Source organism: Coregonus lavaretus (assembly GCF_964263955.1).
Source record: "Coregonus lavaretus genome assembly, chromosome: 12".
Taxonomy (NCBI): domain Eukaryota; kingdom Metazoa; phylum Chordata; class Actinopteri; order Salmoniformes; family Salmonidae; genus Coregonus; species Coregonus lavaretus.
In genome coordinates, this window is record NC_139999.1 from 58,322,869 (window position 1) to 58,394,957 (window position 72,089).

At 42.1% G+C, this 72,089-nt stretch overlaps 1 protein-coding gene across 1 annotated transcript; it reads left to right on the forward strand.

Annotated features, from left to right (window-relative positions):
• Positions 1-7,938: 7,938 nt before the first annotated feature.
• Positions 7,939-58,412, forward strand: angpt4 (angiopoietin 4; the record flags this gene model as incomplete). Its single annotated transcript, XM_084172642.1, has 9 exons — positions 7,939-8,268; positions 42,504-42,659; positions 47,547-47,668; positions 49,968-50,200; positions 51,371-51,483; positions 51,673-51,774; positions 52,089-52,255; positions 54,422-54,552; positions 57,182-58,412. 9 exons carry the CDS (start codon positions 7,939-7,941, stop codon positions 57,340-57,342), a joined length of 1,515 nt encoding a protein of 504 aa, XP_084028768.1. The 3' UTR covers positions 57,343-58,412.
• Between the last annotated feature and the right edge of the window lie 13,677 nt (positions 58,413-72,089).

Genomic DNA, 72,089 nt, shown 5'->3' on the forward strand with positions numbered 1-72,089 from the left:
GTATAAAAAATAAATGTAATTGCTAAAATATACTTCAGTATCAAAAGTAAAATTATAAATCATTTAAAATTCCTTATATTAAGCAAAGCAGACAACACCATTTTCTTGTTTTCACAATGATGGATAGCCAGGGGCACACTCCAACACACAGACATTATTTACAAAAGATGCATGTGTTTGGTGAGTTGCCAGACCAGAGGCAGTAGGGATGACCACGTGTTCTCTTGATAAGTGTGTGAATTTGACAATTGTCCTGTCCTGCTAAGCATTCCAAATGTAACAAGTACTTTTGGTTGTCAGGAAAAATATATGGAGTAAAAAGTACATCATTTTCTTTAGGAATGTAGTGAAGTAAAGTTGTCAAAAATATAAATAGTAAAGTAAAGTACAGATATAAAAAAAAACTACTTAAGTACTTTACACCACTGCTCCACAATCCCAAACAGAAAACCAATGATTGATTTGGCAGATCTTATGTTACTTCCAGAGAGAGTTTGAACTGCCAAAATGGTTGACTTTGAGGTCAGTTTAAACAGTCAGACAGGAAGTCATATTATGAAGGTGTTAACCTTTCCCTCCATGTCTCAATCTGTTGTTATGAATGTGTCCTTTGGGTGTGATATAGAGACTGCTCTGCTCCCCAGACAGCAGTCAAGGCAACAGAATCCTACCTCCTCCTACTTCACCTTCTCCTCCATCTCCTACCACCGTTCAGGCTTCTGAAGATTGACTTGGAGTCAGCGCTGTAGGAGTGTGATTTAAAATAGGGCTATGGCATTGCTGTAAAACCTCCAAGTAAAAATCGACATAAAAAGACACCAAACAGCATGATGACCACCACATGCAATAGTTGAAAAATAATCCAGAATAAAATATATCACTAACGTTCCCATAGGAAAGGTGAAAGGGGTAGTTTATGATTTTAGCTTGCTGAAAGTCCTGATTTCAGTCAAAATAGAACATTCACCAGGCTTCTCTCCCAGTTCCCATGAGAATCATTTTAGGCAGGGCAAAAAGTCACTCCCTGCGACCTCTCTCCCCAAGGACTGCAACAGCAGCAACATAAGATACAAGAAAAACTATGCCAAAATAAGGATCATGTAGAAAATAAATAAAGGGCAAAGAGGTGCAGTATACGAAAAAAGGTTTCACCAATGAGCTGCATGCTATGGTATATTTGCAGTGGTGTAGTGGTCCCTGGAGAAGTGGGTATACTCTCAGTATTCACCTTTTTTTTTTTTAAGTAGTCCAGAAAAAAGCCCTGTTTTAGAAACAGTGACATGTAAGACTATGATTTAGTTTACCCAAAAATATGTAATTTCTACTTGCACACTATTATAAAATGATCATGACTTGATTAGGAGCAGTTTGTAGTTACTACTGGTCACAAGAGCAGCCTGGATGAATGTAAAATGTATTTATCATGAGGCAAACAGGAAATGGTGTTTCGATTATTTTTTGCACATTTATTTAAATAAAATACTTCAAATCTGAAGGTGACAATGCATCCTTGTTCATATTGCTATATGCTTTGTTTTGAACATGTTCATTTACCGGTAAATCATTCAACAAAATATGTTACAACAATATTTAGTTAACAATTAACAAAAATATATGCATTAACAACACATCAACAGTGATATACTCTCTCAACCCAGCACTGGGTTTCTGACCTTTGCTCATACTACAGTATATTCCAGACAAATTTGCTTTCTGCAGGAGCTTTCACACTGCACTGTCTAGAACGCACCGAAGAGGCAGCACGATGGCTCTTCAACCAGGTCCTTGTATATTTTCTAGGATCAAACTTGGAAGTTGGTGGGCCGTTGATATTAATCATCATCAAGTTTGATATGTTTGAGATCAGAAGGACAGCCCTCTTGTCTGAGCTTATATTGTTCATAAGGCTAAAATTCCTCTCACACTCTGCTGTACCGACAGGGAATGTTTTCATACAGTTCATAAGTGGTTTTAGGTCCTTGGGCTCACTACTGGGCTCTTCCAGTAGGTCCCGCATCCCATTCAGTGCTTGGTCTGTGCACAAGTTAAATCGCTTGCACAGTCGCTTAACTTGTTCTTCACCATGGCGGATGCTGGGCTTTGATGGCCACTTACTCTGATCAAGGATGCTGAGGTCCATGATGGTCTCATCTTCAAAAGACAAGCGTTTCTCCAGATTGTTCACAAGGCTTTGTAAGAACTGGCCTGGATTGATAGACTTCAGCTTTGCATTTGTTTTCAGGGCTATAGACCGATACTCCCCAGTCTGTTTTGCTTCTAAAGCCTCACTATATTTCTCACCTGGACTCTCTTTGAATGACTGGATCACTCTGATTGAGCGTTTCAGCAGATGCTCTGCTCTGAGGAGCGTTATAGAACGAGACTGAAGCTCCTGTGACAGGAGACTTAGTTCATGGAGAGTGTCGTACATGAGGCCAAGGTCACAAATGAATTCTGGACTTTGAACACAGTCTAACAAACCTCTGTACATCTGCCTCTCTTTGGTGGACCTCATCTCATCACTGCAAGCATTTTTAAAGTGCTGCACAAGAGCTCCCAGGGATGTCCAAACAGCACGAACAGTCCGAAAGCTACTGGCCACCCAGCGTACATCCAAGATTCTGCCAATGCGAAGAAGTTGTGAGCCTACTTCAGCTGCTGCATTAACAAGTTCACGTTCATTTTTGTTTGACACACTATACAGAGAGTATAGCTTCTGGATAAAAGTTTTAAAGTGATTGACAGAGTTTACCTCATCAACTGCATCTGACACAGCAAGTTCAAGTCTATGGTTCATGCAGTGCCATACAAAAAGCTTTGGGAATCTCAAAGTCAGTCTGGTTGCTACTCCTGACTTCTTTCCTAGCATGACACTGGCTCCATCAGATACAAATGTTACCCAGTTTTCATGAAGCCACTCTTCTGTAAAGCCAGCATTAGTTAAACAGGTGAGTAACGCCTGTAATATGCCATCTGCTCTCTGATTTTCCAGTTCAACAAGTTCCAGGAATATGAACTCAGGGCTTTCTTCTTGAATTGATGCTTTAATAGAAACTGTCATGACAGCTTTGTGACTTAAAGAAGATGCCTCGTCAATTAGGACAGCTAACTTACTGGATGATGCTATAATGCTACTGATGATTTTGCTCTGCATCTCACTAGCAACATGTTGTATTATTTGTGTTGCACTGTAACGTGAATGAAGTATTGAGCCCATTTTTACACCATTCAGTTCCTGCAGCTCAATGAGGCTCTCATGGTCAGAAAAGGGTCGGTTCTTTTTGGCCAGATGGTAGGCTGTTCGAAACACAGCTTCAGTTTCCTTCATGTAGGACTCAGTCATAGTCTCCACTGCATTCTCAATGGCAGCTTCTTTCTGTTGCTCTGCCACCTTCACAGCCTGAGTGTGGGCCTTGGACAACGCATGTTTCCTCACCTTATTTCTCAAGATTGACAAACTTGTTGTTCTACTTCCCTGGCCAGACACTTGAATTTCAAAGTTCATCCATTCTCTTGAGAGCGATACACCTTGTCCTTGCTCCTTGTCGATCCCAATGGAGTTCACACTGCTACAGACCAGACATCCTGCGAAGCATAAACAAACAATGTAACTACTCCTGTATCCACAGCTGTACGTGTGCATGGTCCTTTACACACACACACACACACACACACACACACACAAAGTTATCTGTGCCCACTGTTTCAGAAGTTACCCAAACTAGCAATCTACCTAAACTTACCCAATTTTTTGTTTTTGGATCCCAACCAGGGGTTCTTGGATTTGAAGTCTTCTGTTTGTTTAGCACTCCACAGGTCTGGCCAGTCATTATTGATGTCTACAGACAACAACAAAACTAATTATGCATCTCCCTGTCTCTCTCTCTCTCACACACTTACACACACACACACACACACACACACACACACACACTACTGTGATCACAATAGTCATCAGCAAGACATGGGTCCCCCTCTTTACATTAACAATCTGCATAACCAAGTGGAAATATTTTCAGCAAGTGAAGCTGAAGCATACAGGAGATTAGTGAGTGAAATACTTGGGAGAGTTTATTTAACAAAAAAACAACAAATTTAACACAAAATGTTATATAACAGTAGCATTGTAAAAAACAAACATGGATACAGACAAAATAAATAGAAGGGCAATAAAATAAATAACATCACACAGAAATTCAAAATGAGGCTTAATCTGTCAAAATCACCTTTTGTTACAGTGTGAGGCTTCACTTTTCAATAAACTGGAGATGCAATTTACTGCCTGTGTGTTCTGACCTGGTGGTGGTAGACTGGATCCTTCTCTATGCTCACACTGACTTGCCTGGCTAGCTCCCGGTTGAGAGCTGCCAGGGCTGCTGGTTTTAGGGGTGGGGTCTGCCTGGGCCTGATCTGGGCCTGATTTGTGCCTCTTTACAAAAAAGTCTGCAATATCTCCCTTCCTTTTCATGGTTACCTGTCCCTATACAAAATAAGACAGCCTGATTAGACCTCAATATTGTTTTAGGCTGAATCTTAAACTATTTGTCCCCATTCTTGTGTTTTAACTTACTTAAAAATCAACTACCAGCTTAGCTACTATGCAATTAAACTAGATCATATAGGTTAGTTAGGGCTAAGTAACTTGGCTAATGTTATAATTTAGGGCTTAGTAACTTGGCTAACGTTATAATTTAGACCTTTACAATAATAAACAAGCTTCATAAACATTGAGATAATCAGTTTCATCAGTCTGGTATGAAATTCTTATGAACTGGGTTGATTAAACACTTACTGAAAACCAACAATGCCCCGGTTTCCCCACATTATCCCAATCTACGTAGCTAGCTTCATAACGTTAGCCGACTCGCACTAACTATTGGCGGCAACATCTCTTCTCCTCTAAATGTGCAGTCACTGGCAATTTGCCAGTAGTTTAAAATAATGATTCATTTGGAAACCACCTTAAAACTTACCTCAGAATGATGTCTTCCATCAACTGGGGTGGCACACCGCCGCTTGTGTCCTTTCTTCATCCGTTGTTTGGTCTGCTGCCGTTATCGTAGTCAAGTGGCACCGGCACCTGAGTTTTTTTTTTTTTTTTTTTCACTGGCACCTGAGGTATTAGCGATATTTTCCTCGGCATGACCCGCCCTACTCTGCCTCTGATTGGCTCATCAGTCCTCATGCCTAAAGTTAACCAATCTAATCAGTGAAAGCAGCGAGTACCAGCCAATTAGAGGCAGAGGAGGGTGGGTCATGGCTTCACTATCCCCGAGGAAGAAAATAGGCAATCTGACTCACAGATATTACTGAATGATGCGCATCAGGGGGGATTTAGAAGTGGGTATACGCAATGCTGACTGAAAAATAAGTAGGTATACGCCGTATACCAGCGTATACCCTGGACTACACCTCTGTATATTTGCTGACTACAGTAGAACTGGATGATGGTGTATAAGCTTTTACAATTGATGTTGTGTGAGTTCAAGCTTCAACAAGTTCAACTTTTTATTTAGGAAATTACAAAATTACATATTTTCATTTAGTTGACTGATAAGCATATGCTAATATGGCTTACTCTCAAAAGTTTACAGTGCTTTGCAAAAGTATTCATCCGCTTGGCGTTTATTCTATTTTGTTGCATTACAACCTGTAATTGAAATTTATTTTTATTTGGATTTCATGTAATGGACATACACAAAATAGTCAAATTGGTGAAGTGGAATGAAAAAAAATAAGTGTTTCAAAAAATTATACAAAATAAATAACGGAAAAGTGGTGCGTGCATATGTATTCACCCCCTTTGCTATGAAGCCCCTAAATAAGATCTGGTGCAACCAATTACCTTCAGAAGTCACATAATTAGTTAAATAAAGTCCACCTGTGTCCAATCTAAGTGTCACATGATCTGTCACATGATCTCAGTATATATCCACCTGTTCTGAAAGGCCCCAGAGTCTGCAACACCACTAAGCAAGGGGCACCACCAAGCAAGCGGCACCATGAAGACCAAGGAGCTCTCCAAACAGGTCAGGGACAAAGTTGTGGAGAAGTACAACTCATGGTTGGGTTATAAAAAAATATCAGTAACTTTGAACATCCCTCGGAGCACCATTAAATCCATTATTAAAAAATGGAAAGAATATGGTACCACAACAAACCTGCCAAGAGAGGGCCGCCCACCAAAACACACGGACCAGGCAAGGAGGGCATTAATCAGAGAGGCAACAAAGACACCAAAGATAACCCTGAAGGAGCTGCAAAGCTCCACAGCGGAGATTGGAGTATCTGTCCATAGGACCACTTTAAGCCGTACACTCCACAGAGCTGGGCTTTACGGAAGAGTGGAAAGAAAAAAGCCATTGCTTAAAGAAGAAAATAAGCAAACACGTTTGGTGTTCGCCAAAAGGCATGTGGGAGACTCCCCAAACATATGGAAGAAGGTACTCTGGTCAGATGATACTATTTGGCTTTTTGGCCATCAAGGAAAACGCTATGTCTGGCACAAACCCAACACTTCTCATCACCTCGAGAACACCATCCCCACAGTGAAGCATGGTGGTGGCAGCATCATGCTGTGGAATGTTTTTCATCGGCAGGGACTGGGAAACTGGTCAGAATTGAAGGAATCATGGATGGCGCTAAATACAGGGAAATTCTTGAGGGAAACCTGTTTCAGTCTTCCAGAGATTTGAGACTGGGACGGAGGTTCACCTTCCAGCAGGACAATGACCCTAAGCATACTGCTAAAGCAATACTCAAGTGGTTTAACTGAAAACATTTAAATGTCTTGGAATGGCCTAGTCAAAGGCCAGACCACAATTCAATTGAGAGTCTGTGGTATGACTTAAAGATTGCTGTACACCAGCGGAACCCATCCAACTTGAAGGAGCTGGAGCAGTTTTGCCTTAAAGAATGGGCAAAAATCCCAGTGGCTAGATTGCCAATCTTATAGAGACATACCCCAAGAGACTTGCAGCTGTAATTGCTGCAAAAGGTGGCTCTATAGGTGGGTCAATAGTAATGCACGCTCAAGTTCTGTTTTTTTTTTGTCTTATTTTTTGTTTGTTTAACAGTAAAACATATTTTGCATCTTCAAAGTGGTAGGCATGTTGTGTAAATTAAATGATACAAACCCACAAAAAAAACAATTTTTATTCCAAGTTGTAAGGCAAGAAAATAGGAAAAATTCGAAGGGGTTGTGAATACTTTCACAAGCCACTGTAGATGCATATGAGTCATGTGAATTAATCAATACTTCAGAAAACAGTGAAAAGTGACCAAAAGTGCGTGAGAAAAGAAAAGCAACAAGCCCTGCTTCATGGACATTTACTCATGTATGTTTCCTAACCTGAGCTGAAACAGGGGGAGAGACCATACATGGCATCTTTAGCCTCAGAGTGGAGAGAGCAGATTAGTGGAGGGGAGAGAATGGGTGTTCTAATAGACCTCCCTTAGCTATTCCCCTCCTCCCAACCCTCAGAAAAGAGGGGGCAGAACTGTTTCACTTTGGCCATTTCTGAAACTCGACCCACTGGAGTGGGATGGGAGGAAAGCATTTCTCTATTTTTTGGACATTTAAGATTGAGACTCATTTGGAGCTGCTCCCTCACTCTCTCTCTCCCCCTCCCTCTCTCTTTCTCTGTGGCTATTTAGGGGTCAATGTTTGTGTCTGTTCACTTACGTAGCACAGGGGCCAGGGAAAGTTTAGAGGAAACAGGGACCTGCGGGGAGGACTTTATTAAGCATGATAAGAACAAAAGCAGTCAAAATAAATCAAAACTAAGAAGAAAGAGAACACAAGGGCTTCCTCTCCTTTTTCTGCGTGGAACCATGTGCATCCATATCCCAAGTAAGTGAGTGAAGTGGGGGGGGGGAGGGGGGAGCGCTTTTATCACAACACCTCGGCACAGGTGCTACTAAGGTGAGGGGAGCACCATGAGGCGAGTCCTGTTGGGCTGGGGGCTGCTGCTGACAGCTGGGGTAATGGTGGCTAACGCTGCGGGTGCTAGTGGAGGAGGAGGAGGTGGTAGAGGGCAGAGACGCAGAGGAGACAAGCGCAGGGGGCTCCATCGTGTCCAGCACGGCCACTGCAGCTACACCTTCATCCTACCTGAGATGGAGAGCTGTCAGGCCAGCCCCGACCAATACGGCAGCGCCAACGTGGTTCAAAGGGACACACCACCCCCTGCAGAGAGTGAATGGTCTGCCCAGAAACTGCAGCACCTGGAGACAGCCATGGAGAACAACACACAGTGGCTGCAGAAGGTAAGAGCTGATACCTGTACTTGGTTATGATTTTGTGAGTTTAGCAAGAGGACCAAGAGCAGAGTAAAGAGCAGTAGATCAGATGTATCATGAGCAGTAGTCCTCAGTGAGCAATGGTGAATGTAGACCACGTGCAAGGTTCCCTTGTTGTATTGGTCTTACTTATTTGATCTCATAAAACATTAGCTTCCACCTGGTGTTTTGGCTGAAACTCCCTGTGCTTGCTTCCATTAAATGAAATAACCAACAACAAAAGTTAAAATTGAATCTGTATAGGGGAGAGCGGGGTAAGTTGAGCCAAAGGGGTAAGTTGAGAAACCTTTGTTTCTAGGAAACCATACACAACATGTATCATTTGACCAAATATTTAGCAAGAAGTAATCATTTCATGGAGTCTGTGAAGACAGAAACCACATGGAAAAAGTGGTAAACAAGTTAGGTTAAATAAACAGATTTTCAGCAAGGCAAAAGAATGTATTGTGTTAGAGGTTTCATGATGCTTGTATCTAAACCAAAGTAGATAATTTAAACGTTGTTCTAAGCATCAGTTGGGGTCTCTATAAGCTTCAATATGAGGTCCTAAACCTAGCCTGAAAGTGCATCCTTGTAGCTGTATTTGCCTTGGGGTAAGTTGAGCAAATGGTGGAACAAATGGCAAGTTGAGCAAATTGAAGTGTTTTCTTCGCAGGCATAACGCAAGACATTATCGCTGGGATATGAGGTAACAACAGGGTCGGACCCTTTTTTTCAATTTTCGCCTAAAATGACATACCCAAATCTAACTGCCTGTAACTCAGGACCTGAAGCAAGGATATGCATATTCTTGATACCATTTGAAAGGAAACACTTTGAAGTTTGTGGAAATGTGAAATAATGTAGGAGAATAAAACACATTAGATCTGGTAAAAGATAATACAAACATCATTTTCATCATCTTTGAAATGCAAGAGAAAGGCCACAATTTAATATTGCAGTTTAGGCGCAATTTAGATTTTGGCCACCAGATGACAGCAGTGTGTGTGCAAAGTTTCAGATTGATCCAGTGAAGCATTGCAATAATGGAATATTTTGTATCAAGTCTGCCCAAATGTGCCGAATTGATCAAGTGATACATTTTCAAGTACATACCTATAGAGAATATTTAAAAATGATATGGTAATACAAAATGTAAGTTTACACACTTCCAGGAATGTCGTACATGATAGATCATTAGCTTATACACTAACTTTCACACATCTAGATGGCCGGGCAGGGTGGGTGTGGCGCCAGAGACAGCAGGGGTTCAAACTGTAGAACCCATTTCCTACATTTGAATATAAAAATTGATTTTATCAAACAAAACTATGCTAAATTTTATCTCTGGGACCCTTCGGATGACAAATCAGAGCAAGATTACTGAATGTGAGTACATTATTTACCTTCAGAGGTGAATGTATCAAACCAGTTGCCGTGATAAGTTTTGTTGTTGTGTGCACTCTCCTCAAACAAATCAGCTGGGCTAGACAATCTGGACCCTTTCTTTCTAAAACTAGCCGCCGAAATTGTCGCAACCCCTATTACTAGTCTGTTCAACCTCTCTTTCATAACGTCTGAGATCCCCAGAGATTGGAAAGCTGCCGCGGTCATCCCCCTCTTCAAAGGGGGTGACACTCTAGATCCAAACTGCTACAGACCTATATCCATCCTGCCCTGCCTTTCGAAAGTATTTGAAAGCCAAGTTAACAAACAGATCACCGACCATTTCGAATACCACCGTACCTTCTCCGCTATGCAATCCGGTTTCCGAGCTGGTCACGGGTGCACTTCAGCCACGCTCAAGGTCATAAACGATATTATAACCGCGATTGATAATAGACAGTACTGTGCAGCCGTCTTCATCGACCTGGCCAAGGCTTTCGACTCTGTCAACCACCGCATTCTTATTGGCAGACTAAATAGCCTTGGTTTCTCAAATGACTGCCTCGCCTGGTTCACCAACTACTTCTCAGATAGAGTTCAGTGTGTCAAATCGGAGGGCCTGTTGTCTGGACCTATGGCAGTCTCTATGGGGGTGCCACAGGGTTCAATTCTTGGGCCGACACTTTTCTCCGTGTATATCAATGATGTCGCTCTTGCTGCTGGTGACTCTCAGATCCACCTCTACGCAGACGACACCATTTTGTATACATCTGGCCCTTCATTGGACACTGTGTTAACAAACCTCCAAACGAGCTTCAATGCCATACAACAATCCTTCAGTAGCCTCCAACTGCTCTTAAACACTAGTAAAACTAAATGCATGCTTTTCAATCGAACGCTGCTGGCACCCGCCCACCCGACTAGAATCACCACTCTTGACGGGTCTGACCTAGAGTATGTGGACAACTACAAATACCTAGGTGTCTGGTTAGACTGTAAACTCAACTTCCAGACTCACATAAAGAATCTCCAATCCAAAGTTAAATCTAGAATCGGCTTCCTATTTCGCAACAAAGCCTCCTTCACTCATGCTGCCAAACATGCCCTCGTAAAACTGACTATCCTACCGATCCTTGACTTCGGCGATGTCATTTACAAAATAGCCTCCAACACTCTACTCAGCAAATTGGATGTAGTCTATCACAGTGCCATCCGTTTTGTCTCCAAAGCCCCATACACTACCCACCACTGTGACCTGTACGCTCTTGTTGGCTGGTCCTCACTACATGTTCGTCGTCAAACCCACTGGCTCCAGGCCATCTATAAATCACTGCTAGGCAAATCCCCGCCTTATCTTAGCTCATTGGTCACCATAGCAGCACCCACCCGTAGTCTGCGCTCCAGCAGGTATATCTCACTGGTCATTCCCAAAGCCAACACCTCCTTTGGCCGCCATTCCTTCCAGTTCTCTGCTGCCAATGACTGGAACGAATTGCAAAAATCTCTGAAGCTGGAGACTCTTATCTCCCTCAATAACTTTAAGCATCAGTTGTCAGAGCACCTTACCGATCACTGCACCTGTACACAGCCCATCTGAAATTAGCCCACCCAACTACCTCATCCCTATATTGTTATTTATTTTGCTCTTTTGCACCCCAGTATCTCTATTTGCACATAATCTCTTGCACATCTAGCATTCCAGTGTTAATACTATTGTAATTATTCTGCACTATAGCCTATTTATTGCCTTACCTCCATAACTTGCTACATTTGCACACACTGTATATATATTTTCTGTTGTATTTTTGACTTTATGTTTTTTTACCCCATATGTAACTCTGTGTTGTTTTTATTGCACTGCTTTGCTTTATCTTGGCCAGGTCGCAGTTGTAAATGAGAACCTGTTCTCAACTGGTTTACCTGGTTAAATAAAGGTGAAATAAAAATAAAATAAATAGCATGGTATTTCTTCACTGTAATAGCTACTGAAAATTAGACAGTGCAGTTAGATTAACAAGAATTTAAGCTTTCTGCCCATATAAGACCTGTCTATGTCCTGGAAAAATTGCTGTTACTTACAACAGTCATGCTAATCACATTAGCGCACATTAGCTCAACCGTCCAATATATGGGACACCGATCCCGTAGAGGTTAAAAAGTATGAAGTGTGTGTTAAGCCGGTGTTAAAAGATGCTTAAAATTATAAAAAGACAAAAAAGTGATTGTGATTGTGTTGAATTGTGTTTCGGGAATAAAGATATGTATGGTTTTACATAGGTAGTTGTAATATTTCATTAAATACAGAAATGTGTAGGCGGCTTAACTTAACCTGTCCCTTGGCTCAATTTACCCCATACCCGGGGTATGTTGTGCCAAGAGACCACTTTTTTTTGTACAAGCTATGTTTTCAAAACTGCATGAATTCTGATTATTTCCAGGGATACACAACATCCTGAAATATACAGTGCATTTTGAAAGTATTCAGACCCCTTGACTTTTCTACATTTTGTTATGTTACAGCCTTATTCTAAAATTGATTAAATCGTTTTTTCCCTCATTAATCTACATACAATACCCCATAATTACAAAGCAAAAATATGTTTTTATAAATTTTTGCAAATTTATAAAAATAAACCCCCTGAAATAACACATTTACATAAGTATTCAGACCCTTTACTCAGTACTTTGTTGAAGCACCTTTGGCAGCAATTACAGCCTTGAGTCTTCTTGGGTATGACGCTACAAGCTTGGCACACCTGTATTTGGGGAGTTTCTCCCATTCTTCTTTGCAGATCCTCTCAAGCTCTGTCAGGTTGAATGGGGATTGTCGCTGCACAGCTATTTTCAGGTATCTTCAGAGATGTTGCATCGGGTTCTGACTGGGCCACTCAAGGACATTCAGAGACTTGTCCCGAAGCCACTCCTGCATTGTCTTGGCCATGTGCTTAGGGTCATTGTCCTGTTGGAAGGTGACCTTCACCCCAGTCTGAAGTCCTGAGCGCTCTGGGGCATGTTTTCATCAAGGATATCTCTGTACTTTGCTCCGTCCACCATGCTTCACTGTAGGGATGGTGACAGGTTTCCTCCAGACGTGACAATTGGCATTCAGGCCAAAGAGTTCAATCTTGGTTTCATCAGACCAAATAATCTAGTTTCTCATGGTCAGAGTCCTTTAAGTGCCTTTTGGCAAACTCCAAGTGGGCTGTCATGTGCCTTTTACTGAGAAATGGCTTCCTTCTGGCCACTCTGCCATAAAGGCCTGATTGATGGAGTGCTGCAGAGATGGTTGTCCTTCTGGAAGGTTCTCCCATTTCCACAGAGGAACTCTGGACCTCTGTCAGAGTGACCATCGGGTTCTTTGTCACCTCCATGACCAAGGCCCTTCTCCCCCGATTACTCAGTTTGGCTGGGTGGCAAGCTCTAGGAAGAGACTCTGGTGGTTCCAAATTCTTCCATTTTCGAATATGGAGGCCACTGTGTTCTTGGGGACATTAAATTTTTTTGGTAACCTTCCCCAGATCTGTGCCTTGACAGTATCCGGACTCGGAGCTCCACGGACAATTCCTTTGACCTCATGGCTTGGTTTTTGCCCTGACATGCACAGTCAACTGTGGGACCTTATATAGACAGGTGTGTGCCTTACCAAATCATGTCCAATCAATTGAATTGACCACAGGTGGACTCCAATCAAATTATAGAAACATCTCAAGGATGATCAATGGAAACAGGATGCACCTGAGCTCAATTTTGAGTCTCATAGCAAAGGGTCTGAATGCATATATAAATAAGGTATCTGTTTTTTATTTTCAATAAATTGCAAAAAATTCGAAAAACCTCTTTTCCCTCTGTCATTATGGGGTATTGTGTGTAGATTGATGAGGATTTGTTTTATTTAATCCATTTTAGAATAACGCTGTAAGGTAACAAAACGTGGAAAAAGTCAAGGGGTCTGAATACTGTGTTTATTTTAAGCAAACTTCAAAAGTAACAGTCAGTATCTGGTGTAGCCACCAGCTGCATTATGTACTGCAGTGCATCTCCTCCTCATGGACTGCACCATATTTGCCAGTTCTTGCTGTGAGATGTTACCCCACTCTTCCACCAAGGCATCTGCAAGTTCCCTGACATTTCTGGGGGGAATGGCCCTAGCCCTCCGATCCAGAAGGTCCCAGACGTGCCCAATGGGATTGAGATCTGGGCTCTTCGCTGGCCATGGCAGAACACTGACATTCCTGTCTTGCAGGAAATCACGCACAGAATGAGCAGTATGGCTGGTGGCATTGTCATGCTGGAGGGCCATGTCAGGATGAGCCTGCAGGAAGGGTACCACATGAGGGAGGAGGATGTCTTCCCTGTAACGCACAGCGTTGAGATTGCCTGCAATGACAACAAGCTCAGTCCGATGATGCTGTGACCATGACGGACCCTCCACCTCCAAAATCGATCCCGCTCCAGATTATAGGCCTCGGTGTAACGCTCATTCCCTCGACGATAAACGCGAATCCTACCATCACCCCTGGTGAGACAAAACCGCGACTCGTCAGTGAAGAGCACTTTTTGCCAGTCCTGTCTGGTCCAGCGATGGTGGGTTTGTGCCCATAGGCGACGTTGTTGCTGGTGATGTCTGGTGAGGACCTGCTTTACAACAGGCCTACAAGCCCTCAGTCCTGCCTCTCTCAGCTTATTGCAGACAGTCAGCACTGATGGAGGGATTGTGCGTTCCTAGTGTAACTCGGGCAGTTGTTGTTGCCATCCTGTACCTGTCCCGCAGGTGAGATGTTTGGATGTACCAATCCTGTGCAGGTGTTGTTACACGTGGTGTACTACTGCGAGGACGATCAGCTGTCCGTCCTGTCTTCCTGTAGCGCTGTCTTAGGCGTCTTACAGTACGGACATTGCAATTTATTGCCCTGGCCACATCTGCAGTCCTCATGCCTCCTTGCAGCATGCCTAAGGCACGTTCACGCAGATGAGCAGGGACCCTGGGCATCTATCTTTTGGTGTTTTTCAGAGTCAGTAGAAAGGCCTCTTTAGTGTCCTAAGTTTTCATAACTGTGACCTTAATTGCCTACCGTCTGTAAGCTGTTACTGTCTTAACGACCGTTCCACAGGTGCATGTTCATTAATTGTTTATGGTTCATTGAACAAGCATGGGAAACAGTGTTTAAACCCTTTACAATGAAGATCTGTGAAGGTATTTGGATTTTTACAAATTATCTTTGAAAGACAGGGTCCTGAAAAAGGGACGTTTCTTTTTTTGCTGAGTTTCTATTTCCCTTAACGGAGTGATGCTTAATGTAAAAATGGCTCAACTTACCCCACTCTCCCCTACGGTCTACATTTATCATCATTACAGTTCTGCACAGGAGTTACAATGGTAATCAAGCCTGAACAATGTACACCATTTTTTGTTACGGTGCTGCTTTTGAAAATCATATCTCAGGAGATCAACTTTAATGAACCAAATGAACGTTTGATTATTTCTGCTGTTCACTATAATTGGCCTAGAAGTAAATTCTAATTGTGCTCAACCAATGGGAAACCAACCCAGAAGAAGAAAATGAAATTAATTGCTTTGAAATACCTCAGTTCTAATCTATATTCTGAATTAAGGAGTGTGAACACCAGTTCAATTGAATTAATTGGGATTATGTTTATGGAGATTCATTGAACAAATTATGAAAATAAGAATAAAGTACTGTATGTGTGTGTGTATGTGAGTGAGTTTGAGCATGTGCAAGTTGACTTTGTGCGTTGTACCTCCCACTTCGATAAAACATGCAAAGAAGGGTCAAGTAAAGAGCTCAAGACTGCCTCACCTCAACAGGAGAGAGGAGGATGACCCTTGAGGTCAGTTTACCATATCAAATCACTGCAGAAAATGTAGGAAGTTTACCCAACCTTCAACTTAAATTAAATCAAAAATCTATTACCGTTGCATTTTACTTTTTCCTACTGAATATTCTAATGCTCTGAATACATCAGTGTTTGTGGAGAATAATATTTAATTTACATGTTTCCTTGTAAACACCAGTAAGTGAGGTAGTTAACAGCGGGTTGTTTAGCTTGCTGCCAAATGACTGACTTCAAATGAGGCTCTCATTCGTGGGACCCGGCCTGGTATGGACAGAGTGGAGTCTCCCTTTGATGTGGCAGAGTGCTCTTTCCCTGATAGCCAGCACGAATCACCGGCTACAGAAAGTATAGATCAGCTCCAAAGAATGGGGAGAGAGAGAATGGAGAAGGCAGAAGCCATTTGAAGTTTGAGGTTTTTTTAATGGCTGTGGTCCAAAGGCTTCTCTGGAAAAGAGCTCTGCCACCATCAAAGACACAGGGATCGGTGATTGTATGTCCCATTTGAAACAGCTTGAGATATGGCCGGGCCCCAGGTTGCACTGAGTGAAAATTGTGCCACTTGCCAAGAGGGGAAATCACATTTACTATGCGCAGCCCTCACAGTTTGATGCCCCCCACTTCAAATGATTAGGGCTTTCTAGTGACATACTGTAGTGGAACCATAAGCTTTCAATATGAACATGGATATGCTTGCTACTTTGCGCCAGCTGATTTCCCTGTGCCTCATTATAAATTACAACGCTCTTTAAGAGACTCACATAAAATGAATCAACCTTTTTTATTTGTAAATATTTTATTTGTACGATTTTTAATATGCTAACACTGGTATCCATCACAACAGCTTATATGATGTTGAAACGGTACAGTAACAAAATATTATAACCACACTTTTTCCCCATCCATTCTGCTCTGGTTATAGGATTTATAGTTTGGATGTGTTGTGGAGCATAGAGTTGAGACAGCAAACAAACAACAACTGTGTCTCAATTCAAACCAGTCAAGAGACTTGGTAATGAGATTAGCAGCACCATCATGATAGGACAATGTAACATGACAGTCAATGCTATACTGCACTGAATTGAATGGGACCACACATCATAGTGTAGCCCATGCTATTTTAGACATTCCCTAATGTTTTCACAAAACAAGACAGTCTTAATTAACCAGTTGAGTTGACAGCTCTGTTTCACAATGGCTTTAGTCATCAATCTAGCAAGAGGGCAATATTTTATTAATGTAGTAGTGTCCTGTTGGAAGGTGAACCTTCGCCCCAGTCTGAGGTCCTGACCTTCCTGACCAAGGCCCTTCTCCCCCGATTGCTCAGTTTGGCCGGGTGGCCAGCTCTAGGAAGAGTCTTGGGGGTTCCAAACTTCTTCCATTTAAGAATGATGAAGGCCACTGTGTTCTTGGGGACGTTCAATGCTGCAGAAATGTCTTGCTGCGTTGTCTTGGCTATGTGCTTAGGGTCGTTGTCCTGTTGGAAGCGGAACCTTCGCTCCAGTCTGAGGTCCTGAGCGCTCTGGAGCAGATTTTCATCAAGGATCTCTCTGTACTTTGCTCCGTTCATCTTTCCCTCGAATCTGACTAGTCTCCCAGTCCCTGCCGCTGAAAAACATCCCCACAGCATGATGCTGCCACCACCATGCTTCACCGTAAGGATGGTATTGGCCAGGTGATGAACTGGCGTGGTTTCCTCCAGATGTGATGCTTGGCATTCAGGCCAAAGAGTGCAATCTTTGTTTCATCAGACCAGAGAATCTTGTTTCTCATGGTCTGAGTCCTTTAGGTGCCTTTTGGCAAACTCCAATGCTGTCATGTGCCTTTTACTGAGGTGTGGCTTCTGTCTGGCCACTCTACCATAAAGGCCTGATTGGTGGAGTGCTGCAGAGATGGTTGTCCTTCTGGAAGGTTCTCCCATCTCCACAGAGGAACTCTGGAGCTCTGTCAGAGTGACCATGGGGTTCTTGGTCACCTCCCTGACCAAGGCCCTTCTCCCCCGATTGCTCAGTTTGGCAGGGTGGCCAGCTCTAGGAAGAGTCTTGGTAGTTACAAACTTCTTCCATTTAAGAATGATGGAGGCCACTGTGTTCTTGGGGACCTTCAATGCTGCAGAAATTTTTTGGTATCCTTTCCAGATCTGTGCCTCAACACAATCCTGTCTCGGAGTTCTACGGACAATACTTTCGTCCTCATGTCTTGGTTTTTGCTCTGACATGCACAGTCAACTGTGGGACCTTATGTAGACGTGTGTGCCTTTCCAAATCATGTCCAATCAATTTAATTTACCACAGGTGGACTTCAATTTCGCTTTGTCATTATGGGGTATTGTGTGTAGATTGATGAGGGAAAAAATCTATTTAATCAAATGTATTATAATGCTGTAACGTAACAAAATGTGGAAAAAGTTAAGGGGTCTGAATACTTTACGAATGCAGTGTATAGTTATAATCTGTTTTAGGAACATCTACTCAAAGTATTTCCCCTTCTTTATTTTTTTACCAAACATATCATGACATTAATGATAGTCAAAATCTGTTAAATTAGTGAACATCTAAATCAACATTTGGGCCATTTAAGCAGCGTGCATCCCTCCTACAGACAAGGGGAGAAGGGCTATGTAAAGGGTTCCATTTAGTTGTTCTGAGCATATGCAATGTGTCTGCCTCCAACGTAAAACAAATGTTTGACTTGCACACAAAATTACTTCTTTGCTTATTTTAGATTTAAGGAAGTGTGTAGGTTGCATTCTTTATCTTAGAAAATTATGTGTTTGGATCCGCCTGCTCGAGAAAAATTCAGCGATTGCTTTGCCATGTCTGTGCCATGAAGCAGTCGAGCTGGATAAATGTTTTTCTAAGGACCGCCCCTTTGACGTAACGTTGCAGTGAAGTGATATAAATCGATGGAGTGATGCAGCCAACCACCAGAGGGAGGCAAACACAAGTTTGTTGACAGAGGAGGTTTACATGTGTCACGATCGCTCATTAACGAGAAGGACCAAGGCGCAGCGTGATATGTATTCATATTTATTTACGTACTGAACACACGACAAAACAACATACCTCACAGTCCAAGGTAGACAAAATAACATACCTCACACGGAACAAGATCCCACAACTAACTAGTGCCAAAAGGCTGCCTAAGTATGGTCCCCAATCAGAGACAACGAGCGACAGCTGCCTCTGATTGGGAACCACACCGGCCAACATAGAAATAGACATACTACATTTACATTACATTTTAGTCATTTAGCAGACGCTCTTATCCAGAGCGACTTACAGGAGCAATTAGGGTTAAGTGCCTTGCTCAAGGGCACATTTACGTCATTTAGCAGACGCTCTTATCCAGAGCGACTCACAAATTGGTGCATTCACCCTATAGCCAGTGGGATAACCAGGGACTGATCAGAGCCCGAAGGTACAGAGGTGCCGTTCCCCTCACTGCTCCATAGGCAAGCACCATGGTCTTGTAACGGATGCGAGCTTCAACTGGAAGCCAGTGGAGTGTGCGGAGGAGGGGGGTGACGTGAGAGAACTTGGGAAGGTTGAACACCAGACGGGCTGCGGCATTCTGGATGAGTTGTAGGGGTTTAATGGCACAGGCAGGGAGGCCAGCCAACAACGAGTTGCAGTAATCCAGACGGGAGATGACAAGTGCCTGGATTAGGACCTGTGCCGCTTCCTGTGTAAGGCAGGGTCGTACTCTCCGAATGTTGTAGAGCATGAACCTGCAGGAGCGGGTCACCTAGAACATCAACATAGAAATATACAACATAGAACATACACACCCTGACTCAACATATACGAGTCCCTTGAGTCAGGGCGTGACAACATGGTCCTAGGAAGTTCTGGATTGCTGTCTTCTGACTTTTAAAATGGTGGGAAATCAATATAATAAGTCATGCAAACATATCCATATTTTTGTAAGTAATTATAGTGCCCAATTTCGGGTACTGTCAGCTTAAGGTTAATTTCTTTACACAAATCTTATGGGTTGGGAGTTTGTTGGCAACCCCTAGAGTCTGAACGTCTTTCGCTGTAGCTTTGATCTCGCTCTCTTTCCATCTTGTCTTTGGAGAAGAGCACCCACAATCTTTGAAGCAGAAAGATACCTAGAAATACTGAACGTTCGTAACTTAGAAACCAACTAGAAACCAAAGTTGTAAAGTATATAGTTACTACTACAGAATAATTGAGTGCTTAGATAATCAGTGTGCTGAACCAGAAGATAATTGGGAGTATTTTCCTTTGATGTTGTGACTGGAGAATCCCAGTGAGTTATCTAGCTTTATGCTAGCAGAGTTCTATGCCTGTCTTGATGAATAACTAAGGTGTACATAATATTTGCGATCTAAAACCAGTCAGGATATTTACATAAGCATGTATGCTTTTGATATTGATGATCATTTCGCATTTTACAGAGGCTCGTCATCTATAGCTTCTACAATCATCATCATCGCCTTATCTCTAGAGGGACAGTTGACTAGTACATCGTGGTAGGAACTGAACTGAACTGAGACAATTGAGTGCACTCACATTTTATTTGTATTGAGTACCCAGTTTATTATTTTGTATTATCGTATTGGACAAAACTGTGTTGTTGTGAATGAAAGGTCGTTGCGTCTGTGATACTCTGTTGTACATTGACCTTTGAACATAAGAAAAGAGACAAAAACAAACGATTTCAATAATAGATCAACTTTAACGTATATCACTGAGTCCTTCTAGTATTCTTCCTTCAGTAGATATTGATTGGTTTTCCTTCCTCATTAGATGACATGGGATAGGAGACCAGATGCTGCTGGAAGTGATGTTGGAGGGCCAGTAGGAGGCACTCTTCCCTCTGGTCTAAAAAAAAGATCCCAGTGCCCCAGCGCAGTGATTGGGGACATTGCCCTGTGTAGGATGCCATCTTTCGGATGGGATGTTAAACGGGTGTCCTGACTATCTGTGGTCACTAAAGATCCCATAGCACTTAGTAGGGGTGTTAACCCCTGTGTCCTGGCAAAATTTCCAATCTGGCCCTCATACCATATGGCCACCTAATCATCCCCAGCTTCCAATTGGCTCGTTCATCCCCCCTCTTGTCCCCTGTAACTATTCCCCAGGCCATTGCTGTAAATGAGAATGTGTTCACAGTCAACTTACCTGGTGAAATGAAGGGTTTAAAACAAAAACAAAACAAAATACAAAAACTTTCCTTTAGATACTAGTCTCCTTTTGAACCTAGATAGACTGTATGCTCTAAAGTGGTTCCTACAGTGTGTTACAATAGCAGTGAATGAAACTGCACAGATTATCTGTATGAGTATACTTTGCCAATGTCCCAGCGCCGTCATTCTTTATAATGTACTTCAAACAGATTCTACCAATCTCTATATGACAGCTCTAATAATGCTTAATAGCATTGGCAATCAACACTCATTATCTTTTGAGTTATTTTAGCACAGTGAAAACATGCTCTTGAATTGCACTTGAATTGCACTGTACAGTGTACAAGTGGAATTGGCCAGGAGTAAAAATCTTTGTCTATGATTCTTTGAATACGCAGTTTCTCCTAATGTAACAGCGCATTAACTAGTCCCTGAAGCCTTAGTTAATCGATTTTGTCTCTCGGTTCTCGCTGGTTTCATTTCCCTGCAGGGAGTGAATTGGAATGATTATTAGAAATGGGAAGAAATGTTGGGAATAGTTTGAGAATGTTTTCGCTGCAGGCTGTGGAGTTTATGGAGAGGGGAGGGCGTTAGCAGTGTCTTTAACGGCCTCATACAGGCCCTTGTTACGGGACTTCCCTCTAATGCCAGATCTCAGATCAGCCTCCGCTGATGACCAGCTTATCAATCGGAAGGATCTGACTTCTGCAGAAACACATCAAAAGCTCTTAAAGCTCTAATTTGCCACAATTTTGATGACGAGAACCCTTGTTCAAAGCCCCGTACGAACTGCCATGCCCTTGACAATATGTGGAGTTAATTCTTTGAGGGATTCTGCTGTAGTTTGTGTAATTTGTACAGTTTGAGAGGCTGAAAGATCCTACAGTAACATGTCTCATAATGGGAATTCACTCCTGGAGTAAAAGTTTAGAAGCTTGCTTTCCATGTGGCATTGTCAGACAACATTAAGGAAAGAGTGAGCAGATGGTGAAATAACTATGATATATAACAATACACCAACATTGTACTCCATTTGACTTTAAAAGTCTGCCCTTGTGGTTTGTTTGAATCCTGGCCTTAATCCAGTGTGTGCCAATGTAACAGTCATAACCAGACTGGGGACAAAACACATTAGCCTCATTTCGACAGGCAGCCCAATTCTTTCACTAATTGGTCTTTTGACCAATCAGATCAGCTCTGAGAAAGATCCGATGTGAAAAGATCTGATGTGATTGGTCAAAAGACCAATTAGTGGAAAAAATATCAGAATTGGGCTGCCTGTCACTGCCTGTTTGTGTACATTGGGTTGGCTCAGATCAGTAGAGCAGGCCTCCATGTGTTAAATAAACATTTCTCCCATGTTTATCATTCTTGAGGAAGTGTCTCAGAAATCTCCAAGACCATGATAGTCGAGAGGGGCTGCACTCCCAGAGTTGTCGCCTGCAACGAACGACATCAGTCAACATTGGAGTGGAAGAAACCATCCCCACTATCAGTCTCCCAGACAGTGATAAGGACGTCTCTTAACTCCCTCGTAATTCGTTGGCTTGAGTGTTGCTTCTGTCTCCGTTCCAACTGGTTTATGTCTGAACTATGACCGACAGGCTGGAGCTTCTATGGCTGTCTCTTAAGTCAGATAGATGTTAATGCATCATATGTGACTGTATCAATGATAATACTGTACAATGGTGATACAATACTGTCTGTAATATATGATATTCATTGCTCAAAATGTGACTGTATCTTCTGTTTGTCATGTACGCTGGCAAGAATGAGGGTTTATACATGCTTTGTAAAGTACTTGAGCTTTTAAACAATGCTGAAATAGCCAAATACATTTAGCAACCCCTGTGTAGACTGGTTCACTAATCAACCAACAGATTTCCTATTGTACGACCATACTTACAGGATTCATTTGTCAATTAGCCTTTCCCATAGAAAGGTTATTGAAGGAAGCAGTTGGCAGAAACAAAACCATATTCAGGACAAAAAACATAACTTTGCCATTATTTCCTTGACAGCAACGTCGAGCACTTGGAAGCAGACAGGGCCTGACATTGATCTACCAGAATCTGATCTGAAATCAGATATATTAGCTCTTAATCAAGCATGTAATCTGGAGTCTATGCCTGTAATGCCTGGAGATCACATGTAAATAATGTAAGGCTGAGGCACAGTAGCAGGCTGGGTACCATAGGAACGGCTTGGAACAGAGCTTTAGGTAGGCCTATCAGTATGTTTGATGATGCCAGCTCCCTACACAGACACAAACTTGGTTTGCTGCTTGGATTGAAAAGTTAGACTTTGGTCAGTGTATAGTTTAACTGCTATTCCTTCTTCCCTTTTAGAGGGGGTGAGGTTGGTAGAAACAAACTGTGTTTGCTGCTTGGATTTAAAAGTTAGACGCTGCTCAGAGTATAGTTTAACTGGTTTTCCTTATTCCCTGTTTGAGGGTGCCAAATGACACCCACTCCAAATTACTCTGACACGACTTCCAAGGATGTGTGACTCAATCCTAATATGGACACCATACATGTGGGGGTTGGTAGCCCAGAGGCAGACAGAAAGGCCTGGGGAGCTGTGTTGCCTGTAAATATATTGTGTCATGCTAATGGGTCTGACACCATGGCTGCGTCCCAAATGGAACACTATTCTTTAATAGTGCACTACTTTTGATCAGAGCCCATCTAAAAGTAGTGCACTATGTAAGGAATAGGGTGCCATTGGGGACGCCACCCATGACTCAGAATAAAATAGGTGAGGATTCAATTACTACCAGCGAAACAGTGCGTCTGCCAAACAATGAGGGTCTGGCATCCAATCAGACTTTGACAACGATACTAATATTTCATCATTCATTAGAGTAATGCAAACGCATTTGCTCTTGGATAGATTCTCGTTTCCTTTCATGAAGACAATCTATCAACAACTGCTTTGCCTTCCCAACTTGCCAGGTACAATAAATAATTATGTTATTATGTTAGCGTCTTTTAAAAAATGTTTACAGTAAGATCCATTCTTGGTGAAAGACCATCAGCAAACCTAGTCCCTACTGGAGAATCTTTCACTATCAAAACGGAAACTCCCATACCAGGAGGCTCTGGCCAAAGGGAACAACTGTAGTATTTAAAGACAAGCACATTTTCTGTTAATGTATTTCCCCAGTGTGTCCCTGCTTGTGAATTTTATGGATGGTGGACCGCAGGATTGTTTGTTCTCTGTACAGTCAAGGGCAAGTTTGATTTTGAGAATGCGTTGTAGGAGACATTTCTGAATTCCAAATGACTCTGTTGAGAGTTCAAACTGCACATTACTGTGATACTATAAAGCATTAGATGGATTCAAATAGCTATTTTTACAAGACATGAAACTCCAGTTTATTAGGTACACCCCCCCCCCGTTCACGAAAATGGTTCGCTCCTACAGACAGTGAGTCACGTGGCCATGTGAGGCATCGAGGCATTCAGTTACTGTTTGATTGAACGTTAGAATGGACAAAGCGAGTGACCTAATAAACTTTGAGCGTGGTATGATCGTCGGTGCCAGGCGCGCCGGTTCCAGTATCTCAGAAACATCCGGCCTCCTGGGCTTTTCATGCACAACAGTGTCTAGGGTTTACCGAGAATGGTGCGACAAACAAAAAACATCCAGTCAGCCGAAAACAGCTTGTTGATGAGCGGTCGAAGGAGAATGGCAAGAATCGGGCAAGCTAACAAGCGGGCTAAAAACAGGCAAATAACAGCGATGTACAACAGTGGTGTGCAGAACGGCATCTCGGAACATACAACTCGCCGGTCCTTGTCACAGATGGGCTATTGCAGCAGACGACCACACCGTGTTCCACTCCTATCAGCTAAAAACAAGAAGAAGCGGCTCCAGTGGGCACGCGATCACCAACACTGGACAATTGAGGAGTGGAAAATAAAAACAGTGCCTGGTCTGATGAATCCCGGTTCCTGTTGCGTCATGCTGATGGCAGAGTCAGGATTTGGCGCCCGATGCTGCCTGGTGTCAACGGTACAGGCTGGTTGCAGTGGTGTAATGGTGTGGGGAATGTGTTCCTGGCACACGTTAGGTCCCTTGACACCAATTGAGCAACAGTTCCATGCCATGAAGAATTCAGGCTGTTATGGAGGCAAAGGGGGGTCTGACACGGTACTAGATGAGAGTACCTAATACACTGTACACTGAGTGTATATCCATTTTCAGAAATGTTGGTAAATTAGCTTTTGTTGGTAAAGAACTTATGAAAAAGGTTGGTTTGTTTTTTCACTTTGTAATTATGGCATGGGTTTGTTCAATGACAGACATGTATTTGTTTGAAATCTATCACTTCATGGAGAGACTAATAATCATGTTTCTTTTGCAAAACACTATATATCTGCCTCACTCTCAGAGAAATAAGTAGTACTACTAGGTTTTACACAGTCAAATGTAAAAAAAAAAAACTATGTATTTTAATAAACGAACTGTACAAATGATACATTTGTGACATCAATATTTAAAATGTGTCAAAACAGTAATAAGAGATCTGTGCATAAAACATTTACATTTGCCATTTTAGTCATTTAGCAGATACTCTTATCTAGGGTGACTTACAGTTAGTGCATTCATCTTAAAATAGCTAGGTGAGACGACCACAGAGAGTCAAATATACAGTATAAAAATAACACAGGGTTTAACATAATCCAATAGTTTGCAAACAGTTGTTTTCACTCTGCCAGGCTATCATAGCATGGTGTCCTCTGATGTATTTACCACAAATACTATGTTGTAGTTCAGACCATTTCTGAATCTGTACTTATCTTTTTAAAGATTATGGTGTCTCTCATAAACTCTAACTACCCCTCACTCTTTTCACTCTCTAGGCTCTCTTCCATTGAAGTTTACGCAGTCTTAGCCTTAGAAGTGTCTATTAGGCATTGTATGTTTGTTTATGTTAGCTTAGGGAGAGGAATCTTTGCACTTGCACTATAGTACTGCACTTTCCCTTTGCACAGGCTCAGCTCTCGACTTGAGATTGGTCGCTGCATGATTTCAATTGCTAAGTAAACATGGTTTGCTTCCAGCTGACTTGTAACTTTGATAATGATAATTAATGCTGGAATCTGGTTCAATCAAATATGGTCTTAACCCTCCACCTCACTGTGTAATTATGAGACAAATGTATTCAAAGTGAAGGGAAAAATGAAACCGTTTTGTGGTACTGTTTGCTTTGCTCTTAGTTTCTCCTCTAAACAAACAGAGATTGTAGTGATGGTGTCCCCAGTGTGTCTCGTCATAAAATGTTGACATACTGTTTTTCCTTTGATTGTTGATTTGTTAGTGGCACTTTTTGCACCTAAACAGAAACAAACAAAGGAGAAGAGGATGGCATGCCTTTACATTTACTTTCCATACATATTTTGAAATAGATATTTTGGTAACACTTTGCCTAAAAGCCGACAGGTACAGTATACTGGTAATACGTTATGAAATGGTTATGCATTATGTAAATTAAACGGTTATGCATTATGCAAATGAAACGGTTATGCATTATGCAAATGTCAAACTTCCTATAAGCATGTATGAAACCCCTTGTAATGTCTTACTCCTATTTCATAATGATCCCAACTAAATAACAGCTATTTTCAGTCTCTTCAAATATTATTAACCCGATAAGCCTAATAAGACATTGTACGGGTTCATATAAATGCGTATAACTAGTCATAAACAAATATGCCTGTTGGCTTCAAAAGATTTTAAGTAAAATGTTACTGATCATTCACTTCTCTATCAGAAACGTTGTTGCTAAATAATCTATGTCAGACAGTGAAATGTTCATGCAACAATACAAAATGTGCCAATGTGAACATACATTATTGCAACCATATGCATGACGTGGAAAACATTCAATGCAGCCTAAGTCTATCCCATCTGATCCATGCAATTGTTATAACACATATACCAATCAGAATTTGTATAATATGGATAAAATGATTCTCTACAATTCAGAGTAGATCAGCATATGTTAACTTGAACAAAATTACAATATAAGAATTCAGAAATGCAATATTTATTTTAAAACGTTCAATAAATCCTCCTATTTTACTGCATATTTATCAATGAATGTGATGGATTACTTTTATGACTACATCCTCCCATGGTGGGTCATATTTTCAGACCATCTTTTACATTTGCTGGATTTTTTTTACCTTCAGCGAATAGGATACTGTATATTATGTCTCTGACTGTTTCTTTGAATTTTGGGAATAATTTTACGCTTCACTATATCCTTTGACAACTCTTTGAAGTGCCTTCAACTGAGAGGGTCCCATAGATGGTAAAACCATCAGTCACGGCAACTTTAACTGAACAAGCTTTTTAAATGCTGCATGGCAAGCCATTGGAAGCGCTCTATATGGCTACTTTTTGGCTCATTAACATATTCCACTCTGTAAGGAAGACTCTCAGACCAAGGACTGAATTCCTTCCTATCATATTGAAATACAATTAATGAATTATGGACACATTCCAGAGTATGATGTGCATGTGGCTTCAACGTTAAGGCTCCCTTTTAAGATATACTGCCATATTATATGATGAAAGTGCTGTCGAAGAAGCACATGCTGTAAGTGAGATTTATCTATGTCCAAAAGGCCAAGTATTTGTCTCCAACATGGACGTGTGTTATCAGCGGCGGAGCTAAAAAAAGTCAGCCTCTTTTTGATGAAAATAACTTATTTCTAGCAGAGCTAACAAGTTTAGGGCAAGGAGCTTTCTGTAGCCATGAAAATAGTATGAGCAGATGGGGAGTGTTGCAGTGGCGATGTCGGAGTTGGAGGGTTGGGGGGGTTGAGGGGTTGGGAACGACGGGAGATTCCCAGTACATGTGGCAGAGCGCCAGGCTGATCACAACCATGCAGGGGTCCCTAGAGACCCCATGCAGGGGTCCCTAGAGACCCCCATCTCCATCCCCTGGAGCCAGGCCAAGCGCCTCAGCCACGACGGGTCTAAAACGTTCCCTTTTTATCACAGAGAACCAACAAGCCTTGTTCAGGCTCTACCCTCCACGGCAAGGTCCCCTCAGCAGAACAGCAGATAGTTGAACAATGAAACCCCAAGGCTGATTTTGGCCACACTTTATTTGGATTGTCTGGATAGCCCAACTGTAGATGCTCTACAGATGGTCATACTATCAACAAACTATCTGTTGATAAGCAACTGCTTGCTAAGGTTAGGGTTAGGGTTATGGTTTGGTTTAGACCAAGGGTAAGGGTTAAGGCTAGGGCTAGGTAATGGTTAAGTTTAGGGTTAGGATAAGGGTTAAGGGTAAGGGTTAGGGTTAGTAGATAGTTAGTTGAAATGTTACTGATAGTCTATAGAGCATCTACAGATGGACTATCCAAATAAAGTGTTACCATGATTTTAATTAGGTAGACAGATCTAGGTTGACTTTGTCTCGTTCCTTGTTGTCAACATGATTTGTAGTTCAGTGTGTAATGTAGTGCCACTCTGGGGGAAAGAGAACTTTCCGGAGATACTATCCAGGCTAATTGAGCATGTTACACTGAGTTCAAGACACAAGGCAAGGTAAAACAGCATAGATATGTAGGATCTTAATTTGAGCCAGTTTGCTACAGCAGGAAATATGAATTAGTATTTGGATTATAATTAATGGAAATGTTTGTATGGCTTGATACATTTTCATTTGGACAAATCAAGTCTGACATTTCAAAGTGAAAATTACAAACTTTAGAAGCCTTTTTAAAACTCAAATACACTACAAGTTTGCATTTCCTGCTTTACAGGGAAATTCCCAGTAACAAAATAGTGATCAAATGAATCAAATCAAATCAAATCAAATTTTATTGGTCACATGCGCCGAATACAACAGGTGCAGACATTGCAGTGAAATGCTTACTTACAGCCCTTAACCAACAGTGCATTTATTTTAAACAAAAAAAGTAAGAATAAAACAACAACAACAAAAAAGTGTTGAGAAAAAAAGAGCAGAAGTAAAATAAAGTGACAGTAAGGAGGCTATATATACAGTAAAATAAAGTGACAGTAGGGAGGCTATATATACAGGGGGGTACCGTTGCAGAGTCAATGTGCGGGGGCACCGGCTAGTTGAGGTAGTTGAGGTAATATGTACATGTGGGTAGAGTTAAAGTGACTATGCATAAATACTTAACAGAGTAGCAGCAGCGTAAAAAGGATGGGGTGGGGGGGCAGTGCAAATAGTCCGGGTAGCCATGATTAGCTGTTCAGGAGTCTTATGGCTTGGGGGTAGAAGCTGTTGAGAAGTCTTTTGGACCTAGACTTGGCACTCCGGTACCGCTTGCCGTGCGGTAGCAGAGAGAACAGTCTATGACTAGGGTGGCTGGAGTCTTTGACAATTTTGAGGGCCTTCCTCTGACACCGCCTGGTATAGAGGTCCTGGATGGCAGGGAGCTTTGCCCCAGTGATGTACTGGGCCGTACGCACTAAATGAAGATCCTACATCTGTAGATGGACACACTCAACAGTATCTAGAGTTACAAAACGTTGTTAATCTTAGATGTCCGTCAAATGCCATCTGTGAAAACACATTGACAACAGAGTTTGTTAATAGCTGTCATTAATAGTCATGTGGGGGCTATTTATTATCATAGTTAATAAAAGAAGTATGGCTACATGTAATGTCAAATCCCTGTGTTTCAAAAATGAAGTTATCTGTGTCCCAAGTCAAATGGCTTGAAATAATAGGTATTTGATTAACAAGATTGATAAGCAGGACTTTATGTGCTTTGGGTTTGAACTCCATTTGTATATACACAGTATCATCCCCTATGGTCAGCTTAAAACCATATCCTCCCAACCAGGGTTGGGCAGTAACTGATTACATGTTACATGTAATCTGAGTACAAAAAAACTGTAACTGTAATCAGTTACGTTACCAGCAAAAGATACAGATACTTTCTAAAAACTAGATTATTACTTATTGGATTACTTTTACATTTAGAAAGGATGTTTGCAAAAAAAATACATTGACACCTGTCTGTTTTCTCAATGACATTCAATTCATTATTGAAAAAAGGCGGAAGGTTAAGTTTGTTCCACCTGAGCGAGTCTGACCACAAGTCAGAGACCACTATGATGACACACCAAATGCGTTTGATGTATCCTCTTTGTCTTCTTCTAATGCCTCTTGAGGGTAAAGTAATCCAAAAGTAACTGAAAGTAATCAGATTATGTTACTGAGTTTGGGTAATCCAAAAGTGATGTTACTAAATACAATTTTGGACAGTAACGAGTAACTGTAATGTATTACATTTAGAAAGTAACCTACCTAACCCTGCCCCCAACCAGGCATTCATACAGTACGGTATGCGTGTTATGGCCCTGCACCATAGCAAATAATGCCTTTCTCACCCAACCATCACCTAGCTCCCTCTTCGGGTCCCATTTACCATGAATGGAAGCTGAGGAGGACAAAGGGGGTGTGAGATTGATGTATTATTACACTGGTCTTTGAAACAAGGCACTGTAGGCAAGAGAAATAGTGGGCACAAGGGAAGGCAGTGAACAACTATATACATTCGGAAAGTATTCAGACCCCTTGACTTTTTCCACATTTTGTTACGTTACACCCTTATTCTAAAATTGATTAAATTACTTTTTTTTCTCGTCAATCTACACACAATACCACATAATGACAATGCGAAAACAGGGTTTTAGAAATCTTTGGCAATGTATTAAAAATTTAAAACAGAAATACCTTATTTACGTATTCAGACACTTTGCTATGAGACTCAGGTGCATCCTGTTTCCATTGATCATCCTTGAAATGTTTCTAAAAAAGAATCTTCCCTTTTTCAGGACCCTGTCTTTCAAAGATAATTTGTAGAATTATAATCAAAATAACTTCACAGATCTTCATTGTAAAAGGTTTAAACACTGTTTCCCATGCTTGTTCAATGAACCATAAACAATTAATGAACATGCACCTGTGGAACGGTCGTTAAGACACTAACAGCTTACAGACAGTAGGCAATTAAGGTCACAGTTATGAAAACTTAGGACACTAAAGAGGCCTTTCTACTGACTCTGAAAAACACCAAAAGAAAGATGCCCAGGGTCCCTGCTCATCTGCGTGAACATGCCTTAGGTATGTTGCAAGGAGGCATGAGGACTGCAGATGTGGCCAGGGCAATAAATTGCAATGTCCGTACTGTGTAACAACACCTGCACAGGATCGGTACATCCGAACATCACACCTGCGGGACAGGTACAGGATGGCAACAACAACTGCCCGAGTTACACCAGGAACGCACAATCCCTCCATCAGTGCTCAGACTGTCCGCAATAGGCTGAGAGAGGCTGGACTGAGGGTTTGTAGGCCTGTTGTAAGGCAGGTCCTCACCAGACATCACCGGCAACAACGTCGCCTATGGGCACAAACCCACCGTCGCTGGACCAGACAGGACTGGCAAAAAGTGCTCTTCAATGACGAGTCATGGTTTTGTCTCACCAGGGGTGATGGTCGGATTCGCCTTTATCGTCTAAGGAATGAGCGTTACACCGAGGCCTGTACTCTGGAGTGGGATCGATTTGGAAGTTGAGGGTCCGTCATGGTCTGGGGTGGTGTGTCACAGCATCATCGGACTGAGCTTGTTGTCATTGCAGGCAATCTCAACGCTGTGCATTACAGGGAAGACATCCTCCTCCCTCATTTGGTACCCTTCCTGCAGGCTCATGCTGACTTGACCCTCCAGCATGACAATGCCACCACCCATACTGCTCGTTCTGTACGTGATTTCCTGCAAGACGGGAATGTCAGTGTTCTGCCATGGCCAGCGAAGAGCCCGGATCTCAATCCCATTGAGCACGTCTGGGACCTGTTGGATCAGAGGGTGAGGGCTAGGGCCATTCCCCCCAGAAATGTCAGGGAATTTGCAGGTGCCTTGGTGGAAGAGTGGGGTAACATCTCACAGCAAAAACTGGCAAATCTGGTGCGGACTATGAGGAGGAGATGCACTGCAGTACATAATGCAGCTGGTGGCCACACCAGATACTGACTGTTACTTTTGATTTTGACCCCCCCCCCCCTTTGTTCAGGGACACATTATTCAGTTTCTGTTAGTCACATGTCTGTGGAACTTGTTCAGTTTATGTCTCAGTTGTTTAATCTTGTTATGTTCATACAACAATATTTACACGTTAAGTGTAAACTGAGCAATTGGGGGAGAAGGGCCTTGGTCAGGGAGGTGACCAAGAACCCAATGGTCACTCTGACAGAGCTCCAGAGTTCCTCTGCTGAGATGGGAGAACCTTCCAGACGGACAACCATCTCTGCAGCACTCCACCTATCAGTTCTTTATGGTAGAGTGGCCAGATGGAAGCCACTCCTCAGTAAAAGGCACATGACAGCCTGCTGGGAGTTTGCCAAAAGGCACCTAAAGGACTCAGACCATGTGAAACAAGATTCTCTGGTCTGATGAAACCAAGATTGAACTCTTTGGCCTGAATGCCAAGCGTCACGTCTGGAGGAAACCTGGCACCTCCCTACGGTGAAGCATGGTGGTGGCAGCATCATACTTTGAGGATCTTCTTCAGCGGCAAGGACTGGGTGACTAGTCAGGATCGAGGGAAAGATGAACGGAGCAAAGTACAGAGAGAGCCTTGATGAAAACCTGCTCCAGAGTGCTCAGGACCTCAGACTGGGGGTGAAGGTTCACCTTCCAACAGGACAACGACCCTAAGCACACAGCCAAGACAACGCAGGAGTGGCTTTGGGAAAAGTCTCTGAATGTCCTTGAGCGGCCCAGACAGATCCCGGACTTGAACCCAATCGAACATCTCTTGAGAGACGTGAAAATTTAAAAAACAGTTTTTGCTTTGTCATTGTGGGGTATTGTGTGTAGATTGATGAGTGGAAAAAACAATTTAATCAATTTTAGAATAAGGCTGTAACGTAACAAAATACGGAAAAAGTCAAGAGGTCTGAATACTTTCCAAATGCACTGTACATGTGCACAGAGCTAGAGAAAGGGCATAAAACAAGACCTTTAGCTTGCCTGCAGTACCCATTGTTGACTTTGTCCATCTGGTCCTGATTTGGGCCTGGATGAGTGAGATGTTTGTTGCAGCTTGTTTGTGGGGATTAGCAACCTCCCCCTGACCCTCCCACGTACTCAGAGAGTATTCCGAGGCTTACACAGTACAGTCGTAGTCATTATATATTTTATGATGCAGCAACAGAACAGTACAATGTGATAGGAATGGACTTGAATGCTGTGAACACTAAACAGATAATATTCTACATAACAATATTTTTTTGATTACCTGGTATTGTAGGAAGTTTGCAACTAGAGGATTGTGGGTAATGAAGAATCCACAGTGTTCACTTTTCATCAGGGATTAGATGTTGCTTGGTAAAATGGAAGGTTCTGTTTAGGTCAACATTAGCTTAGCCCACTAACATACCCTAAAGCTTTGTAAACATTCCAGTTCTTCTCGATCATCAGTACATCAGTGTATCTTGTGCATGCCAACTGCCACCTGGTGTACAGTAGCTGTTTTGCCCTTCAAACATCCATGGTAATAAAAAATACCCAAATAAGGGTTGCTAAACTCATTTTGAAGGTGTGTAGCTTCAGTGGTTGGTCAATATTTAATTTTCAGTGTGTGGTGGGGGATGATGTACTAGAGTTTAGATAATCCTATAAAACAGTCTAGAAGGAGACAATTCTAATAAGTTTAGCCCATATTAGGCCTCCCCAAAACTCCCACAACTTCATACAATTAGATTCAAACCAGCATACTAACTGAGTGATGAAAAAGAGGGACACTTGAACATTCAACAACATGACTCACTAAAAACGATGCTGTCCAATGAACACAAATTAAACATTATTTTATAAACCATTATACATAACAATAACATTTACATGTAAGTCGCTTTGGATAAAAGCGTCTGCTAAATGGCATATTATTATATTATTACATAATGTTGTTGCAGAACACTCTTTTAGAGTGATATTTCAAGGCGGACAATGCTTCCGATTCATCCAACATAAACACATTTGGTTTGTATTGAGGTTAAACTGAGCAATGTTAAGGGGAGTTTTCCATGCATCTCCCACATGGTACCAAAACATCCACATTGTGGACTTTCAGCAATAAGAATGCTTCATGCTGTGTTTATTTTTTTGAATATGTTTGTGTAACACCCAAGATGGCTCTCTGTCCGTATTCTATAGCAACATCTTTATCCCTGTAGATATACTGTATATACTGTAGAAACAGCTGATCTTTGAACCCTATCCATTTTCTCTCTATGAGACATAAAAAGAGAGGGAAAACTTTCAAAAACACTTTCTATATGAAGGGGGTATACATAACACCTTTATGAAACCAGTCATAACACCTTTATGAGTGTTGCTGTATCATTCATAACAATCGTCTTAACACATTCATTCAACATCATTTGTAAGTCCCCTCAAATAGCTATATAAAACATTTCTGTCACCCCCCCAGACCACACTATTCACGCATGAGAACACCAGGTTAGTCACAGACCATTACCCAGGTAGCTTTAGGGGTTTATTTGCTTTGCTCAAGGCTACAATGGCGGTAGGGGTTGGAACTAGACCTGAGTGTAAATAGTATATTTCAGATACTCTAACTAGCTGTGCTTGATGATTGGTCTTGCATGGCGCAATGGAATTGTCCCAAAAGTGCAAACCCCATCCATCTGGCATTCCAGCTGTCTCAAAATGCTCAAAGTATTGGAACGATTTCTAATACTATCTGAACCCAGGTCTGGATGGCACCAGAGCAATAGCGGACGTGCTGTCACGTTCGTTGATTGACGGGACGGACCAAGGCGCAGCGTGATATGCATACATGTTTATTATAACGAATAAACACAACGACAAAACAACAAACTAAACGAAACGTGAAGTCCAAGGTAGACACAAACAACAAACCTTACACGGAACAAGATCCCACAACCCACTAGTGCCAATAGGCTGCCTAATTATGATCCCCAATCAGAGACAACGAGCTACAGCTGCCTCTGATTGGGAACCACACCGGCCAACATAGATCTACACATAATAGAACTACAACATAGAATATATACAATAAAGAATATACACACCCTGACTCAACATTTAAGCGTCCCCTGAGTCAGGGCGTGACAGTACCCCCCCCCCAAAGGTGCGGACTCTGACCGCACAACATAAACATAACAGGGTAGGGCCCGGGTGGGCATTCCGCCTCGGAGGCGGATCTGGCTCGGGGCGTGACGACCTCTCACTCTCTGCCTCCCTGTTGCGCCCCTGGTCTGGTCTAGACCTCGGCGCGTTGCTTCCCCTCTCCTTCCTCCCACGATACGCCAGGCCCAGTCTGGACCCTGGTGTGGGAGACCCCGAACCTGGAGAGGGGCTGACGTCATGGTCTGGACTGGAGCCGCTGACCGGAGCTGGACTGGGCACCGGTGGAGCGGACTGCTCTGGCTCCGGAGTGGAGCCGCTGACCGGAGCTGGATCAGGCACCGGTGGAGCGGACTGCTCTGGCTCCAGAGTGGAGCCGCTGACCGGAGCTGGACTGGACCCCGGTGGAGCGTACTGTTCTGGCTCCGGAGTGGCGCAGCTGACCAGAGCTGGATCAGGCACCGGTGGAGCGGACTACTCTGGCTCCGGAGTGGAGCAGCTGACCGGTGCCGGACCAGGCACCGGTGGAACAGGCACAGGCCGTGCCGGACTGGACAAACGCACCACTGGTCTGGTGCGAGGAGCAGGCATGGGCCGGACCGGACTGGCGACGCGCACCACTGGCTTGGTGTGAGGAGCAGGAACAGGCCGGGCCGGGCTGGCGACGCGCACCACAGGCTTGGTGCGAGGAGCAGGAACAGGCCGGGCCGGGCTGGCGATGCGCACCACTGGCTTGGTGCGAGGAGCAGGAACAGGCCGGGCCGGGCTGGCGACGTGCACCACAGGCTTGGTGCGAGGAGCAGGAACAGGCCGGGCTGGGCTGGCGACGCGCACCACTGGCTTGGTGCGAGGAGCAGGAACAGGCCGGGCCGGGCTGGCGACGCGCACCACTGGCTTGGTGCGGGGAGCAGGAATGGGCCGGACCGGACTGGCGACACGCACCACTTGCTTGGTGCGAGGAGCGGGACTGGGTTCCTTTATTAACCCCCGCTCCTTCTGCTGCCTAACCAGCTCCTCTCGCCGTGCCTCTACACCTTCCTTCTCCCTTCTAGCCTCCTGTAGCGCCTCCCTCTGACCGAATACCTGTAGTCAGTGAATAGCATTCTCACGTAGGTCTTCCTTTTGTCCAGGTGTAAAAGGGCAGTGTGGAGTGCAATAGAGATTGCATCATCTGTGGATCTGTTGGGGCGGCAAAATCTTGCCGATGCAGCGCATATCCCGCCATCTGTATGTTATCCATGTCGTCATTCAGCCACGGCTCGGTGAAACATAAGCTTTACAGTTTTTAATGTCCTGTTGGTAGGATATCCGTGATCGTAGTTCGACTATTTTGTTATCCAATAATTGTACGTTGGATAATAGGACTGATGGTAGAGTCAGATTACCCACTCGCCTTCGGATCCTTACAAGGCACCCTGACCTACGTCCCCGATATCTCTGTCTCCTTCTCATGCGAATGACGGGGATTTGGGCCTTGTCAAGTGTCTGAAGAAAATTCTTTGCGTTCGACTCGTTAAAGAAAAAATCTTCGTCCAGTACGAGGTGAGTAATCTCTGTCCTGATATCCAGAAGCTTTTTTCGGACATAAGAGACGGTGGCAGGTACATTATGTACAAAATAAGTTACAGATAACATGAGAAAACACACAATAGCACAATTGGTTAGGAGCCCGTAAAACGACAGCCATCTCCTCTGGCGCCATTATCATATGACGTGTTATGGTTCCAGCACTGACCCATTTGTGCCACAAAACAACCTGATATGCCCCGCATATGGTTGCTGTCTTGGCTTATTACTTATAACAATATATCTCATTGTACCTGAATGTATAACGTGTGGTATTGCAATTAGATGAGGCAGACAAGGGGTTTAATGCCAAATCTGGAGGCTTTAACGTCTTTAAAATTTATACAGTCACAGTCTACAAAATCAAATATTAGAACAAAAAAAGTAATCAATGATATTTGAACGACTCTGTAACGTTTTGGCTAACTGTCGAAAATACTTCCCTCGATTACCCCAAATGTCCATAATTACCGTAATGCAACATTAGTTTTTAATCAAGTTCTTGGAATATCCACTCTTATCCCAATTAATCTGAGGTTTAAAGAAACCCCTTCTAACCACACTTTATTATCTTTATTAGGAAATGAATTATTCAAATCTATCTAACTTTCCTAGTTTAATGGAGGCATTCCTCCATGCCACTGGAAATGAATTTAGCAACAGAACCTCAGGCCATTGCTTCAGTCCGTGTTTGGACGTCATATGAGAGTGAAGGGGGAGGATTAAGATGGTTTTACTACTAATAGTTCTACTGGAGAGCAGTCAAGAGCCCAGGAGCAGGAAGTTATTGTTTTGTTCAGCCGAGTGGAGCAGTTCACTTCAGGCAGCAACCTAGACAGAGGCAAACCCCAAAGATATCAAGGATTTGGTGGGATTACAGAGAAACGTGTGTGACTGGCCAAGGACACTGTATGTTTTTTAGCTTTGGACTCATTTGCTAAATGTCTTAAGTTGGAGAGCTTTTGTTTCGGTTACCCTGTGTCCCCAATTTCAGGAATTGTCTTTTCAAATTCAATAATCATACAATGAATTTTACCTTCTTCGCAAATTAATTCTGAGAGTATTTACAAACCTGGCTTCAAAACCTGTGCTTGATTGAGTTTGCCTTGTGCGATGGAACCAATTGAATAGTCCAAAAAGTACAAACCCACCCATCTGGCACCCCAGACACGCTCGAGCAAACACTCATTATTTGAACCCAGGTGTGCATGACAGTGGTATGAATCCATGCCTGTTGTTTTATCAAAAATAAAATCTAGGCCTATCTCTAATCCTAACCTTAACTAGTTTCCATGCTTTACCCTAAATCACTAACTAATCCCTAACCCACCCCTAACCACTCACTAACCACTCACTTACTCGCAGTGATTTTCAACTAAAGTGTGCATTCTTTGTGTGATCATCTTGATGTGTTCACTTGTCATGCAATGAGACCATTTGGTATGACTGTGTATGAGTGTCCTGTAATGTCTCACGAATGCTGGGATGGAGACTTATAGGTTTGTGATACCAGCCTTCATAACAGCTTGAAGGTTGAAGTAAGTGCTAATAAAATAGACTATAATTCAGGGGTGTCAATTGGGTATGGCAGTCGCCATACCCTAGCTCAACACCAACAATGTTCAATAGGCTACTAAAATCATTCCAATCCTGATAAAAAGGCAAATGCAGTTTAGCGGTGTTAGACGGACTGACTTTGGGACCATGCGGACGCCTGGGAGCGGGAGGGAAGGCTGTTTGTACGGCTGGCTTTATTGAGAGCGCATCGATGCAGCTGCAGGAAACAGCGCAATTATTTCTCAAACAGAGCAGAGATGGGTGTAGTAGATGGCTTTGGCTAGGTAACTTCTGTTTGACTTGACATTAAACTAATCCCGGTGCTGAGCTAGTGCGTAGCAGCTAATTCTTGAATGACATGTTTGTAGAATGTTAAGTTCCCTACTGACTGAGGTGACTGAAGCTACATCAACAAGGTAATAATGGCTGGAGTAAATTTAGCTTGTTTTTGCTGTTCTTCAAATTCCAAGTTTTTAAATTGTGTACAGTCGTGGTCAAAAGTTTTAAGAATGACACAAATATTAATTTTCAAAAAGTCTGCTGCCTCAGTTTTTATGATGGCAATTTGCATATACTCCAGAATGTTATGAAGAGTGATCAGATGAATTGCAATTAATTGCAAAGTCCCTCTTTGCCATGAAAATGAACTTAATCCCCAAAAAACATTTCCACTGCATTTCAGCCCTGCCAGAAAAGGACCAGCTGACATCATGTCAGTGATTCTCTCATTAACACAGGTGAGAGTGTTGACGAGGACAAGGCTGGAGATCACTCTGTCATGCTGATTGAGTTAGAATAACAGACTGGAAGCTTTAAAAGGAGGGTGGTGCTTGAAATCATTGTTCTTAATCTGTTAACCATGGTTACCTGCAAGGAAACATGTGCCGTAATCATTGCTTTGCACAAAAAGTGCTTCACAGGCAAGAATATTGCTGCAAGTAAGATTGCACCTAAATCAACCATTTATCGGATCATCAAGAACTTCAAGGAGAGAGGTTCAATTGTTGTGAAGAAGGCTTCAGGGCGCCCAAGAAAGTCCAGCAAGCGCCAGGACCGTCTCCTAAAGTTGATTTGGCTGCGGGATCGGGGCACCACCAGTGCAGAGCTTGCTCAGGAATGGCAGCAGGCAGGTGTGAGTGCATTTGCACGCACAGTGAGGCAAAGACTTTTGGAGGATGGCCTGGTGTCAAGAAGGGCAGCGAGGAAGCCACTTCTCTCCAGGAAAAACATCAGGGACAGACTGATATTCTGCAAAAGGTACAGGGTTTGGACTGCTGAGGACTGGGGTAAAGTCATTTTCTCTGATGAATCCCCTTTCCGAAATTTTTGGGGCATCCGGAAAAAAGCTTGTCCGGAGAAGACAAGGTGAAAGCTACCATCAGTCCTGTGTCATGCCAACAGTAAAGCATCCTGAGATCATTCATGTGTGGGGTTGCTTCTCAGCCAAGGGAGTAGAATCACTCACAGTTTTGCCTAAGAACACAGCCATGAATAAAGAATGGTACCAACACATCCTCCGAGAGCAACTTCTCCCAACCATCCAAGAACAGTTTGGTGACGAACAATGCCTTTTCCAGCATGATGGAGCACCTTGCCATAAGGCAAAAGTGATAACTAAGTGGCTCGGGGAACAAAACATCGACATTTTGGGTCTATGGCCAGGAAACTCCCCAGACCTTAATCCCATTGAGAACTTGTGGTCAATCCTCAAGAGGCGAGTTGACAAACAAAAACCCACAAATTCTGACAAACTCCATGCATTGACTATGCAAGAATGGGCTGCCATCAGTCAGGATGTGGCCCAGAAGTTAATTGACAGCATGCCAGGGCGGATTGCAGAGGTCTTGAAAAAGAAGGGTCAACTGCAAATATTGACTCTTTGCATGAACTTCATGTAATTGTCAATAAAAGCCTTTGATACTTATGGAATGCTTGTAATTATACTTCAGTATACCATAGTAACATCTGACAAAAATATCTAAAAACACTGAAGCAGCAAACTTTGGGAAGACCAATACTTGTGTCAGTCTCAAAACTTTTGACCACGACTGTAGAAATGAGCTTTATAAAAATTCCTTGGAGGGAAATTCCCTGTCACACTGCAACAAGGGTTCTTCTAAGATCCTCAAAGTTCTTCAAAGAACCTTAGGGTTCTTGGCACTGAAAATTGCCCCCAAAAGGTTATTCCTAGAACCCCATAGGAGGTGGGGTTCATCGAGGATTCTCCTTAGTTGGTGGGGGTTCTTGCAGGAACCTAACTGCCCAACTGAAACATTTGGATTTGAATTTGAAAGGACAGCAGGTGCACACACTTAACTGAAAAATGTAAAGATCTCCTCAATTTAAGGTAAGGTTTGTCCATTGTATGATCTAAGTTGATATTGTTTTATGATGATACCATCTATCTTTTCATATTTGTGCAAATCTTTCTAAAACAGAACATGGACAATTCAATGGATATCAAATCAACAAAGAGGTAAGAATATGTAAGCTATAAGAATATGTTGAATGGTAGCTGTATTGCGTGCAGATGACTGAACTGCTCACTTTTGTGTCTGCAGGTATACAGACGAGGAGGCATACAAAGGTATGTCAGTTGGTGTTGGTATGTTATGCAGATCATATTTTCCATCCTCCTCCCTTAGCTCTTCAATAAATATCCCATAGGCCTCTACATTATGGACAAGGTATGTGTATGAAAACCATTATTAAAACAGTTTTTTTCATTCACGTTTACCACAAAAACCAAGGTATGAATAATGTTCAATTTTTTGGATTCACAGACTTCACTCTCCCTACACCCCTGATGAATATAACAGGAAACATGTTCATCACCATGCACTGCAAAATTATTCTGGCTATGGATACGGAGAACATCAACACAATAACATCAACAGGCCAGAGGATATGCCCATTGGACTTGGGGCTCTGCTGGGAGTTTACCTCATATTTCTATTTTTTAATTCTGCTTTGCCACTAAAATCATAATAAACACTGACAAATAAAATATTTTGTTATTGTTCTTACTGTTATGCATATTATTATTATTATTATTATTATTATTATTATTATTATTATTATTATTATTATTAATAATAATAATAGAGGAGGGGGGTAGTTCAAAAATTAACCCCAAAAGGTTCTTCAAATGGTTCTTAGAGGATCCATTAAAAGGAGTTCTTTGAAGAACCCTTTTAAAGGGTTCTTTGAAGAACTTATAGGAGTTCCCCCACAGTTTCAATTTGAAGAACCCCTAAAGGATACTCCTGGAACCTTTTATTTTTAGAGTGTAGGTTTAGCTGAAATGACTCCCCTGCTATAGTTCCATATACACTTCAATGCACTTGTTACCTAGTTCTTTATCAGTGCCAGTTCCCTCTACTTCAGCCATTTTATTAGGGCTGTTTGGTCACACAGTCACTCCGAGGTACTAGGATCAGAAAGAACCAGACATCTGGTTTAAATTAACGCAGTTTAACAGACCCTTAGAAAGTGTAGCTGTGTTCCCAAGCTCATATTATGGGCAGGTCTTGTGTAATTTTAATCCAAAGGCAGGAAGCAAGGGTCAATTAACCGGTCAAAGCACACTGTGTCTTTGGGGAACCAACAAAAAAACTTGACCTTTTTGTTTCTTGTTTATGTCAATTAATTTCCCCCCACTAAACCTCCGGTCCCTGCCATGGCTGAATCAGGTGGAGTTCTTAGCCATTGCAAAAGTCATTAGAGTGTCAAGGGAACCTTAACGAGGAAAATTATCCATATTCCATCTACTTCCTCTGGTCGCTTTTGTCTTGTCAACAAAACCAAGGGCACACTGATGCCTGTGAATAACTTGAACCTTTAAAACACTATCACTCTAATGTTCTACTGACCACAGAAATATACCCCAGGGAGTCCTGTGTTTGTTACAGTTGAGATAAATGTATCTGCTCCCTCTGTTTCTCAGTGTTTTCTGATATCGTGGGGACCGAGTATTTATTTGTGCTGAGTTTGACTTAGAGGTCACTTCTCTGCACCTTCGCTGGCACCAGTTCATGTTCCCAAAGAGCCCAGGTCATAGGCTGACTACAAAGAGGAATGCAGTATGTCTCTTATAACAAACAGCATGTCCTCACCCTGGGGTGCTCAGGCAGTATGAACATGTATGCACTCACTAACTGTAAGTCGCTCTGGATAAGAGCGTCTGCTAAATGACTAAAATGTAAATGTAAAATGGTGGTTATTTAAAGCAATGTAGAAATTTGCGGCACTCTCTGACTGAACTCAATGACTGGAAATGTTGAAATTTCAGATCATCTGTCACTGTATGTGAGAGGTAAAAATTATTTGTAAATGTTCATTTTTCACAACCTTTTCCTCACTTATGCATAATTTGTTTCCATACTTACACTCCAAATTATGGAACAATTACTGCACAAGGTGGGAAGGTAACTGAAATTAATCTAGAATACGAAAACCTGGGGCTCTGGAAGTTAAACATTATAGCTGTCAATGATTTCTACATTGTCTTTTTGTGTCTGCAGCTAGACAACTATATCCAGGAGAACATCAAGATGGAGATGGTGCATATCCAAGACCATGCAGTCCACAACCAGACAGCTACCATGCTGGAGATCGGAACCAACCTGTTGACTCAGACTGCAGAACAGACCCGCAAGTTAAACATTGTCGAGGCTAAGGTAATGGCTACATCTGAGTTATATGTTATCATAATCTCAAAGATGCTTCTTAAATTAGATGTTCCATAAAACTAATTAACAACAAGGATATTCATGAAGCAAAAAATTATACTCTACAAAAATACAGTTGAAGTCGGAAGTTCACATACACCTTAGCCAAATACATTCAAACTCAGTTTTTCACAATTCCTGACATTTAATCCTAGTAAAAAGTCCCTGTTTTAGGTCAGTTAGGATCATCACTTTATTTTAAGAATGTGAAATGTCAGAATAATAGTAGAGAGAAAGATTTATTTATTTATTTCATCACATTCCCAGTGGGTCAGAAGTTTACATACACTCAATTAGTATTTGGTAGCATTGCCTTTAAAAAATTTTACTTGGGTCAAACGTTTCGGGTATCCTTCCACAAGCTTCCCACAATAAGTTGGATGAATTCAGTTCTGCCCACAAATGTTCTATAGGATTGAGGTCAGGGCTTTGTGATGGCCACTCCAATACCTTGACTTTGTTGTCCTTAAGCCATTTTGCCACAACTTTGGAAGTATGCTTGTGGTCATTGTCCATTTGGAAGACCCATTTGCGACCAAGCTTTAACTTCCTGACGGATGTCTTGAGATGTTGCTTTAATATATCCACATAATTTTCCTTCCTCATGATGCCATCTATTTTGTGAAATGCACCAGTCCCTCTTGCAGCAAAGCACCCCCACAGCATGATGCTGCCACCCCAGTGCTTCACGTTTGGGATGGTGTTCTTCGGCTTGCAAGCAACCCCCTTTTTCCTCCAAACATAACGATGGTCATTATGGCCAAACAGTTCTATTTTTGTTTCATCAGACCAGAGGACATTTCTCCAAAAAGTACGATCTTTGTCCCCATGTGCAGTTGCAAACCGTAGTCTGTCTTTTTTATGGAAGTTTTGGAGCAGTGGCTTCTGCCTTGCTGAGCGGCGTTTCAGGTTATTTATTTATTTAAAATATTTATTTCACCTTTATTTAACCAGGTAAGCCAGTTGAGAACAAGTTCTCATTTACAACTGCGACCTGGCCAAGATAAAGCAAAGCAGTGCGATAAAAACAACAACACAGAGTTACATATGGGGTAAAACAAAACATAAAGTCAAAAATACAACAGAAAATATATATACAGTGTGTGCAAATGTAGCAAGTTATGTAGGTAAGGCAATAAATAGGCCATAGTGCAAAATAATTACAATTACTATTAACACTGGAATGATAGATGTGCAAGAGATGATATGCAAATAGAGATACTGGGGTGCAAATGAGCAAAATAAATAACAATATGGGGATGAGGTAGTTGGGTGGGCTAATTTCAGATGGGCTGTGTACAGGTGCAGTGATCGGTAAGGTGCTCTGACAACTGATGCTTAAATTTAGTGAGGGAGATAAGATTCTCCAGCTTCAGAGATTTTTGCAGTTCGTTCCAGTCATTGGCAGCAGAGAACTGGAAGGAATGGCGGCCAAAGGAGGTGTTGGCTTTGGGGATGACCAGTGAGATATACCTGCTGGAGCGCATACTATGGGTGGGTGTTGCTATGGTGACCAATGAGCTACGATAAGGTGGGGATTTGCCTAGCAGTGATTTATAGATGGCCTGGAGCCAATGGGTTTGGTGACAAATATGTAGTGAAGATCCGCCAACAAAAGCGTACAGGTCACAGTGGTGGGTAGTATATGGGGCTTTGGTGACAAAACGGATGGCACTGTGATAGACTACATCCAATTTGCTGAGTAGAGTGTTGGAGGCTATTTTGTAAATGACATCGCTGAAGTCAAGGATCGATAGGATAGTCAGTTTTACGAGGGCATGTTTGGCAGCATGAGTGAAGGAGGCTTTGTTGCGAAATAGGAATCTGATTCTAGATTGGAGATGCTTAATGTGAGTCTGGAAGGAGAGTTTACAGTCTAACCAGACACCTAGGTATTTGTAGTTGTCCACATACTCTAGGTCAGATCCGTAGAGAGTAGTGATTCTAGTCGGGTGGGCGGGTGCCAGCAGCATTCGATTGAAGAGCATGCGTTTAGTTTTACTTGTGTTTAAGAGCAGTTGGAGGCTATGGAAGGAGTGTTGTATGGCATTGAAGCTCGTTTGGAGGTTTGTTCACACAGTGTCCAATGAAGGGCCAGATGTATACAAAATGGTATCGTCTGCGTAGAGGTGGATATGAGAATCACCAGCAGCAAGAGCGACATCATTGATATACACAGAGAAAAGAGTTGGCCCAAGAATTGAACCCTGTGGCACCCCCATAGAGACTGCCATAGGTCCAGACAACAGGCCCTCCGATTTGACACATTGAATTCTATCTGAGAAGTAGTTGGTGAACCAGGCGAGGCAGTCATTTGAGAAACCAAGGCTATTTAGCCTGCCAATAAGAATGCGGTGGTTGACAGAGTCGAAAGTCTTGGCCAGGTCGATGGAGACGGCTGCACAGTACTGTCTATTATCGATCGCGGTTATAATATCGTTAAGGACCTAGAGCGTGGTTGAGGTGCACCCATGACCAGCTCGGAAACCAGATTGCATAGCAGAGAAGGTACGGTGTGTTTCGAAATAGTCGGTGATCTGTTTATTAACTTGGCTTTCAAAAACTTTTGAAAGGTAGGGCAGGATGGATATAGGTCTGTAACAGTTTGGATCTAGAGTGTCACCCCCTTTGAAGAGGGGGATGACCACGGCAGCTTTCCAATCTCTGGGGATCTAAGACGTTACGAGAGAGAGGTTGATCAGGCTAGTAATAGGGGTTGCGACAATTTCGGCGGCTAATTTTAGAAAGAAAGGGTCCAGATTGTCTAGCCCAGATGATTTGTAGGGGTCCAGATTTAGCAGCTCTTTCAGAACATCAGCTGTCTGAATTTGTGTGAAGGAAAAGCGGGGGCATGGGCAAGTTGCAGCGGAGGGTGCAGATGGTGGCCGGGGTAGTGGTAGTCAGGTGGAAAGCATGACCAGCCGTAGCAAAATGCTTGTGAAATTCTCGATTATTGTAGATTTATCGGTGGTGATAGTGTTTCCTAGCCTCAGTGCAGTGGGCAGCTGGGAGGAGGTGCTCTTATTCTCCATGGACTTTACAGTGTCCCAAAACTTTTTGGAGTTAGTGCTACAGGATGCAAATTTCTGTTTGAAAAAGCTAGCCTTTGCTTTCCTAACTGCTTGTGTATATTGGTTCCTAACTTCCCTGAAAAGTTGCATATCGCTGGGGCTATTCGATGCTAATCCAGTACGCCACAGGATGTTTTTGTGCTGGTCAAGGGCAGTCAAGTCTGAGGAGAACCAGGGGCTATATCTGTTCTTATGTCGATATAGGACTTGTTTGACAGTGGATATAGATACTTTTGTACCTGTTTCCTCCAGCATCTTTACAAGGTCCTTTGCTGTTGTTCTGGGATTGATTTGCACTTTTCGCACCAAACTGCGTTCATCTCTAGGAGACAGAACGCGTCTCTTTCCTGAGCGGTATGACGGCTGCGTGGTCCCATGGTGTTTATACTTGCGTACTATTGTTTGTACAGATGAACGTGGTACCTTCAGGCTTTTGGAAATTGCTCCCAAGGATGAACCAGACTTGTGGAGGTCTACAAAATATTTTTCTGAGGTCTTGGCTGATTTCTTTTGATTTTCCCATTATGTCAAGCAAAGAGGCACTGAGTTTGAAGGTAGGCCTTGAAATACATCCACAGGTACACTTCCAATTGACTCAAATGATGTCAATTAGCCTATCAGAATCTTCTAAAGCCATGACATCATTTTCTGGAATTTTCCAAGCTGTTTAAAGGCACAGTCAACTTAGTGTATGTAAACTTCTGACCCACTGGAATTGTGATACAGTGAATTATAAGTGAAATAAACAATTGTTGGAAAATTACTTGTGTCATGCACAAAGTACATGTCCTAACCGACTTGCCAAAACTATAGTTTGTTAACAAGAAATTTGTGGAGTGGTTCAAAAACGGGTTTTAATGACTCCAACCTAAGTGTATGTAAACTTCCGACTTCAACTGTATATCCTAAGAGAAGTTAAGTTGCTAATAGACGTCAATATTTGTCTTGAATGTTTGCTGTTTGGTTCAAATTATATACACTGAACAAAAATATAAATGCAACATGTAAAGTGTTGGTCCCATGTTTCATGAGCTGAAATAAAAGATCCCAGAAATGTTCCATACACACAAAAAGTGTATTTCTCTCAACTTTTGTGCACAAATTTGTTTACATCCCTGTTAGTAAGCATTTCTCCTTTGCTAAAATAATCCATCCACCTGACAGGTGTGGCATATCAAGAAGCTGATTAAACCGTATGATCAATACACAGGTGCACCTTGTGCTGGGGACAATAAAAGGCCACTCTCAAATGTGCAGTTTTGTCACACAAAACAATGCCACAGATGTCTCAAGTTTTGAGGGAGCGTGCATTTGGCATGCTGACTGCAGGAATGTCCACCAGAGCTGTTGCCAGAGAATTGAATGTTCATTTCTCTACCATAAGCCACCTCCAACATTGTTTTAGAGAATTTGGCAGTACATCCAACCGGTTTTCTGATGTCAACGTTGTGAAAAGAGTGCCACATGGTGGTGTTGGGGTCATGGTATGGGCAGGCATAAGCTATGGACAATGAACACAATTGCATTTTATCGATGGCAATTTGAATGCACAATAATACAGTGACTCAATTTCTTTTAAGGTATCTGTGACCAACATAATGTTTGTTTTTTTGCAAAGCTGCATAAGACTACATCAAATCATTAATGAAGAGTATAAAAACATATGCAATACAATTACTGTTAATGTCATGCATATAAAGGCTTTATGAATGCTACATATCACCACTCTAAGTAAAGTGTTACTATTTATTGTCATTATGTGTAGGTTATGAACCAGACATCAAGACTTGAGATCAAGTTGTTGGAGAACTCATTATCTACAAACAAACTGGAAAAGGAATTATTGGTACAGACTTCTAAAATCACTAAACTGCAAGACAAGAACAGGTACAGTATAACATTTTGATATCTGCATAAGTTTGATATTTCCTCATTAAGACTTGTGGTACAGTCTCAACTAAAATAGCTGTTACATATTTCTGCAGCTTTGAGCTGAATTTTTTTGTTGTTGAAAAGACATTTCAGTGCAAGCGCTTAATATAAACGACTTAGGTTTCACAACCTAAAAGTATGATTATATGAAATACAAGCGCTCGTAAAAGACGAGCTGCTGCGAGAAACAACCATATTTGAAACCACAACATTATTCCCGTACTGAGGAATCTTGGACAGTGCACGTTGCAGTAAAATGTAATGAGAAATAATCAAAATAATGCTTTATAACTACAATATAAACAAAACTCTCAAAAATAAACCTCTGGCAAAACTGTACAGTTTTCATTGAGAAATGCGACAGATAGATTTCCCATAAAAGTTCTAGATGTAACAGATAGACTGATGTCATTTGTCTTATATGAGAACATGGGGCTCACAGCTGAATCTTGTGTTGCACTCTGTTTCTGTTACACAGCAGTCCATATGGGGTATCGTAGACAAATATAATGGGCCACTACATCATAGGGAAATTGACTCTATAAGAGGATCCTTTCTCAGCTTCTTGATCACCATTACAACTGAACTGGTGCCCATAATCAACAGCAGCAGGCCACAGCAACATAATAATAATAATAATAATATAATATGCCATTTAGCAGACGCTTTTATCCAAAGCGACTTACAGTCATGCGTGCATACATTTTTGTGTATGGGTGGTCCCGGGGATCGAACCCACTACCTTGGCGTTACAAGCGCCGTGCTCTACCAGCTGAGCTACAGAGGACCACACAACATAAAAATAATTCATTGCTCATAAGTTTGCATTAGGAATAATCATCATTTTCACAATTCATGTTGCTTTTTCAATGGTCATCATGTTGAATTGATAATTTAGCACAAATGTAGTTTGGCTCTGACATCCACTACAGTAAAGGAATGACATCATACATATATACGATATGCTGTATAGGATAATGATACAATGGGTTAAAGTCTATGTGCCTCAACTCAGATCTCACTGGGCCAATGTAAGGGTTTTGTCACTTAGTGTTGCTATGACTATTATTTACATGGTTTTTGGTATTTACATCGTTTTTAAATTGTTACGGTGTAATTACAGTGAATGTACAAATTGTTACAACTATGATATCTGTGTGCAGTTTCAACCAAACTCATCATTTACCCTGCTAGGATCTTACCCTTGTTTGAGATCTTTTCATATATGTGTAACGTCAATGTGATGTCTATGTATAAATGTCAAGGTGCAACAGATTTACTGAACTTTGCATATAGTTACATTATGCCTGCCCATGTAAATACATTGTTTTAGCAGCACAATTCAAGGTCAGTCGGGTTTCACTCCAACAGCAGTTGTGAAAGTTGTAATTGAAGCAGGTTAAATCTTTGTAAAACCACTGACATACACTTACATTTTACCTGTCTGTTTCATCCACTCTTTGAGCTAAAGTTTCAGTGCTGTTCACCTAGTCCTATGATCACTTTGCTATCCTCTCATCAGGTTAAATACATTTGGCTTGTTTCAGTGTTTAATCAACCAGAGTCCACATCTATGTTCAGCTACTACCCTACAGCATGGGTTTAACTACTCGATGGTTAGTGATTTTCTGGAGTTACTTACAGTGCAGTGAAAGTCAATTAATTAGCTTGGTTGTCAAGAGACTACGGGGCCTTTTCAAATACTTATTCTTCCTTCTATCATTCTGGTTATCACCTTAAATGTGGTTATTCTGGTAAAGCAAGGGTTCTAGCTTACTTACACCAACACTGTAGGTGAATGATTAATCAAAGTAGAGCAGGTACAGTAGGGAGGTAGAATGCTTTTTCAAAGTGCACAGCATATTGTTGCAAGTCAATGCAAATAGTCGGGGTAGTCATGATTAGCTGTTCAGGAGTCTTATGGCTTGGGTGTAGAAGCTGTTAAGAAGCCTTTTTTGGACCTAGACTTGGCGCACCGGTACCGCTTGCCGTGCGGTAGCAGAGAGAACAGTCTATGACTAGGGTGGCTGGAGTCTTTGACAATTTTGTGGGCCTTCCTCTGACACCGCCTGGTATAGAGGTCCTGGATGGCAGGAAGCTTGGCCCCAGTGATGTACTGGGCCGTACGCACTACCCTCTGTAGTGCTTTGCGGTCAGAGGCCGAGCAGTTGCCATACCAGGCAGTGATGCAACCAGTCAGGATGCTCTCAAGATAGGAATACCACGAAAAATACTTTTTCAACTATCTTCTCAGTCATTTGGAGAATAAGGTGCACGTGTTGGAGTCGCAGCAGCGGGATGAGCTGGAGGACATGAGGGAGGAGAAGAATAGGCTACAAGCATTGGTGAGGACCCAGACGACAGCCATCGAGGCTCTACAGAGACAGCTGAGGGTGGCCAGCACCAACAACTCAGCCCTGCAAAGGCAGCAGCAGCAGCTCATGGAGTCGGTCCACACGCTCATCAACATGGTGTCTACCGGTACAGGTAGGAACACATTCAGAAGCTCAGGTTTTGTCAAATGCAGTTGCTTTCTGATAAGTGCACACTCGGCTGAAGAGATCAGAGAGTCAAACATCCTTTTGTTCTTTTAATTGGTTTTTCGACAGGACAGTATGAAGTTAGGGGAACAGACAATAAAGCTGGAATGACGGGAAAGAAGGCCACGGGAGTAGAGTGTTATAACTCAACCAGATTCCGGCACTCTGTTGAAGTGTCAATTCAAATCCAATACACTCCAGTGTCTAACTCCAGATAGATAGAATGTTCATAATGTCGTTGCGACAACTGTCTACAGACAGACAGTCGATAGACATGCTGTGAACCAACCATTAGTGCACACATTGAAGACAATGCAAAGATCAAACATGATCAAACATCAACACCTAGGTCCCTTCTGGAGAAATATAATCCACTGATGGATCAGAGCCAGTTCCTCTCTAGAGTCACATCTTAAGGCTGGGTTGGAGCTAAAGACGTGGCTTGTTTGTTTGATAGGTCAACAAGAAAATGTAAAGACTTTGGGTGGGCCACAATGCGTACAAGTTTGGGAACCATTGCACATTGATAAATTCAGATAAACATTCTGGAAAAATGGGTGCGGAGATCATAGGTGTTGTGCGGTCTTAATGACATCCAGTCATTAATGATACAGAGAGAGAGAGAGGAGATGGTTGGGAGCTGTCTTCATTATGTTTTTGGCTGTGTTGAGTCAAGTCTTGGATTCACTTCACATGCTTCAGAACCACACACTTCGATAACTCCCATTTGAACTTCCAAATCGACATCTTGCCTGAGGAGGACGTCAGCATCTGTTTATGGAGACATTCCCAACTCAAATGAGACTGCTTTCGATTATCGTCATAGGATGGAGATAAACCACTCAGAGACAGTGGAAACACAGGATCACTCAAAGAGAGGAATCCAACGAACCATACCTCAAAGGCATAAACCTGAGAAAACAATGCTATGTCAAAGTGTACATTTATGTTTATGAACTGTAAGTGATACCATTAATGCGATTTATTGGATAGGCCTAGTTTTAGTACATAAACACTGATAAGGTGTTGTACATCAAAATGTTTGTCTACCCTTTGTGGATTTGAAACAGAACAGTTATTTGAGGCTTTGTTTCAAAATGTGTGTGTGTGTGTGCAGGGACATTGCTGAGGGACCAGAGGTTTTGGGATTGTGCAGAAGCCTATAAAGCAGGACACAACATCAGTGGAGTCTACTACATATTCATTGGTAACATGACAGAACCCACCCAGGTGAATAAATAGCACTGTCATCATCCTCACGATCCATACTGAGTATACTGCATGTTTCAATCCAACTCTTAAGTTGTCAACTTTCTCTTGTCAAGTTTTTCCAAGCACAGCTGATAAATCAACGTTTTCTGAGTGGTGCCTCTATCGTTGCTGAGTGCAACAACTAGATTTTAGTTATTGTTTCACCAGGTGTTTTGTGACATGGAGACTAGTGGAGGAGGCTGGACATTGTTCCAGCGCAGGGTCAACGGCAGTGTGGACTTCCAGAGAACATGGAAGGAATACAAAATGGTGGGTACTCCTGGCATCATCCATCTTTGGAATGTACAGCTGATGTATGGGATGTTACTGTACTGGATCTGCCTGTGTTGTTAGATTTGTTGTGCAGGTGCTGAGAATAATGTTCTTGTCCCAATAAAGCCCTGTGTAAAATGTTTTCCCATTCATCCATTGGATAGCTTGGACACCTATTCATCCATTGGCAGACCAGTTCAGATGCCAAGAGCTGAGAAAACATCAAACATGGACTACTTGAACTTAAAATACAGATGTAAGATGACTCTTGCCCTTGTGTAATGGTGTGATCATCAGATGTTTGTCTGTAGGGTTTCGGGGACCCTGCGGGAGAGCACTGGCTTGGGAACGAGCTGGTGTTTCAGATGACGAGTCAGACCCAGTACGCCCTGAGAGTGGAGCTGAGAGACTGGGAGGGGAACACACCCTACTCCCACTACGACAAGTTCCAACTGGCCAGTGAGAAACAACAATATAGGTACTCTACCTTATGACTTCACCATATCCATACTGAAAACTTAGCTCTTTCTAAAAGTATTTTTCATGGCTGAACACTATTTTTAATTGTCCTGTGCATAGCCGTGGGAAGTAGGGGTTCTGAGGGTGCTATATAGTTTTCACAAAAGTAGTGCACTGGGCTTTTACTAGTATTAGTGGACCGATAGAACAGTATCTTGCAGGATTCAATAGTTGGAATTGTAAATGTTGTTGCCCTGTCCCTTTCTCTGCGATTGTCATTCTAATGGAATCCAGAAAGAACAAAACCCTGTCCTCAAACACATCAAAAGGTACAAAGTTATGGGCATTGACACAAAACATCCACATCAAATTAAAAACATGTATTGATCAAACAACATGGGAAAAAAACACTTTTTGTGCAGTATTAATTTACCATCCTTACAAACCACTTAACGTAAATGTACGTTACTGTATTGTACATAGGCTGGTCATCTAGGTTTGTACCTGTAGACTTTCCATCACCATGAAGAAAAACAATGCACACTACAGTAATTGAGTACATTGAGACATCAAGTGGTTTTGATGATGAGATGATGTGGCTCAGTTGGTAGAGCATGACGCTTGCAATGCTAGGGTTGTGGGGTTTTTTCCCATGGGGGACCAGTACGAAAATGTATGCACTCACTACTGTAAGTTGCTCTGAATAAGAGCGTCTACTAAAATGGAAAGGGAATGAATATACCATTTCAGTTTTCACAGAGAAATAAGTTGCATTTTCAAAGTACTGTATTTCAAGAAACTGGAAAACATACACTACTGGTCAAAAGTTTTAGAACACCTACTCATTTAAGGGTTTTTCTTTATTTTTACTATTTTCTACCTTATAGAATAATAGTGAAGACATCAAAACTATGAAATAACACATATGGAATCATGTAGTAACCAAAAAAGTGTTAAACAAATCAAAATATATTTTATATTTGAGATTCTTCAAATAGCCACCCTTTGCCTTGATGACAGCTTTGCACACTCTTGGCATTCTCTCAACCAGCTTCATGAGGTAGTCACCTGGAATGCATTTCAATTAACAGGTGTGCCTTCTTAAAAGTTAATTTGTAGAATATCTTTCCTTCTTAATGCATTTGAGCCAATCAGTTGTGTTGAGACAAGGTAGGGGGGTATACAGAAGATAGCCCTATTTGGTAAAAGACCAAGTCCATATTATGGCAAGAACAGCTCAAATAAGCAAAGAGAAACGACAGTCCATCATTACTTTAAGACATGAAGGTCAGTCAATACGGATCATTCTCAAGCTACAAATGCTGGTAAACACTCAAATATATTTGGTTGAAATGTTTTCACAAAAGTAGTGGCTTATGTCTTTAGTGGTCGTGTATTAGCGGACCAATATAGACGTTTTTCTTCCTGCATCCCCCCTGGAAAAAAATCGCAGGACCCCCCACTCCCAAACTACTTCCTGCGGCTGTGGTCCTACAAGACGCATGGTAAGGACTTGATCCAACTGGCTGACTGGTGAAGTGGCATGCAAAGCCTTGAAGTTTGTCTGCTTCACTTTGTTTGAGGTCAGGGGTTTGTGATGAGGTGTGTGGTGACAAATGCCTGAACCCCGAGTAACACTGAGTCACAATGTCGATGTGGTCATTTCTTTTATCCGACTCAATGGACCACAACAAATAAAGCATGTAAGCCAGAGCTAGGCTGCCAGTATAGAAATAGGGAACAGTCACAGGATTTCTGGCAAGAACTATGCAAATATGTACTCAGTTCAAGTTTAGTATGTCTTTTCACCGCAACAAAACTCATTGCACATGAATAATCCTGGATCTAATAATATAGGAATAAATATAAATGTTGTTATTAATCATATATCACCTTTTCTTTACAAGGAACATATTACAGTGCTTATTGCATATCTGAAAGCCATGTAAAATTACATTTACATTTACATTTTAGTCATTTAGCAGACGCTCTAAAAGTGCATACATTTTTTTACTTTTTTTTACCCAAAAAGTACTTTGAAAAAAAGTCTACAGTGTTCCCTTTTTGCTTCAACTTTCCTCACAATATTATCTCATAGCTATTTTCTTGTATGGAATGAATTCAAAATGTGATTTTGGCATCAGAAATCCATCAGTCCCAGACAAGCTGATTTTCCCATCTGCAGGCTGTTCCTGTGGGGCTACAGTGGAACAGCAGGAGAGCAGAGCAGCCTGGCAGCGCATGGCTCCAGCTTCAGCACCCGCGACGCTGACAACGACAACTGCCTGTGCAAGTGTGCCCTCATGCTGACGGGGGGTAAGGGTTAGAACTTCTCCTCCATGAGGGAATTTAGGGCTTTATGTGATGTGACATGCAAGCAGTAACCCCTTTTCATACAGCTAGCTGACTTGAGGCATGCTGCCAGTATGACTTCTCACTCTGGCAAATTAATAACATAGCTATCGTGGCATAAATATATTCACATGTTTTTGTTTTCAGCAAAGTACGTGGGTGTCAAGATGTCATAACATGCCATCAGTTTTTTATGACGTGTTGTGACACGTATTATGTTGACCTTGCAGCAGTGTTATGACAAGAAAAACACAGTATAAGCTCAAGTAAAGTTAATCATTTTCATTGTTAAGTACCTTGGTGTCACATATACAATGGGCTCTGAAATTATTGACACCCTTGATAAAGATTAGCAAAAATTACTGTGTATAATAAATAATTCAAATACTGAGCTATATTGTATGAAAAAAATGGGAAATTATATTATTTTATACTAATACAATTCCTCAGAAAAATAGATTTAGTTTACCAAGCAATATATTTTTTTCTCAAAAAGGTAGGGGACAAGAATATTGACACCCCTATTTTCAATACCTTTCAATACCTCACCTGGTGAGGATAATGGCAGTGAGCCTTTTTCTAAAATGTTTTATCATATTGGAGAACACATTGGGAGTGATATTAGACTATTCATCCATACATAATTGTTCCAGATCCTTGATATTCTTTGTCTGCGCTTATGGACTGCCCTCTTCAATTCAAACCACAGGTTTTCAATGGCATTCAAGTCCGGAGACATAGATGGCCATTGCAAAATGTTGATTTTGTTGTCAATTAACCATTTCTTTGTGGATTTTGATGTGTGCTTGGGGTTATTGTCTTGCTGGAAGATCCACTTGCGGCCAAGTTTCAGCCTCCTGGCAGAGGCAACCAGGCTTTTTAAAGTTCATGATTCCGTTGACCTTAACAAGGGCCCAAGGATCAGAGGAAGCAAAATAGCCCCATAACATCAAAGATCCACCACCATATTTTACAGTAGGTATGGGGTTCTTTTCTGCATATGATACCTCTTTTCAACGCCAATCCCACCACTTGTGTGCATGGCCAAAGAACTCTATTTTCATGTCATCCAACAAATGTAAACGCCTGGAGTTTGCTAAACGGCATTGGCACTTGGATTGGAACCGGTGCTATGGTAAGATGGCATGAAAATAGAGCTCTTTTGGCCCAATGTATTCTCCAATCTCATAAAAAAGGTTCAGTGCCGTTATCCTCGCCAGGTTAGTTATTGAAAGTTATTATAGAAAACAGGGGTGTTAATTTTAACCCCTACATTTTTTGTATATATATTTTTTACTTAGTTAGCATAAAATAATATATTTCTTAATTTTATTGAGAGTACATTTCTGCTCATCTTTATCAAGGGTGTCAATAATTTCGGACCCACTGTAAATACCTACATACAAAAAAGAAAAAATGTGTTTGTATATTATTATTTTGTTTGTGGTACTATAGTATTGGTCAAATACTGATTGAAAGGGTTACAGATCATTGTATTTTACTCTGAGATTCCTGAGCTTTTTGTGTAACACCCTGATAAACCTATTGTACTCCCTACATCAGTTTCAATCTGAATGGCTTACTCTCTTCTTGACTCTCCCAACTGGGTACATATGTCATTTCAATGTCTAGTTTTGATTTAATTTGGGTTGAGTTGTCAACTAAAGTCAATTCAATGTGAAATCAACCAAAAGGTTCACCCTGTCATTGGATTTAGGTTCAAAGTTGGGTGAAAAAAATCTGAAGTTCTAATACGTTGATGAATTATTGCAAATCCAATCAGTTTTCCACGTTGATTCAACATCATCCCATATAAAAAAATATATAAAAAAGGACATGGAAACAACGTTGATTCAATCCGTTTTTGCCTATTGGGTCTTGACTCTAGGCACAGAGCTAAAGACAACAAGACAAGGCATTAACGCAATTTCTGTGATCTTCACCAGATACAAGCATTCCAGCTCCTATCTCCTAAGTGCTATGTAAAACACATCACGCCTCAAACCATTCCCTCAGTCATACATAGTCCCCAATCAAGTCTATTTATTCTACAGCTGAGGAGAGAGGGAAACTCCCAGATAAATAGCTTTTTAATACTAAAACTTTGATTGATTATGAAAGTTGCTTAAGTTAATCGCTCCAGCACAGCTGGAACCCCTTTCAAAATGTTTCAAACTGTTTGTATAGTCATGCATAATCAAACCACTTATGGATAGAACCTCTTGACACATGCCATCCAAAGCAAACAGAGGTGAAGTGATATTAGATTGATACGAGATGAATTTGCAGTATCTCTCTGAGGCGCGAGTGTGGTTCTCATAGCAAGGTCCCTGTTTGCTTTGAAATGGAATAAGCACCTTATGCACAGCAGGTTAGCACACCACTACCACGAGTCAAAACACCACATTTGCTGAGAGAGAAAGAATTTGGTTGGAAAAGGGGGAAAAAGGGATGAATTGAGGCTAATGGACTGTGTGAAAAGCTGTTCACAAGTGTCAGTTTCACTTTAATTGCTGTTACCATTTTGCTAACGCGAAGACATAATTCCCTGAGTCCATCCTGCTATAACCCACCCACTCTCTCTGTTCTTTAGGTTGGTGGTTTGACGCTTGTGGCTTGTCCAACCTCAACGGCATTTACTACACCGTGGGCCACAACATCCGCAAGCTGAACGGCATCAAGTGGCATCACTTTCGGGGACCGAGCTATTCGCTTCGTTCGACAGTCATGATGATCCGACCATCCGACTTCTAAGACCGGACATAGTCATTTGGAGAGGAGAAGGGCTGCGAATGGGCAAAGGGACAGCGATTTCTCAGAGTTCCTTGCCTCCTTGTCTCCAGGACACAGACAAACAAGTGTACATTTACGTTTTTAATAACAAACTATCAATCAGTCAATGGATGACTGGAAGTTATTTAGTAGAAGCGAAAATGTTGGGAGTCAGCAGAAGAGACCAGACTGATAGTCTACATCACCTGGCAGCTTTATGCAGTGTAGCTCTGGCCTCAGCTCTTTTTAATATATACTATAATGTGCCAGATTCGCAGTCCTCTGATGTCTTGCTTTACCCCATTGTACTAGTGATGTCAACAATACACCTCTACACAGCTCCCTCACACCCTCAGTCTTTATTCCAGAACATTCTGAAGCTGTCATCATCAAGACAACATCAAATGAATATATAGGAATGTCTCATACTATTTAACATAAACCACAGATAAAGACACCAAGACAAGTGAATAACAACAAGCAAATAACTTCAAAAGAAATGGAGGACATTTCAGTCAGAATGTGCCAGAATACTTTATGATTGACAAGATGTGATATGGACAGATCATACTGTGAGGCCTGCTTCTGTAATATTTCAACATTCCTACTTTTTTTTTAGCAAAATTGTATTTGCAAACTGTAAATTTGAGCTGAGCTTTGACTTAATTGTTTTGCATAACTGGATTGTATGTTTAAAGTTTGGGTTCATTGCTCTGCCATTTTGTGTGAATATGTTAATATTTCTCTAAGCTTGTTTTTTCTATTAAGGATATCTCTACAGTAACACCTGAGTTAAGCGCGAGTAAATGGAACGTAGTTCCCTTTATATCTACTTTTCTCTCTATGTGCATTCTGACCTTGAATTTAAGCATGAGAATATAATGCTATTCACCCACTATTCGTTTGGGGTGGAGATCATATAAATGAAGGTGTGGCGGAGGTGTGTCTACAGATATGCTGTAATAATTCAACCATCTTTATGCGCGAGGAAACCATGAATAAAGTCTAGCGAACCTACCAGTTGGAAAAAGCATCTACTATATTTTTTCAGATGGAAATGACACCATTCTCCATGCATTGTAAATTACAACTTGAGCTATTGATAAGAGCTAAAAGACATGTAGGCTAATTAAATCGTTATGGAGCGGCGCGCAGACCAAGCCATAACAGTTTGTACCTGAGGCATGGCCGTGTCATCACACAGTTCCATGGTTAATGCAGGCAATAGACGAGGGTAAAACCTACTATTGTACACTATTCTCCCTATTATAATTCTATGTACACTAATCTTCCAACATTACCATGGGTTGAAGAACTGAATGTGGCAATTTCAGAATGATTCAAACCACCGTTTTTTTTATTTTGTGCCTAAAGACTCACCAAACCTGTTTTTTTTTATGATTCATAAATACTTTCCTAAAACTAAATAATCTACAAGATCATAGTATTTTTAAATATACCAATTGGTGCTGAAACGGAGACGAATGCTGTAAAACTTCCATTAAACGCTGAGTCTCAAATAGCCGCCTAAATGGCACATATTTCATCAAATAAACGGCTGTTTCAAATAGAAGCTGGGTTTAAATTAATTGTTTATGAGGTTACCATGAGTTACCATGACTATTTTCAGGTCTCTCCAGAGATGTTCGATCGGGTTCAAGTCCGGGCTCTGGCTGAGAGACTTGTTGTCTTGGCTGTGTGCTTAGGGTCGTTGTCCTGTTGGAAGACGAACCTTCACCCCAGTCTGAGTTCCTGAGCGCTCTGGAGCAGGTTTTCATCAAGGATCTCTCTGTACTTTGCTCGGTTAATCTTTCCCTAAATCCTGACTAGTCTCCCAGTCGCTGAAAAACATCCCCACAGCATGATGCTGCCACCACCATGCTTCACCGTAGGGATGGTGCCAGGTTTCCTCCAGACGTGACGCTTGGCATTCAGGCCAAAGAGTTCAATCTTGGTTTCATCAGACCAGAGAATCTTGTTTCTCATGGTCTGAGAGTCTTTAGTTGCTTGCAAACTCCAAGCAGGCTTTAGTTGCTTGCAAACTCCAAGCAGGCTGTCATGTGCCTTTTACTGAGGAGTGGCTTCCGTCTGGCCACTCTACCCATAAAGGCCTGATTGGTGGAGTGCTGCAGAGATGGTTGTCCTTCTGGAAGGTTCTCACATCTCCACAGAGGAACTCTGGAGCTCTGTCAGAGTGACCATCAGGTTCTTGGTCACCTCCCTGACCAAGGCCCTTCTCCCCTCATTGCTCAGTTTGGCCGGGCGGCCAGCTCTAGGAAAAGTCTTGGTGGTAACAAACTCCTTCCTTTTAAGAATGATGGAAGCCACTGTGTTCTTGGGGACCTTCAAAGCTGCAGTAATATTTTGGTACCCCTCCCCAGATCTGTGCCTCGACACGATCCTGTCTCTGAGCTGTACGGACAATTCCTTCGACCTCATGGCTTGGTTTTTGCTCTGACATGCACTGTCAACTATGGGACCTTATATAGTCTTTCCAAATCATGAGGTCAATTCATTGAATTTACCACAGGGGGACTCCAATCAAGTTGTAGAAACATCTCAAGGATGATCAATGGAAACAGGATGCACCTGAGCTCAATTTCGCATCTCATAGCAAACGGTCTAAATACTTATTTACATAAGGTATTTCTGTTTTAAAAATTGTATACATTTGCAATCTTTTCTAAAAACCTGTTTTCGCTTTGTTATTATGGGGTATTGTGCGTAGATTGATGAGGGAAAAAAATTATTTTATCCATTTTAGAATAAGGCTGTAACGTAACAAAATGTGGAAATTGTCAAGGGGTCTGAATACTTTCCAAATGCACTGTATATATAGAGAGAGGCATACTATGACAAAATAAACGTGACACAGTGTGTAAATGATAACACATTAATGCAGGAAATGAAGAAATTGATTAAAATGCTGAAAGTGAATGCTGGAATTAAACAATGAACTATGCAAATGATTAAAAGCTGTGTGCATTAAGGAAATAGACAACTGGCTAAAAAAAAGCCTGTCTCTAATAAGGGCCTGTTGTGTTCAGTGATTAATGGAAGTTTTACAGTATGTATATATTTAGATGGCTTTCTTTCATTGATCCCTAATATTCTGAACCCATTCTCTCGAAATATTCTAGTGAGTCTGTCGACAAAATTCAAACTAAAAAGGTACACCATATTTAAAAGAGCACTATGCCGAAATTTCAGTTTATTGACAAAACAAGTTTCAAGTTTTAATGTCACATGCACAAGTACAGTGAAATGCCTTTCTTGCAAACTCAAAACCCAACAATGCAATATTGTATTATTCGAAAAATAACAAGAAATAAGAAAACGAAATATGAAATACACAATGAAGTAATAAGTAAGTAAGTAAGCATGCTTTATACAGGAAACATTTAAAAAGTCAGGTCCAATACCATATTTACATATGCAGGGATACTGGAGTGATGGAGGTCGATATGTATAGGGGTAAAGGGACTAGGCAACAGGATATTAGATAAACAGAGTAGCAACAGCTTGTATGTGAGTGGGTGTATAGTCAGTATAAATGTATGTGCATATTATGTGTGAGTGAGAAATTGATGGAGGTTGTGTTTGTGTGTGTTGTGTGTGAGTGTGTAGGGCCCTGTGAACGTGCATAGAGACAAATATTGAAATAAAAGGTCAATATACATACAAGATAAACTCAGATAGTCCGTGTAGCTATTTTGTTAGCTATTTAGCAGTTGTATTGCTTGGGGATAGAAGCTGTTCAAGAGCCTGTTGGTGTCAGACTTGATGCACCGGTACCTCTTGCCGTGCGGCAGCAGAGAAAAATTGTCTATTGATTGGGTGGTTGGAGTCTTTGACAATCTTCTGGGCCTTCTTTTCACACTGCCTGATATAGAGGTCCTGGATGGCAGGGAGCTCGGCCCCAGTGATGTACTGGGCTGTCCACACAAGCCTCTGTAGCGCCATGCGATCGAGGGCGGTGCTATTGCCATACCAAGCAGTGATGCGGCCAGTCAATATGCTCTCAATGGTACAGTTGTAGAACCTTTTCAGGATTTGAGGGCCCATGCAAAACTTTTCAACCTCCTGAGGGGGAAGAGGCACTGTTGCACCTTCACAACGGTGCGTGTGTGATTGCTTGTCGTCAGCGAACTTGATAATGGCGTTGGAATCGTGCGTAGCCACACAGTCGTGGATGAACAGGGAGGACATGAGGGGACTAAGCACACACCCCTGTGGGGTCCCTGTATTAAGGGTCAGTGTGGCAGAGGTGATGTTGCCTACCTTCATCACCTGGGGTCGGCCCATCAGGAAGTCCAGGATCCAGTGCAGAGGGACGTGTTCAGACCTAGAGTCCTAAGCTTGGTGATGAGCTTGGAGGGGCAAGTATAGTGTAGAGAATCATTGTACCATCGAAACCGCTGTGAAATACATTTTCCATAACCAAAAATATTGTATTTTCAGATGTTTGCGACTGGTGTACAAAACCGAAAGTAAAAGACGCAAAAACAAAACTTAAGAATGGGAAGCATAGAAATAGAGCACATAGACCAGATCTACCGCTTCTTAGACTTTTATTCAATGACAATGATAGATCTATAACTCCCATTTCTATGTGAATTTGGTCGGGTCGCCCAAAAAGTTGCATATAGCAGCTTTAAAGGGATGGCTTAAGATACATTGAAAAACCTATTGACTGAAAAGTCCACGAGAAAATCTGTCGGCCAGCAAGTGGGAGGGTTTTCAGTGGTTGAATTAAATGTATTCAGAACACGCAAGGTAGCCCCACCTGCAGAGCGCATTACGCGACTGAATAAGGTAAGTCTGAATACCAAATACTGAGAAGTGCGTATGAAAGGCGTGCGTAGGAAAGGTGTAAATTCCTAAGTCTGAATTGGCCCCTAAGTGAATTATTCTAACTTTTGAGATGATGCACTTTGAGTACTGTAGCGGTTTCGGAGCCGAGTTCTTTACAAGGCAAGGTTTACACACACAACCACACAACACAAGTTCAAGTAAAGGGTTAAACCTATTTTTTATGACCAGGCTTTGGTAGAGTTCTTGAAAAATCATAATCATGCCTTGGTCCGTCAGGATTTCGCTGGGTAAACCCACCCTGGAGAACATCTGTAACAGCTGTCTGGAGATGCTCCTGGTGTTAGCACTATGCAGGGGTTTGGCCTCGGGATACCTGGTGGCATAATCTACCACAACCAGTATATGTTGAAAACCTTTCGCAGACCATGGCAATGGTCCAATTAAATCCATAGCAATTCTATCGAAGGGTGTGTCTATCACCGGCAATGGGATTAAGGGATTTCGTAAATCAGGAAGGGGTGAGGTTCTCTGACAGTCAGGACACCCCTGGCATTACCTTACCACATCTGTATACACCCCCGCCCAGAAGAAATGTTGTAACACCCGCTCGTGTTTTTTCTCTCCGTAAATGTCCTCCCAACAGGTGGCTATGGGCCAGGTTCAGCACTGTTAGCCTAAACGGGTTTGGAACCAACAGCTGCTCCACCATAACGTCATTGGACTTCGTGACCTGGTATAATAGATTATTTCTCATGGAAAAAATTAGGAAAAGTGAGTACATTAGCCGGATGTATAGGAATGCCATCTATTACCTTGACATTCTGTCTTGCGTTCTGTATTGTGGGGTCTTCCAGCTGAGCCGTACCAAACTTTCCCCTATACTGTGTCCCTCGCCCTGCCCTTCTGGCTCCTCCTCTTCCCCCGTTTCTGGACCATTTATCACCTTCGTCGGTTTCTTTCCCTTCCTCTCCCAGGAGAATGCGAATGTTGGCCATGGGAGGCGGGCAGGTAAGTCCCAATTTGTTAATTTTTCTTTCATAGGACAGGGAGTTCTTTGGTAGCGGTTTCATTTTCATTTCACTGGAAAATGTAAATGTATCTGGCATGCCATATTACTGGCACAGCCATTTCCTTTGTCCTGTAGTCCTTTCCACAATTCTTGAAAGTACGGACAGTCACGACTCAGTATCACGGGATATGGTAGACCATGCTCCCAGAGTCTAGAAGAGCATCTACTTCTTTCCCTTGTACCTGTACCCGAATGAGGTGCAGTGGGCTTGGACATGGGCCAAAATGACATGGCAGTGGTGTAGATTGGAAATGTCGACCTGCATGGGTTCCTCCTTCTTGTGTCCTATTTCGCCACAGCGATAGCACTCCCGGGTGTCGGTATCAACCCCTCTATACCTCGCCTTTGCTTCAGGCTGTAAAACCTGGTCCTGGCGTCCATGTTCCCCATCCGTCCTTTGGATTATTTATTTCCAAACCCGGGGTGGCTGCAGTTGGGATGTTTTTCTTCCTCCTTCTTTGAGGCCTCCCTGTTCATGGATGGTTCCGTCCAGATGGCTGGTTTTGAGCAGTTCTTCCATTGCTCGACATCTCTCAACGAGGTCCACCACTCTGTCCGCCGTGGTGGGACTGCTCTGGCTGACAACCTTCTTTAGCTCGTAAGGTAAGCCCCGGATGTAGTGGTCAATCACTATTCTTTCCACCATGGCCCCAGTACTGAGGGTTGCAGGCTCCAGCCATTTTATCGCTAGGTGGACCAGGTCAAACATCTGTGCCCTGGGTGTCTTTTCGGGTTGATACGTCCACGTATGGAACCGCTGCGCCCTCAAAGAAACAGTGACTCCCAACCGGGCTAATATTTATGTCTTCAGTGTGTCATAGTCACTGGCTTCTGTCGCTTCCAAATCCGACCACGCATGTTGTGCTTCCCCACAAAGAAATGGAGCCAGTATTCCTGCCCACTCTATCTGTGGCCATGCCTCTCGTTCTGCCGTGCACTCAAATGTCTTTAGGAAAGCCTCAACATCATTCGGCGTCATTTTCTGCAGATACCAAGTGGGGAGACCCGCGGTCTGTTGAGCAATTTTCACCACAGTGATTTCAGCAGTTAACTTTTGCATGTCCATTTTCATCTGTAGTTGACACTTCCTTTGTTCCTCCAATAACAAGCGATTGGCCGATTTGCTTCTTGTTGCATGTTATTGGAAGTGACCAATTGCTTCAACAGATCTTCAATGGTTGTCAGCCCTTAAACCACAAAAATATATATATATTTCTTTGTGCGTGTGTATCCTCACTGCCTTGCCTGCATTCTCCACCAATGTAGCGGTTTCGTGGCTGGGTTCTTTGCAAGGCAGGGTTTACACACACAACCACACAACACAAGTCCAAGTAAAGGGTTAAACCTGTTTATTATGATCAGGCTTTGGCAGCGTTCTTGACAAATCATACCCAAAACAAACAAAGTAAATACTTTGCTACCCGTGGAATGTCCTCCAAGCTTTGTCTTTGGGGGAGTTCTATCCTTGTTGTAAGCCTATTTTCCTTTTTGTCTTTTAAAGCCTCCTTTTCCTTCCGTACGCTCTGCTTCTCCCATAATCTCCTACTCCTTCACCTGCCTGGGTTAAAACAAAGACAAAGAAAGAAACCCAGGGCGCGGTTTAAGTAGAGAGACTGATTGGTTTCACCTGTCTGCAGTTTGGCTCTGATTATAACTGGAGACAGGTGTGGCTGCTCTGCTGCAGTCTAGAAGTTTCCCCGGAGCTGTCCGAGGTCCTGCCTCTGGGGGAATACTTCGCATTGCTGTCCGTGGTCCTGGCAGCCAAAAAACTAAGAAACCTTGCAGGCACATAATGTCCATCCACAACACAACCCCTGAAACCACTACAGTACTTAGTATCAGATACAGTAAATGGCATATGCTTTGTTTTACAACTAGCGAGAGGTGAATATTCACATTGAATTACAGTTGAAACACGTTACTTTCTTGCTGGGAGTGTCTATGTTGTGCCAGTTGTTCCATATTTTGGCCAATTTTAAATAGAAAAACAGGCAAGTGTGTGTAATTGTCTTTTCTATAGCCTTGTGCAACATGAATTAGTCCCATAACTCTTCAACACTTCATTGCAGTGTGACAGTGAAGCAGGCCTAACATGATTTTATTGTAACATTTGACAGCTATGTTGAAAATAAATCTACTTTGCACATGATCTAAAATGTTAGTATCACTGTTGTATTGTTAATATTGTCATTGATTCTAATGAAAAGCAAAAACATAAATGTGAACTCATGTTAATGCCAGCTGTGGTTGTGTATGGAACGTAATGATTAGGCCTTTTAAACCATTGTGCTGATGCAGTATTCTCTTCACCATCAGTACAGAAGTAAAATATTTGGAAACATAGGCCTATGCAAAACAAGGAGCACTGAATAAAAGGTATTCTACTGATTATTGTGAATTGTCTCTTAGTACAGCAATATTCCAGTGAGATCTTTATTTGAACTGTAACATTTGAACCTGCCAACAATATGTCATATTTATGAGAATTATGTCATGGTTGATTGCAAAGAGCTCAGCAGGGTTGTAAGAAAATGGAATGTATTCCTCTGTCTTAAAAAGTTGTTCCACTTGTTTTTTTAAAGGTTTGTACAAAATTATTTTGTACAGGCCAAAACAAACAGAAGCATATGAAACATTCCCTGTTGAAAACACAGTTAAGAACCAAAGCTAACTAACAAACAAATTATAGCTCTCTCTACAGCTATAAAAGGTTTACTTGTAACATCTCAGTCAAATATTGATATCGCTTTTAAATTAGAAAATAATTGTTTCTATGCTCTTTGTTGAGGTGAAGATGACTGCCTTTGCTAATAAAAACAGTATTATGACATTGAATGTTTGCTTTTTTACTTGTGTGTTATAACTATAAAAACACAATCAATGCTTCATTTTACTAGTGTTCCATGAAGGCTCTACCAAATTCATAAATTGTTTATTTTCAAGTATATCTTGTAAGTAGATCGATTGCAATGGTCATGTGGTCATATTCTCCCGAGTGGCGCAGTGGTCTAGAGATCATGGTTCGAATCCAGGCTCTGTCGTAGCCGGCCGTGACCGGGAGACCCATGGGGCGGCGCACAATTGGCCCAGCGTCGTCTAGGGTAGGGGAGGGAATGGCCGGCAGGGATGTAGCTCAGTTGGTAGAGCATGGCGTTTGCAACGCCAGGGTTGTGGGTTCGTTTCCCACGGGGGTATGAAAAATAGTATGAAAAATAGAAAAATAATGTATGCACTCACTAACTGTAAGTCGCTCTGGATAAGAGCGTCTGCTAAATGACGTAAATGTCATTACTGATTAACATTTTGATTGACTCTAAAGGGCTTTGTTATCATTGAAACAAGGAAAATGCATCTTATCGATAATTGCAATTCCATGTTGGCAGAGCCTTGATTTCACGGATCCCATCATCTTCTCGTGCAGAACTTGGACAATGCCAGGTCTCTGTATTATGTAGCTCTCCAATGTGTCGATGGAGGGGATAACACCCATGTGGAAGTACTTACGCTCCATTGATTGTATCTATCCAGTGCCGTGGTTGTCCCAATGTATTCACTTTTTTCATAATATGTTAGATCATTTAACAAAGGACTATTGACAAAGAACAAGTCATTTTACTAGCATTAGATTGAATCGTCCGTCTCGTTTTTTACTTTGCTCTAGTTAATGGATTAAAATACTAAGATAAATCTCTCCTTACACCCACTCCACTATGCACATGTACCTTTCAGTCCTTAGCCTGATTTTCTTTGGCCTGCTCCATTTAACATATTGTAAACTACCAGAGTGCACTGTCACCAAAAACATATTTTAAAAGATATCAACTTGCATTTTAATTTGATTCTACTGTGTGAAAGGTTATAAATATTTTGGGCCAGCTTTACTAAATGCTTGCAACAGGTGCAATGTTTGCAAACTGAAAAACATGAAAATGTCTTCATTTACACTTTTCCTATCAATTTTATTCTTTCTGTAAGCCTTTCTTTTAACATTTTCAATATTTAAATCCTGTAAAAAATAAAACAGGTCCAAATGCCTGCAGCTATATTTTCAATCCACTATCGACCTGTTACAAAGCAACGCTGGATATGTAGTGCTTTAGAGATAATCTCTACCCATAGAAAATGGTCTGTTCCCTATAGGACATCACTGTATGGTTAACATCTGCTAAATAGCTAAAAAAATATATATTTATTTTGGAAAATGTGTATATGACCAATCAAATTTGATTTGATTTGATTTGGTTGTCTCTATTTAGGACATTTTCAACTGACTCAAAATGGTTGTTATATAGTCTAGATCATTATGACATGATAGAAAGACCGTATGTGCATACATAATGTATTGCATATGGTATTACATCTAAAAACAGCTCATGAACAAGGCTTCAGCTACAACCAAGTAAGGAGTTAACATTATGGTATGTTGTGCTACCCTCTTGTGGCAAAGTCAGACACATTGAACTTATTGCGGCCTACCTTGAATGGCCTGCAGAATTTCAAACATTATAATAAGCAGTGAAGCTGGTGAAACCCTATTGTATTTCTTGCCGTTCATTAGGGGTTCAAGCAGCGAAGCTGGTGAAACCCTATTGTATTTCTTCTCGGTCGTTAGTGTGGTTGCGAAGCAACACACTACTGTTATTCGTCATACTTCAATTACGTATTAGGTGTGCTTTCTGAAGGCAAAGCAGAACTTTAGATTTCTTACATACTATTATTATTATTATTATTATTATTATTATTATTATTATTCTGCCCGCTCTAGAGCTTAAATGATTTAAGCTATTAAAATGAAACCAACTTCCAAATGGCCAGACTGCCCCAAATTAGATTGCTTGACAAAACTGTTTTGATTGCATTTATAGTGTTTGAACTATAACAATATTTAAATGAGCTCCCATTGCATTTCAATGGTAAAATAAGGGCCATAGATTTGAATGGTAAAAAATTAAATAATTCTCCACCTATCTCCTTTCACCATTTAAGCTATCAACTCCAAACCAACGTTGAGATGTTCAGACTGGCCCAACTTAGATTGCTTATCAAAGGATTTCTGATACTGTGTATACTTTTTAATCTATGACCATTTAAAATTTGAAAAAATTAACATAGAACCATAGGAATACAGAGGTAGCTATTCAAAATGGTCTTGCTCCTTAGCCAATTAAACTACAAAGACTAACTTTTAATGTTGAAAAGTACAATTCCTGAAGAAAATGCAGTGTGCTTTCTAGCTTGTGAAGGATTGATTGATTGAGAGGATAGCCTGAACATGTGAAAGTTGGTTTGGTGTCTAGCTTGAATGGTTCAAGAGTTACTGTTGTTGAGTTATTTTATGCACATTTATGCAAATGTGTATAGTTATAGTTGATAAAAGTTTTGAAGAGTTGGAAGTTAGGATAGCTTGAACATTTGAAAGTTAGGTTGGTGTGTCTAGCTTGACCTTTTAGATCCCAATATAATTATAGAATGCTGCTGTAGATTACTGAGAACTTTCAAGAAAAAGCTCAAATTCTCACACATTTCAAACAGACATAGCTCAAAATAAAGAACACATTACAATTACAAGTTAACTTAGTTTTAAAGAGCACAACCTCTTCTTTAATAATACAAAACAATCATGTCAATAGGAATAACATTCATTACATTTACATTTACGTCATTTAGCAGACGCTCTTATCCAGAGCGACTTACAAATTGGTGCATTCACCTTATAGCCAGTGGGATAACCACTTTACAATATGTTTTTTTTTTGGGGGGGGGGTAAGGGGGGGTAGAATGATTACTTAACCCTATCCCAGGTATTCCTTAAAGAGGTGGGGTTTCAAGTGTCTCCGGAAGGTGGTGAGTGACTCCGCTGTCCTGGCGTTGTGAGGGAGCTTGTTCCACCATTGGGGTGCCAGAGCAGCGAACAGTTTTGACTGGGCTGAGCGGGAACTGTGCTTCCGCAGAGGTAGGGGGGCCAGCAGGCCAGAGGTGGATGAACGCAATGCCCTTGTTTGGGTGTAGGGACTGATCAAAGCCTGAAGGTACGGAGGTGCCGTTCCCCTCACAGCTCCGTAGGCAAGCACCATGGTCTTGTAGCAGATGCGAGCTTCAACTGGAAGCCAGTGGAGTGTGCGGAGGAGCGGGGTGACATGAGAGAACTTCGGAAGGATGAACACCAGACAGGCTGCGGCATTCTGGATGAGTTGTAGGGGTTTAATGGCACAGGCAGGGAGCCCAGCCAACAGCGAGTTGCAGTAATCCAGACGGGAGATGACAAGTGCCTGGATTAGGACCTGTGCCGCTTCCTGTGTAAGGCAGGGTCGTACTCTCCGAATGTTGTAGAGCATGAACCTACAGGATCGGGTCACCGCCTTGAGGTTAGCGGAGAACGACAGGGTGTTGTCCAGGGTCACGCCAAGGTTCTTTGCACTCTGTGAGGAGGACACAACGGAGTTGTCAACCGTGATGGCAAGATCATGGAACGGGCAGTCCTTCCCCGGGAGGAAGAGCAGCTCTGTCTTGCCGAGGTTCAGCTTGAGGTGGTGATCCGTCATTCACACTGATATGTCTGCCAGACATGCAGAGATGCGATTCTCCACCTGGTTATCAGAAGGGGGAAAGGAGAAGATTAGTTGTGTGTCGTCTGCGTAGCAATGATAGGAGAGGCCATGTGAGGATATGACAGAGCCAAGTGACTTGGTGTATAGCGAGAATAGGAGAGGGCCTAGAACTGAGCCCTGGGGGACACCAGTGGTGAGAGCATGTGGTGCGGAGACAGATTCTCGTCATGCCACTTGGTAGGAGCGACCTGTCAGGTAGGACGCAATCCAGGAGTGAGCCGTGCCGGAGATGCCCAACTCGGAGAGGGTGGAGAGGAGGATCTGATGGTTCACAGTATCAAAGGCAGCAGACAGGTCTAGAAGGACAAGAGCAGAGGAGAGAGAGTTAGCTATAGCAGTGCGGAGAACCTCCGTGACACAGAGAAGAGCAGTCTCATTTGAATGACCAGTCTTGAAACCTGACTGGTTTGGATCAAGAAGGTCATTCTGAGAGAGATAGCAAGATAGTTGGCTATAGACGGCACGCTCAAGAGTTTTGGAGAGAAAAGAAAGAAGTGATACTGGTCTGTAGTTCGTCATCGGAGGGATCGAGTGTAGGTTTTTTGAGAAGGGGTGCAACTCTCGCTCTCTTGAAGACGGAAGGGACATAGCCAGCGTTCAAGGATGAGTTGATGAGCGAGGTGAGGTAAGGGAGAAGGTCTCCGTAAATGGTCTGGAGAAGAGAGGAGGGGATAGGGTCAAGCGGGCAGGTTGTTGGGCGGCCGGCAATCACAAGTCGCAAGATTTCATCTGGCGAGAGAGGGGAGAAAGAAGTCAAAGCATAGGGTAGGGCATGTGAGCAGGACCAGCAGTATCATTTGACTTAACAAACGAGGATCGGATGTCGTCAACCTTCTTTTCAAAATGGTTGACAAAGTCATCCACAGAGAGGGAGGAGGGGGGGCGGGGGGGAGGGGGAGGAGGATTCAGCAGGGAGGAGAAGGTGGCAAAGAGCTTCCTAGGGTTAGAGGCAGATGCTTGGAATTTAGAGTGGTAGAAAGTGGCTTTAGTTGCAGAAACAGAGGAAGAAAATGTAGAGAGGAGGGAGTGAAAAGATGCCAGGTCCGCAGGGAGTCTAGTTTTCCTCCATTTCCGCTCGGCTGCCCGGAGCCCTGTTCTGTGAGCTCGCAATGAGTCGTCAAGCCACAGAGCAGGAGGGGAGGACTGAGCCGGCCGGGAGGATAGGGGACATAGAGAGTCAAAGGATGCAGAAAGGGAGGAGAGGAGGGTTGAGGAGGCAGAATCAGGAGATTGGAGGGAGAAGGATTGAGCAGAGGGAAGAGATGATAGGATGGAAGAGGAGAGAGTAGCGGGAGAGAGAGATCGAAGGTTGCGACGGCGCAAACCCAACACTTCTCATCACCCCGAGAACACCATCCCCACAGTGAAGCATGGTGGTGGCAGCATCATGCTGTGGGGATGTTTTTCATCGGCAGGAACTGGGAAACTGGTCATAATTGAAGAAATTATGGATGCCGCTAAATACAGGGAAATTCTTGAGGGAAAGCTGTTTCAGTCTTCCAGACATTTGAGACTGGGACGGAGGTTCACCTTCCAGCAGAACAATAACCCTAAGCATACTGCTAAAGCAACACTTGAGTGGTTTAATTGGAAACATTTAAATGTCTTGGAATGGCCTAGTCAAAGCCCAGACCTCAATCCAATTGAGAATCTGTGGTATGACTTAAAGATTGCTGTACTCCAGCGGAACCCATCCAACTTGAAGGAGCTGGAGCAAAAGTATTCACCCTCTTGGCATTTTTCCTATTTTGTTGCCTTAGAACCTGGAATTAAAATGGATTTTTGAGGGGTTTGAATCATTTGATTTACACAACATGCCTACCACTTGGAAGATTCAAACAATAATGTTTTGTGAAACAAACAAGAAATAAGACAAAAAAACAGAAAGCTTGAGCGTGCATAACTATCTAATGTTAGCTCTCCGTGTACATTCAAGGACCAGCCGTGCTGGCCTGTTCTGAGCCAATTGTAATTGTCCTAAGTCCCTCTTTTTGGTACCTGACCACACGACTGAACAGTAGTCCAGGTGCTACAAAACTAGGGCCTGTAGGACCTGCCTTGTTGATAGTGTTGTTAAGAAGGCAGAGTAGCGCTTTATTATGGAAAGACCTCCACATCTTAGCTACTGTTGTATCAACATATTTTGACCATGACAGTTTACAATCCTTCATTATTCATTACAAGATTTAGTTGAGGTTTAGGGTTTAGTGAATGATTTGTCCCAAATACAATGCTTT